The following is a 63136-nucleotide window of genomic DNA, read 5'->3' on the forward strand; positions in this document are numbered from 1 at the left end:
GTCAATCCGATCAATTTAAGTCAAAAATCGCTTACATGGATGCCGGACGGTTTGCGTGGCGCGGCAGACATTAACGTAAACACTGTTTTATTTTTATTTTTTTTCTTTCACTTTGGCCGGCGAGGGCCGCATCACCCGTAGCCGGTAGGGGTGTCAATGGTTCGATTCGGTTCGGTTTTTCAAAAAACCAAACGGAACCGAACTATTAGGGAATGCGCTTGAACCGAACCAAAACTCATCTTGAACCGAACCGAACCGAGCTGAAAAATTCAATTTAGTTCGGTTCGGTTCCATTTGGTTCATGGTTTTTGACGAATCGGTGCAACTCGGATTATTTCCTCTTCCTAGCTATATCGCAAGCCGCCCATTGTTTCTCTCTCCCCCAGCCCAAAACCCACCTCCACCTCCTTCTTCTTGGGAAAACTCCTAATTTGCAAGCCATCTGAACCGGATCATAAATTTTCCCATTCGACCGAATCGAATCCGCAAGCCAATCCCAATTGAGCCCTAGTCCCCACTTTCTCCTTCTTCTTCCTGTTTCTACTTCATCCTCATCTTCAGCTCACACATGCCAAGAAGCCCACGCCCTTGCCTTCCGATCATGTCGAAGCGCCTAGCGGAGGCGAGGCGCCGGACGGCGTACCGACACGTGCCGATTTGGGTGCGGAAATGGTCGAAAGCCGATGACTTCTTGAACTGCGCGACCACGCGCTTCAAGCTACGCTCCTTGTAGAGGAAATCGTGGGCCGATTTGAGGGTGGTGACCAAGTCGCCGGCTTGCGGGGAGGTGGAAAATGCGCTCTTGAGGAGGCGAAACGAGGAGGTGTAGTCATTTACGTGTCTCTTAGCTTGTGAATCTGCAGTTGGAGAAGAGAGATTGGAAATGACGAGGACTTACAACGGCGCAAGCAGCAAAATTAGGGTTGAGGAATTTCTTCGCGAGGCGGTGAGTGATGATATCCTCGTCCGTCGGGTGGAATTTGAAGCTCGGAGGCAAGTCCACGATGTCATCTTCCATGGCAACCGTGAGCTTAAGTTTTTAACTTTTTATTTTTATGGTTCGGTTCACTCAATCGAACCTAACCGAAAAAAACCGAACTAAAAAATAAATTGTGATTCTTTTTATTATCCGAATCGAAAACCAAACCGAACCGAAAATGAATGAAATTCCGGTTCGGTTTGGTTCGATTCAATTTTTGGTTCGGGTCATTGCTCGTTTTGACACCCCTAGTAGCCGGTGGAGGGCCTTCGCAACCTCGATGGCATTGCCGGTCGTGCACTAGTCCGCAAATGCCCTCACCCCGGGCCTTGCGGCCTCCATCGGCCGCGGGCGAGGCAGCCCTTGCTTAGATCCGGTGGGGGCCACAACCCTCGCCGGACAAAGTGAAAAAAAAAATATAATTAAAAATGTCCCGTCGGCGTTAATGATGCTATGTAAGACGGTCAGCAACAATTTCCATCTAAAATTGGCCGGACAAAATAAATTGATATAAATACAAAAAGATTTAGAATCAAATTTGTTCAATTAAATAGTTTATGACCGAATTGGTACTAATACAATATTTTTATGACTTTTTTTATACTTTTTCCGGACAACATTTGTGAATGTGTGTTACTCAAGCGGCTCTAATCTCTTCGACTCATCGGACATCTTGTCAATCCCTTCGTATGAATGGGCACTGTTTAAATCATGTTAATTTTTCGTGTTAAGTTTATCTCTACGTTTATTTGTCGCTTCGATATTTGGATTTGGTTTTGCCTGCGCTTCCGTCAGTTTGCATGACGATCTTCAACACGTTTGCGAGATCGCGGCTACAATCACTCTTAACCCGTTGACAAAAGTTGATTGCCGAAGATCCAAGATTGAGATGTGAAGAATGGACTATCACCAACCAGCTTCTCCGATTTGAAGTACTTTCAAACTAATACTGAAGATCAAACCAGGTCCTCAAGTGCCATGCCACCGAACCAGGTTAAGTAGGCCAAAATCGACCCGAGACCGGATTACCATCCGATCAAACTAGATGATCTAGTCTGGTTTTTACAGCGCATTGTCTACCCGCTCCGATCCAGAGGCATAACTTTTGAAAAGCCAACAGTTATCACGCTAATCTGACTAGTGAAGCACAAGTTATTCATGCAAGAGTCCCCGGTAGTGGAGGCCTTGCACATTTACCAGGGCTAAGTAGTAGAATATACAATAAGAGAATGCAGGTCAAACATAGTTTTGAGCTTGCCTATGAGCTTGGACACAGTCAAATCAGCCCACATGCTGCACAAGCAAGTGTTTGCAAAGGGGAAACATCTCAAGACTTGATATATATGGAAAAAAGTCGAAAGACAAGCGTGCTTTACCGTTTAAAAGGGTCGAAGGCCAAGTGATTATCAGCAAACTTAAACCCTACCAACCTAGGAATAATCGATGGACGTTTCAGCAGATAGTTTACATCCTCAAAATAATTCCAGCTAGGATGAGGCCAGAGTTCTAATGTGGTCACATCTTACAATCGCGATGCATAAAACTATCCATCAGACATGAGCACCAAGATACAAGTAGAGAACACGAGTCCAATACCTCATGGCCAAGCACCAGTACTAAGCAGGCCGTGGTATTTGGTAGTTGATGCCCAACACAAGCTACATTTATTTATATCAGATTGAAAAGATTACACATCTGCTCATTGCATTGGGCTCTCACACCATCACAAGCTTTCTACTGCAGTTCCTTCAGGAAGTCTTCATTGTCAACCAGGACCTACAAGCAAAAAGTCAAAGGGTCACGACGAAGTCCCACAAAAGGGAACTCGAATATAAAGCATCGCACGCTAGCAGAAAGAACTGATGCTGTCACATTATGTGTATTTGCGACCATATGTGATGTGGGTTTTGGGTAATGATATCCCTTATTGTTCAAGACAAAAAGCTGGCCTTCTCTGGTAATGATACCCCCATGTTGTGTGCTTTATACTTGCCTTTCATTTGTGTGCACACCATGATCGTAGGCGCTTGACAAGGGCCCTCATCTTCTGACCCAAAGTTGCGAGAAAGCAGTTTTCTTTTTCTTTTAGTGACACTAAACGCAACTACATGCATTGCCAGTTCTATACACATCTCCTCAATACAATGGACAATAAAGAGAGGTTTGAAATTCATAAAACAGAAACTTACAGTTTTCCAACCATCTGGATCTAGGAAAGAGGTAATTTTGGTGTTGATCCCAGGAACTGGTCCTGGCGGTCTAGTTACTTTCCCACCAAGCTCTTCGGTAACCAGCTTAACTACCTCACCGCTCTTGTAGACATCATCAGTGCTGATGGCAACCTAGAATGGAGAGCAAACACGCTTTAGTGAGTGGAAAGCTAGAGATCTAAATTACATTGGATATACAGCAAGCAAAAATAAGCGGACTAACTTGTGCATATGCATTGCCCTTGGTATACTCAGTCACACCATAGTTATAGGTGAGCTCCAGCACAGTTGTCTCATACTCATCAGCATAACCCATCATGGCCAAGGTGTACTGTCAATTTTATGCAGCATTATGAGAGTGGGATAATCTTAAACAGCTAAGAAACCAACAATGGCCCAATGCGGCCTCACAAATGAGACCATATGCTTATATAGAGCAGGGATTACCAACCTTGTACTCAGGATTATCCTTTTTCCTCAACAGTTTCATGCCCAATGCCTGCACAAGCATAAGGTAAATCCCTATAACTAATGATGTAGCAAAATCACAGGAAAACTCTCTGGAACAAACAACACCACACAAAGTCTTTTTCCCCCTAATTATATACCCATCAGGCCCATAGAACTCAATTTCTACCTCAAAAGGTCAGTTCTCACATGTGAACTTCACACCAACAAGGTAACTACATCTTAACTGGAATTGATCTCCTTGGATCTTGCATTAAGAGAAGAATTTCGTGGAGATGCAAAACAAGAAAACATACCTTCTCATAAAACTTAATTGAGCGCTCCAAATCACCAACTCGAAGCATCACTTGGCAAAGTGGTTCTGGAGTTGGACCTCTTTGGATTAGCTCGAAGATATAACCATCCGGGTCCTTCACAAAAGCAATGACAGTCGTTCCACCTTTCACTGGACCAGGCTCCCTTGTGACTGTGCCACCCTTGGCCTTGATGTCTTCAACCATCTTGTACACCTGCAAAGTAGAAGAAATCCAAAATGGATAACCCATAAAGCAGGAATTGTACTTTGAAATATTTTAAACAGAGCAGAAACACTCACATCTTGAGTCGCAATGGCAAAATGTCCGAAGCCAGTTCCAATATCATAAGAACTCACTCCATAATCTGAACAGAAGAAGAGCAAAAGTTCACAACCTTACTCAAATGAGTGAACGAGCGCCAGTTTATACCTATGCCTTTGTAGAAATTTATTATAGTCTCTTCTATAATTCTCCACAAACACTGCTCATATGAAAAATTATAAGTTTCAGTCAATGTTTGGCATGTTTTAACATTTCCCCTTTCAGTACACATGGAAACAAAGAAGGGACAAATAGGGCCGGATTTAAGGCCTTTTCCTGTCTATCTTGACATTGAAATGAATGTTTTCCTGGAACTTGAACAAGGAGGGAGCTTTTCCAATGAAGGTTCGTGCCACACAAAAGGGTAGACATTATACGGTCACTAAAATGGTGGGTTCACTCAACCATTAACATGCAAAACTGCTATAGCTAGTAAAGTGGTCGCTCCCCTGATTTATGGTAAAAGAATCTTAAATTGCACTAACTGCAATAAAATAGTCGGTCCCCTTATTTGGTCGTAAAAAGTTCTGCACTGCATGTTATTACATATCAAACTGCAGCAACACAGAAGAGAAAGGTTCAACATATCTAGTAACCGGAAAAAACCAAATTGACAGTTGCTTAGAAGATTCAATCCCTTCGTATCTGAAAAATCGAAATTTGATGAGTCAGCCAGCCACAGAAGAACATACTGCTTCACTCTCCCCACATGCCAGCCCACCCGCCGCCACCTCCCCCCCCTCCCCTCTCTCTGTCAACCCAGAACCAAAAAAAAAGGGAAAATGAACAGAAAACATACTGTATGTCAACTCCACTACGAAGTGAGATTCTTCAGGGCCAAATCCCAGGAAGGCATTGGAGTACTTCTCCTCAGGAATGTCCCTTTTCCTCAGCAACTTCATGCCAAAGCATTCCGTATAAAATCTGGCACCAAACAACAAAAACCACAAGAGGTGATCACCTTCCAACTCCAGCGAACCGGTTGACAGCATCTTAGAAAGCCTCAAACCACAGAACAGCACGAACATGCTTCTCAAAACCATTCCTCGGTTGCGCTATCCCAAAAAGCAACCCATTTCTCAAAACAACCAAACGATGTTCTTTCACCTATGCTCTCTTGGGTAAACAAATGAAAACAGAATCATCGGGCTACAGGTCCTGATTACCATTCTTCGTCCTTAGAAACTGTTTTTTCCAGATTCAATCTCAACAGACAGAAGCGCAAGGAAAAGACCACCATAACAAAGAAACGCGATCGGTGCATACTTGATCGTGCGCTCGAGATCGCCGACCCGGTAAACGGCGTGGAGTAAGCGGCGCCTGTCCTTCTTCGGCCACTCCAAGAGCTCAGCATTCGGAGGTGCAGCCTCGGCCATTTTTCACAACTCTCAAAACACTCTGCTTCCCACGAGAAAATCAAGAAGACTCGATCATCAGCACTCCCAAAGCTCGAGAGTTGCGCCAAAATCCAAACAAATTACGAGAATCAAAACGAAACCCATAAAAGTAAACGAAGCATAGATGCGATTCGCGAAGCAGATGCTCAGCTAAAGGATCGACCTTAAAAATCTCTGAGAGAGAGAGAGAGCGAGCGAGCATACCTGGGACTGAAGAGAGTGGGAGAAGAGTGTCGAGAGACCTAGAATGATCCCTGTGAGCGTGACACATCATGTAGATAGGAAATCACCCGAGATCGAGGATGGCTAAGATGTCAGACTGTCACCCAGCCCCACGGTGAATGACGCACGCCAGACGCCGCAGAGAGAGACCGCAGAGGGGACGGACGATCTCGTGCCAGACCGGTTCAGATGATCGGCCAATGGGGGGAGGCTGTCATTTAGAGGAACTTACAGCTAGTGCCTCTTGACACGAGGGGATCAAGGAAAGTAAGATTTTGACCTTCGGCTGGAGACCCGTCTGAAAGTCGGGCATCGGCATCGCGATGGCTTCAAGCTCCTGCAAAACGTGGCATCATGGGGTCGCCACATCGAAGACTAATTTTATTTAATTTTTTTTATTTTCGAAAGATACGAGGAATGAAAAATTCCTTTGGTGATGACAATGTTCATTCGGGCGAGGAAAAAAATTAAGGACACCAGATTTAATTTTCGGAAAACGAAGCAACATAGGGAATAAGCCACTTGTGGAACTTAGGTTGCGAATTTAAGCGGAGGTTTCGGACGTACTGTCTAAAGATTCGAATTTTGCGACACACTTCTTTGTGAAAAAAAAAAGCGGAGGTGGTCGTCTACGATGATGGTGGGGGGTCGGGAGGGCAGGAAAAGGAGTGGATGGAAAGGCGTACACATTGTCATGAATAGCGCAAGGGGTTGATTTTCATCATGAAATGCATTAGTCATGACGCTTCATGGCTACAGCGCGACATTTCATAAGTACATCAAATCGGCGATGGATGGCGACTGGATGAAGCACATAGGGATTGACACGGAGAGAGGAAAGAGACGTACCACGCCGTCCTTGGTAGGATGTAAGTATGAATTGTATTAGAGAAGTATCACTTTGAAGAATTAATATAATGTGAAGTAATTAATGTATTTAAATTTGCTCATAACTCATTGGTTTAAGTTTTTTAGTAAAGGTGAGTCAAGCTAGATACATTGATAGGCTTGGACTTGAGCTCTGTCTTAGCGATATTCTTTATTAAAGTATTGAACTCATGTTGCGCGCTTCCAATAATTTGGTATCGGAGCCGATGATTGATTGATGGCCCACTCCCAATAATTGAGCCCTCCATGTAAGGAAGGGCAAGGCAACTCGCTCGAGAAGTGATGCCCCGTGGGCCCCGTCCCTCTTAGGTAAAATTCATGCCTACTTTTATAATTTCTTTAAATTCATCCCCGTGTTCGAGTATTTAAGTAATTCAACATGAATAAAATCGCAAATTACCCTAAAGTTTAAGATCCATCAACTAGACTCATCAAATGAGTAGGTCAATTCGGGTTTGAATTGATTAAAAATAGTCAAATCCAAATTGACTCATTTAACCATTTTGATCCATTTCCATGCAATACAAATCTAGTAATCGATATCCGATTCGACTCATATTGCTAAAATACTTACATATTTAACACAATTTTGTTTCCTATTATTTTTTTAAAACATTATGTTGTAAAAAAAAATTGTTTTTCCTTTTCTTTCTTTCTGTCCATTTTTTTTTACTAAGTCCAGCGAGGGCCGAGCAACTCTCGCCGACCACATGCAAGCTGTCACCACTACTATATTGTGGTTGTCAAATCACATGTTGCTCGAGCAAACCTCACGAGTTCGATGCTCAAATGCGAACAGGACGTTCTAGTGAGTCCAATGAATTCATTTTTTTTTTTTTTGTCGAAATGAATTTTCAAAGACGAAATGACCTTTTTCTTAATCCTATGCACTAAAGTGGCAAAAGGAATTTCAAAGTACTAATATAAAAACATAGAATTTAAAAAGCTCATTTTCTAGAATAAATGGAAATAAAATAGAAATTTTGAAACAAAAGAAGACAACTCCACGGCCTGGCTATTCCAAAACGTCGTCTTCTTCGCCAACTATCAGATGCACGCATCCTCCTCCGCATAGTCTTGATCGCTCCGTAACGCTAAGACCACCGTTGCCGCCTTGCCAACCTCCTCAGGCCGTCGCCATTTCTCAACCTGAGTTCCAAGGACTCTTGGAAAACCGAGCTCAACACCACAGCCGAAGCAGGGGGGAGGTCCTCGGCCTCATATTTGCGAGCAACGAGCGACGGGGACGATGGCGGTTCTCAAGGATAGAGCGACAACGGCAACCAGAGTCTCTTGCCAGGAGGTTCACAAGCCTTGTCAAAGTTAAATTTCATAGAGTTGTATTTGGGCCTAAGCTAATTAAGTTAGGTGGGTTGAATATGGATTTGATGCAAACCTACATTAGACCCATATAAAATTAGGCTTTAATATTTCAAACCCATTTTGACCTGCTTTTGAAAATGCATTGGCGACCGATATTGCCACCTTTAATCACAACAATGACCCAAAATAAAATAGAAAAGATCTTTAACGATTGTAGTTTTTCATATTATAAGTATCAAAATGCATCGTATTTATCAAATGAATCGTAATTGCTCAAAAGACGGATAAGAAAAAAGCAATTATTTGCATGATCAACACGCAAACCTCTTTACGATCTCAATATCTAAAAATTAGCTCCTTGTGTGGAAAGAGAAAATCGTAGAAAAAATCTTACTTGTCAATGAATATTTAACATCCACATTATCTTTTGTAACTCGCCTCATTGACATTCGTTCAAATTTAAAAGATTCGGATGAATCTTGACAATTAAGATGATAGATCGATATCTATGGAGGGTGACATAATCAATAATATTGAATTCTAAAAGTATATAAAGAATCGTATGGATAAAATAAATCTTTTTTTTATCCCGACATTACTGATTATTAATTAGGAAACATCTATCAACATTATCAATTATCATTTTAACTAGTTGACTACATGGATCATGCGAGAAGGTAAGTAGTACAACTTATATGGAAAAGTATCTGATATTTCATCTTTGCATGAATAATTGAATCTCAAAAGATTGAAAAGATTACCATCGAGGCAAACTGACTATTATGACATAATTCGGGAAAAATTAGCCAAAATTGACTTGAGTATCCAAGACAACTTTTAAAGTCAAAATTATAATGTTAGAATATGTCGGTAGAGGAAACATTATCTAAAAAGTCTTAAATCTATTGTGCATTGGTCAACTCACTCATAAATTTTTCAATTGTACTAATTTAATCATAAATCTTTTAACCATTTGCCAATTTAGTTATCACATTTTGACCATTCGCCAATTTAGTCATTCTAGCTCATTTTTGCCGCGCCGATGTGATGCTGTAGTCGGCACTGCCAATCCTACGCAGCAAAGCCGACGCTGGAGTGGACAATTTTTACAAATTTTTTTAATTTCTATTTGTTTATTATTTTTCTTTTGTTTTCTTTTTAGTTTGTTTTGCTTTCTTTCACTTATTTCCCTTTTTCCCTCCGCTGGCCATCGTTGGGCCTCAAGTAAGGGCCTCTCTAGTGGACCTCGAGGTGGGGTGTGGGTTCCCCTCGCCCGAGGCCAACGATGGCTAGCAGAAGGAAAAGGAAAAAAGAAAAAAGTAAAAGACAATGCAAAGAAAAAACATTAAAAAAAGGAAAGTAAAAGACAATGCAAAGAAAAAACATTAAAAAAAGGAAAGTAAATTAAGAAAATTAAGAAAAAAATTCTAGAAAATTCAAAAGTTGAGTTCGTCAACGTCGGCCTTGCTACGTACGACGGTCTATGCTAACTAGACAATCACGGTAGTGATTTTTTGATGAAAATTAATTGAAAAATGACTTAATTGACAAATCGTCAAAAGGTTTAGGATTAAATTGAGAAATAGTCAAAGGATGGACATAATTAAAAGGTTTATGACTAAATGGACACAATTGAAAGGTTTAGGATTGAAATGTTTGTTGTACCATAGTTTTAGGATTTTTTAGACAATTTTTCTTTTTAGCGGTATATTTTAAAATATTTTGAAGTAGTTTGATACGGAAGAAAAAAGATCAAAGGTAAACAACTGAAAGGTTTAGGATTTTTTAGCCCTTGGGTTTTATTATAGTATATGAATAAAATGAGTTTAAATGGACCATTATCCACATATTATAGTCATGCATATCTTGACTTTGGAAATTGTAACTGCAATTTTAAGTGGATAATTATAATATCACGACTCATATTAATAATCAATTTTAATAGATATTTTGCAGTAAATATTTCTATTAAACTAACTGAATTTTCAGACATGAGATCTAAACACTGCGAGCAAGCCTATTACTAGCCCGACCCGGCCTGCTAAGATCCTCACCCCATGCTCCACCACCCGTTTCTTGTCGGAAAGTTTCGCTTAGTTGGTGCCTGACGAGGAGGCTTGTCCTCGCGCCTAGCCAAACTTTGGTGGATGTCGACGTTCTCCGCCCTCTCCCGCACCCCTAACATAGTAACCCCTTTCCCATCTCCGCCCCTCAAAGTTCTCTCTCCGCATTCTCACCTGCACAATTATGCCTAGCTTCTCACCTTACCAAAAAAAAAGTTCTGAAATCAAATATAAAATCTTAACGACTTACGAGAGACTATCTTAATTCAAATTTTGAGTTTTAGCTTTTCTTGCAATGAATAATTAACAATATCAACAAAATTGTATGCAAAATCCAATAAAACAACTATCTTGACAAGCTTTTTCACAAATTATTCACAAACGTTTGGGTTATGGACAATTCTTTAAATATGGCTCCGTCCAACATGCGGATAGTTGAGGAAATTAAGTCAACGAAGAGCCCCGCAATTACATTCGGGAAAAAAAAGGGGGTTTTCTTTAACAAAATCGAAAATCATTCTTCACAAAATGACTAGATATCGGCGTTTGAATGCACTTAGGCATCGGAACCCTAACTCTTTTTACTGGGCCCTTGGCAAAAGGCAAGGACGGGGTCCACTAGGCCTCTTCGAGGCCATGCCCAAGTTCAAATAGGCCGGGCTTGGAACCTTAGTGCTGGGCCCAAGCCCGGGTCCACAAAAGGTTGGGCTCGAGACACCGCCGTTTGTACACGGAATCTCGGGGCTCGGCCCTAGGCCCACAAAGGATGGGCCTAAGCACCGGGTACCCATGTCCCGCCTCGTCTAGTGTCCATAGAGACAGGGTCCGAGACCCCGGTGCTTGTGCCTAGATCCCCGGCGCTTAGGTCCACGGATGTTGGGCCTAAGACCCCGGTGTCTATGCCCCGGGTTCCCGACGCCCAAGACCAAGTCCACAGAAGCCGAACTCGAGACCCCGAACCCCGTGCTCGAGTCCCGTTGTCGCCATGGCTTGAGACCCAATACGTGCGCCCGGGTCCATCAAGGCCCGGCCCGGACCCCGATGCCCAGGCCCAAGTCTATCGAGGCCAAGCCTGAGACCTCAATGCCCGTGCCCGAGGCCTCATAGCCCGTGCCTAGTTCATCAAGGTTGAGCGAATCAATTGAGGTTGGCTCGGGTCCCCAGTGCCCGAGTCCTTTGCGATTGAGCTCAAGACCGTGATGCCAAGGCCCTTGTCCATTAAGGTCGAGCCACCGATCAAGCACAAGCATTGGGAACCCAAGCCTCGGCCTTGATAGCTCAGCACTCAAGCGCAGAGCATGGGCACGAGCACCGAGGTACCGAGCATGGGCGCAAGGGAGGGGACTTAGGCACCGTAACCGAGATCCCGAACCCTCCCTCAATGAACCCATACTTGGGAATCGAGGTCCTAGGCTTAACCTCAATGGACCCGGGCACGGGCACCAGGGTCCTAGGCCTTGACCTTGATGGACTCGGGCTCCAGCATGGACAATTTAGGCATGGGTACTAGGGTGGGTGGAAAGCCCGGCACTAGGGACCTAGGCACAATCACCAAGGTTTCGAGCATGGGCATATACACTAGGGTCCCAAGCCCCACCTCAATGGACCAAGGCTCAAGTGTCAAAGACCTTAGTCGAAACGTCAAGGACCCGAACACGGGCATCGGGGTCCAAGTCCAAGCTCTGTGGACATGTGATCGGTGCTTGTGCTCTTGCTCGGGACCCAAGTGTCCGTGCTCGGGTTCTTGGCTCCCATACTTGGTTCCTCGGCTACCTGTGCACATGTCACTAGAGCCTAAATAGCACATCACTCGCTAACATGGCAATCCAATTACCGTTGGTCATCATACGTGGCACATCACAACGTCGGTTATTTCTAGCAAAAATTAGTCGGACGGACTCCATTGGGATTGATGGATACATAATCCGATCTAATACATACTCAACAAACAGCGGAAACATGCCCAATAGATCACCGGATTCACCGATCGACGAAGATACATCACGAGGACATACCTTATTGATCACCGATTAGATGCCCTTTGCAATCTCGGAGTTTTCCTCTGTCAAACGAGAATTGACGATGGGAGGAGCGTTCTGCGTTTTCTATTTTCTTGAAGTGACGGAATGAAGTGGCTGGGGGGAGAATGAAGGAGAGTACGTCGGTTATTGACGTAAAACCAACCAACGTGATTCTTCACGTTTGAGCAAATAATCGCTCACTGGGGTGTGGTTGCCCGCATGGGCGCACACCGTATCTCCCGTAGACCCTACTTTAATATATTCAATCTAATATCTCCCACTCGCCCATGTAGGGCAAACAACTCCTATTTGTCCACGGAGGACTAATAACTAAACTTTTTATCTTCGCAAAGTTCATATTGGCAAATAACCCGTGCGACAAAGATACATCGAGAGCTCGTTGTCATATATCCGTTGGGAGTATATGACTGCTCTAAAATTGGACATAAAAAGAAATGAATTGTATGTTGTACCCTAGATCGATCAGTCACATATAAATTTCTCACTAGATCTCATTTTAAAATTGACATATTATATTCACAATTATGATCACACCAAATAATCATAATTGACCGATCTGTGAATATAATCCATAATGTGACTTAAAACTTCAAATCAATCTTCCTCGTTCATTAGATCTCTCAATCTCGGTTCAGCTTGCTTTTCTAGAAATGTCCCTTTAGATCGAATCAATTTCATGACCATAGGCAACACTCTAAGATAGCAAACACTAAATAGAGACCTTGAGAATAATGAAAAGTCATGAGGGTACTAAAAATGAGGAATTTTATCCTCGAGAGTCTCACACGGCACAAAGAAGTTGAGATCAAAACTCTTGCCTACTCTCATTGGTCGATAGTGCATACGTAATATGAAATACGTATTACAGTATGTTCTCCTTCCCTATGGAGCGTATGTCTTTCTATTTTAATACCGTACAGATGCTCATCTTGACACACTCAGTGTCCAACTTGAGTTCACGTAACAACTCCAGCCAAGAGTTTTCCATCAGAACTCTCATCCGGCATTTAAGACGGATAAAGCGAAATGTGTGGGTTATTTCACTTCCGGACATTGTAAGTAATAAGTCCTCATCTTAACATCATGTTAAGGCGGTATTAGTATTTTAAGCTTGAGCTCTCAATTATCACCTAGATAATAAGCTTAAAATTACCTCATCTCTATTTACTACATAATAAATAGAGGCGGTTACCCGTGTGAGTGGGCTAACCTCTCATCCGTCCGACATACCTTTTCAACGTATAGTGCACCAAGCATTAATATGCATGAATATCAAATAAACTTATAGACTTTAATATTGATAAACAACATCATCAATTATTGACGTTCGGGGAAAAAATACAAATATTCAATACATTAACCTCTACGCAGTCCTAGAGTCTTTATATGACCAAAGAAAGCATCTCTAGGAATTGGCTTTGTTATGGGATCTGCTAACATTCTATGCGTAGATATATACCGTAGGTTCACCTCTTTTCGTGCTTCCATGTCCTTGACATAGTTATACTTAATGTCTATGTGTTTGGTCTTACTATGAAACTTGGGATCCTTAGTATAAGCCATTGCTGCTTGACTATCACAATAAACCTTCACACGGGTTTTGCAGCATCTCCCGTAACACCCAAATGATCCATAAATCTTCTAAGCCAAACACCTTCTTGTGCTGCCGCCGATAATGCCATGAACTCGGCTTCCATGGTGGATAAGGCTATACACTGTTGTTTCTTACTACTCCACGATATGGCGCCATTATTCGGTAAGAATACATTTCCGTAAGTGGATTTTCTCTCATCCAAATCTCCTCCCCGGTCAAGATCGGTGTAGCCCTCTAGGTGCGGATCACTTCCTTGATAAGTTAGCGAGTAATCGGCGGTTCCTTTCAGATACCTCAAAATTCTCTTAACGGCAATCCAATGTGCTTGACCTGGATTGGATTGGTATCTACTGACCAATCCAACCGCATAACAAATATCGGGTCTTGTACACATCATAGCGTACATAAGACTTCCAATAGCATCGGCATATGGAACGTTTTTCATACGTTCTTGCTCTTGTGGAGTCTTAGGACACATTCTTCGGCTCAACCCATTACCTTTTGCAATAGGAGTATCAATGGGTTTGCAATCTTGCATACAAAATCGTTCGAGAATTTTATTGACGTACGTCTCTTGCGAAAGAGATAATGACCTTTTCGAACGATCTCTCGAAATCTTAACTCCGAGAATGTATGTAGCTTCACCCATATCTTTCATTTCAAAATTAGAAGATAGCCAACTTTTGATTGTCTTCACAAACTCCATATTATTTTGACAAATCAATATATCATCAACATATAATGATAAAATTACAAAGTGACCTTTGGACCTTTTGATATATACGCAATTATCTTCATTAATTATTTCAAAATCATATGCCACTATGGCATTATTGAAGCGTATATACCATTATCTTGAAGACTGCTTAAGGCCATATATCGATCTCAAAAGTCGACATACCTTTTGTTCTTGGCCCTTTTTAACAAACCCAACGGGTTGTTCCATGTAAATCTCTTCATCTAATTCTCCATTGAGAAAAGCGGTCTTTACATCCATCTGATGTAATTCAAGATCCAAACTAGCCACTATTGCTAGAATGAGGCGAATCGAGGTAAATCTTACCACGGGAGAAAAAGTATCTTCATAGTCAATTCCTTCCCGTTGGTTATATCCTTTCGCCACAAGGCGTGCCTTATATTTCTCAATTGAGCCATCAGCCTTGCGCTTTATTTTGAGAACTCATTTGTTCCCAATGGCTTTGCGTCATTTCGGAAGATCAACCAGTTCCCAAACTTGGTTTGATTTCATTGACTCCATCTCTTCTTTCATTGCTTTCATCCATTTTTCCTTATCGGGGCAAGATAGAGCCTCATTCACATTTCTTGGCTCATCTTCATCCAATGGAGCGATCATGAAAGCTTCCCCTTCAATTTCAAAGCATCGTCGAGGAATGCTTTTGCGACCAGTTCGTCGTGAAGAAGATTGTACCAAGGGTACTTCTTTCTCCAATACGCTCCCACTCGGACCGGATAATGGCATTGATTCATCAAGTGGTTGCAATGGAGATCGGTTTGTATTCAACTCCCCACCTCTCACATTGCTTCCACTTGGATCATTATGTCCAACAGTCTCATTATCTTGATCCAATGTCTCAAATAGGGAACAATCTTCACCTATTTCGCCCTTTCTTGGAAATTCATTCTCTAAGAATGTGACATCTCGTGATTCAAATTCAGTCACATTTCCACTTTCTTGCTCACCTATGAACACATATCCTTTTGAGTGTTACGAGTATCTTATGAAGATACTCTTTTTGCCTCTTGGTCCTAATTTTTCATATTTATGTGAGGACTCATGAGTATAGGCAGCACAACCCCAAGGTTTGAGAAAGCTTAAATCGGGTTTTCGACTTGTCCACAATTCATATGGGGTAGAAGTGAGCGATTTGGAAGGCACTTGGTTAAGCACATAGACAGCAGTTAATAAAGCATCGCCCCAAAAGGCAATCGGTAAATTAGCTTGTGCCATCATGGACCTAACCATTTCAAGTAGGGTTCTGTTTCGTCTTTCGGCAACACCATTTTGTTGCGGAGTGTATGGAATAGATAACTGTCTATCTATTCCCTTTTCATCACATAGATTTCTGAACTCATCGGATAAATATTCTCGACCTCGATCGGATATCGAAGCTTTTATTTTCTTATCTAACTGATTTTCCACTAAGGTTATAAATTTCTTGAAGCAACTAAATGCTTCTGATTTATGAGATATCAGATAGACATATCCATATCGAGTATAATCATCAATAAATGTGATGAAATAAACACCACCATGCCTTGCCCTAACATTCAACGGACCACATATGTCGGTATGAATTAATTGCAATGGAAATTCAGCTCTTGTCCCTTTTCCAAATGGCTTTCTAGTTGTTTTTCCTATTAGGCAATGCTCACGGGTAGGCAATTCAATTTTCTCAATATTGCCTAATAAGCCATCTTTGGCTAATCTATTCATTCTTTGTTGGCCAATATGACCAAGTCTAGCATGTCATGTATTCACATCATTCTCATTAGAACTAGAAGATGCAAACAGGGAATAACATACATTCACACTAGCATGTTCAATATCTAATACAATAAAGCCATCCCCGAAATAACCAGAACCATAAAAAGTTGTTCCTAACAACAAATCCACACCATTATTGTGAAAATTCATACTAAAACCAAGTTTGACTAATACCAACACAGAGACAAGATTTCGACGAATCTCCGGAGCGTATAGAACATCATGTAGAAATAAAGTGCGTCCACCACGCATGATAAGTTGGCAAGTGCCAATTCCTTTCACTTCTGCTTTGGAATTGTTTCCTACATAAATCCATCTAGCTCCACTTGGAATTCGTCGAAATTCCACAAACGTATTTCGATCTCTGGCTACATGGTCTGTGGCTCCCGAGTCTACAGTCCACAAAGGATGAGATTCGATTAAAAATACGGAACTTGATACATAACAAACACTTTTAAGTGTATTAAGGGTTTCTACCTTCTTCGGCTCGCCACAATCGCGAGCGAAGTGACCCTTCTTACCACGGTTGTAACATTTCATCCTCGAAATGTTCTTCTTCATGGGACGTTTCCCTTTTCCATGCTTCTCAAACTTTGGTTTCTTGCCGGATGGTTCAACTCTTTTGCCTGTCCACTTCTTGAACTTTCCAGGATGCTTGCGCTTGAAGCCCGAAGTTCCATGTGAGCTAGATCCAAGAACATATACATCGGATTGTATCTTAGCCGCGGGAAGGCGGTCCTCCTCCTAGCTCCAAATGGCGCACAACATCCTCAAAGGTTGTGACGTTCACATTGTGGGTCGGGTTCACCTTCATGTGTTCCCAATTATGAGGCAAAGAGCGAATTACAGACTGCACTTGTTGTTCATCAAACAACACATGTCCAGCATCCTTTAGCTCACTAATCATGTTTGACATCTTCCTCAAATGTTGCTTTATATTCCGCCCATGTGGCATCTTATAAGTGTCGAACTCCGATTGTAAAGCTGCCTCGGCTTGGTGACAGAAGTCTGACCAAATCTAGCCTTCAATGTATCCCACATGTCTTTAGCATTTTCATGCTGCCTGAACTCCCTCATGATGTCATTATCCATACTACTCAACAACGTAATTCGAGCAATTGAGTTCTTTTTCTTCCAGGCAGCGAAGGCTTCTTTGTCTCTTCTGTGGCGTACAGTATTACCATCCTCCGGCTCTGTCATGGTCGGGTTAAGACCTTCCAGTGCCTCTAGTTCTTCAAGCACATACTGGATTTTCATACTCCGGATTTCATAATTTTCGCCATTCAATTTCTCACCCTTGTTGAGCTCAGCAACAATATTCTTAGATGCCGTTGCCATAGTATCCGAGTATAACATTTAGCACGTATTTAAAGTCTATTTGTATGCAACAAATGCAATCATATTCATGCATCTCGATTATACTGGTATATAGTTTCAAAAAAAGAATTCTAAAATCAACGGTTCACTAAGTTCCCCATCATCATCCAGATTTTCTTATCTAAAACCAATACCAATATAATCATCACTTTGTGTTCATCATACGATTACTAAAACTTGTGAACACTCCCACTCGAAATATATACACATAACATAATGCATATACAAAAATTATCAATACAACAATCACAAGTCCCTAAAAGTCTCCTAAGACATACAAGAAAGGAACTAGCTAAAAATAAAAGTCTAAATATAATAACGTGTGATCCTCCTAGCTCCGGTTACAACATGAGCATATGTAATTTCCTTGGTACAAGGAAAAGAATAATTAAGGTCTCGAGGAGGATTATGAATTAAATTAGGGGCCAAAATCAGCTCCTTTGGACAAAACCTTTGCGGACCCTTGCCTTTTCGCCAAGGTGCATTCTGTCTGCGCCAAGACATATTCATTGCAAGCGATGACGTCTTCATCGCTCCGATCCTTATAAAATCGTGTAAGAAATGTAGCACGGATTTCTTATATGTGGCAGCATCATTCCACCACGCGCTATTCATCAAACCATGCCATTCTACAGGTATAGTGTTACGTAGTGCATAAAATGCATCTTTTGGGGTCATTTCTTGTCCGACCCATACGATTTCTTGGATCATTTCGTTGACCTTAATAACATGTGTTATAATGTCAGAAGCATTATCCCATTTATAAAGACCCAATTTTGTAATCTTTTCCCTTAGAGCTTGCTGAGCTTCAGCTCTCCTTGGCCTTTGGGGTGTTCTTGCATTTCGTCTTACCCATTGCATTGTTCCCGCAACGAATGCAGAACACAAATGGATTACGAAATATCCAATTATTGTGTAACTATTATGAACATATCATAATAAATAAAATAATAGGTAAAACAAGACCCCTTAGTATTATTGACCAACAAGACCCTTTTTTTTTTTTTTTTTCGGGTCAACGGTCAAAGTCAACGGGTCAACAGTCAACAGGTCAACGGGTCGCGGGTCAAAGTCGGACCGGGTCGGGTCGCGGGTCACAGGCCGGTCCAGCAAAAAGGAAACGGGCCGTGTAAAACAAATGGGCCGGACGGGCCCCCCCTTTTTTTTTTTTTAATAATAAAGGGCTTAGTATTGGGCCGAGCCGGGCCCAATACCCCGCGGGCCGCGGCCATGTGCGCGCCCGGGCTCGCCCACGTGCGCCGCACGTGAGGCGCGTGGTCGGCCGGCTGCGCAGCGGCGCCGGCGGGCGTGCCGGCGCGTGGCCGGTCGTCCGGCCTCCTCCGGCGACCAAATTTTCGCCAAAATTTTCTTCTTTTCGAGACAAACACGATGGTATATTCATAATTCAAAAATGGCGAACAAAAATGGCATAAAAAGTGACGAAACGCCACGGCCCCGCGACACTCCGCCCCGTCGCGGCGCGTGGCGCGCGTGCGGCGGCGCCCGGTAGACTCTCGGGGCCGGCGACCACTCAAAATGATCGTCTCGACGAGCCCGTTCTAATGGTATGTTCAATTTACTATTTTGACGAACAATTCATAATCAAAACGCTATGAACAGTAACTTCGTGATTAGGGTTAAAAAACTTCAAAACACACCATATCAACACAAAATAATCGGGAATCAAGTAACACATTGCTCTGATACCAATGATGGATACATAATCCGATCTAATACACACTCAACAAACAGCGGAAACATGCCCAATAGATCACCGGATTCACCGATCGACGAAGATACATCACGAGGACATACCTTATTAATCACCGATTAGATGCCCTTTGCAATCTCAGAGTTTTCCTCCGTCAAACGAGAATCGACGATGGGAGGAGCGTTCTGCGTTTTCTATTTTCTTGAAGTGACAGAATGAAGTAACTGGGGGGAGAATGAAGGAGAGTACGTCGGTTATTGACGTAAAACCAACCAACGTGATTCTTCACGTTTGAGCAAATAATCGCTCTCCTGGGTGTGGTTGCCCGCATGGGCGCACACCGTATCTCCTGTAGACCCCACTTTAATATATTCAATCTAATAGGGATCTTATGCAAAAATTTAGGATTGAATCAATATCCATACAACATATTTAGAATTGATTGGACAATTTCCCCACTAAATATCATAATACTGAAGACACCTAAACAAGGTAAGGCTTCATCATTTTGGTTGCATCATAATCAAACCCTCAAATTCCCCATCTATATATCACAAGTGGTCCTGTGAACGCATTATTTAATTTTTTTTTTCCTATTCAAATGAGGTACAGGAGCCATTGGCCACATGTTTGGGGGAAGAAAAAGATTCCAAACCCTCGATCGAACATAATGTGGGTGGTTAAGAACAATTTCACCGGACCCATCTTTCGTCCACGCCCTCCTTTTTTTTTTTCCCACATTAAAACTTTGCTTATTCATATAATAATGACAATGATTATCAACATCATCAACTTTCCGACTCATGTACCTAGTCTTCATCGCATGCCATGTCCATGCTCGCAGCCCCCCTAGGACAAAGTTCGCGTTGGGGTGTCGTTTTTTCCAACCTCAAGAGCCCCGATCCTTCCTCCGCACATTAAATCATGTGTTTAATTGGTCTTCCAATCCCACTTGACTTTCTCTGCTTTGGCTCGTTGTTACTTTTTGCCGCATCCATTGAACCCAGCAAGCATAAAGATTTGGAGGGCAAGAAATATACGGGTACTAATCATAGATTGATAAGTGATTATCTAACCAATCAATCCGGCAAACCCACTTTTACAGATGTCTATTTTCGTCAAAGACAACGATTCTACTGATTTAAGAAAAACAGATCATCGAGATGAAAATCATTATCGATAACTTCTGTTTGTGATTTTCTTTTCCACTTTGGAGTCATGTCGCCGTGATTTTGAGGAGTCGATACCAGGCAAAGGAACAAAAAAAATGTACTCCTTTTGCCATCCCACTAAATCGGAATACATATCCTTTACGGAGTTATTTGAGTGGAATTCGTCTGGTTTGAATATGGCATAACGACTATCTCTTACATTCGAAATAATCTTGAGACCGCTACCTCAAAGGTGGAAAATTACCCAATGTATGTAGACGAGATATCTGTGAAAATCAATTAGAGCCGAAAGTGGCTAGATCAAAAAGATAGAGGCCCAACAAATTGTCATTATTGCATTACCTCCCTACCATATCTTGAAATTTTATCCAAATTTTGTGAGTTATGGACTTTGCAAATTCTTGTTCACCTGCACTTTGGTTTTGGCTTTTTGACCAATGAAAATACAAGCCTTCATTGGATTTGTCCTTAATTGTAAATTAGGACCGCAAAGGTATCAATTAGCATATGCTATGGTCGGATTCCTATTTGATGGCCACGAATCGTCCGTGGGGCTAGAGATTGTGGTCTGGATCCAAATGGAATCTCAGCCGTGGATATGACCGGTAGGATTTGACGGATTTACAATTAAGCCCCTGGAAACAAAATTTTGGAATTCTCCTGCCAATCATCACCACGAAAATACACTATAAAGACGAAAGGCGAAGGTGGGAAAATGAATCTTGACCACCAAATTACAGATTGCACCCCCGAACCAAAAATACAAATTCGAGAGAAAAACTGGCGGTCCACATTGTGCCGGGCTGCCACGTGTACGGTTGTGAGTCACTCCATCGGTCTAAAAAAATGGAATTTTTCTATTTTTCTTCAAGCCGTACTTAATTCGCTTAAAACATTAATCGATCAATTTGACAATTAAAGTTAGCCCAAATTAAGGAAATAACACAATTATTGCTCGAATTGTCAATTTAATAATCCTCTTCCAAAAAATCCCAAATCGTTGCCCTCTATCCAAATCGACCATCGTTAGTAAATATGTCAATACACGTGGTTGGCAAATACTACAAGATAGATCTAATGTGAAGCATGACATATCCGATGTTGAATATCCACATTTATTGGCACGTATTGATTTTGGCAAATGATATGTATCATCAAGGTAATGATTATACAAAACTAATAATCGTCTTCCAAGAAGTCTCAAATTGTTGCCCCCAATCCAAATCGATCATTGTTAATAACGTCTCACTATACATGACTGGCAAATATTATAAGACGGATCTAATATGAAGAATGTCATATTCGTCTTTATCGACACATATTGATTTTAGTGAATAATAGATATCGTTAGGTATCAAATAGATACCTCTATATGTAAGATGAAAATTTATTTAATGGTAATCGTGAGTATATTTTTGAGGCTTTTAAAGGTATTATTCCTCAGAAATGCCGGATGCTGTCCTGAATTTGTTAACTAAATTTAAAATTTCCTAAAAAACATTTTAAAAATTAAAAAATAGAAAAAAGCCATGGCTGCTAAATTGCCTGGAAATATCGGCAAAATGTTGACCACAGCGCCGAAATTGACAAACGTTTCGGGTTCGGATTCGGATTCTCTCCCCGTCTCCGAGCAGGCCCGCCACGTGACGCGAGCGGTGACTCACCCGCGTCGTCCCCTCCAATCGCCTCCAGCCACGTCGGCGACCATGCAGGGGACGCTGCACGTTCCCGTCATCGCGTCCAGGTTCGTCGGGGTTCCCTGACAAACGTTTCTTATTTAACCTCCCCCTCCTTCCTCCTCTCTCTCCCCCACACACAAACCGAAAATCAACAGAGCTTCGACAGGCACGCCGGAAACGCAGAGACGAGATTTCTGGTTTGATTTTTGGAGAAGAGGGGAAGAAGATTCGGTGGTGCTTTCCATGGCGTTGGCTGTGAGTACGTCTTCTACTTCCGCCATTTCTGGGTCGAGCTTCTCCCGCGCGAGCAGCAATCACAACGAGCTCCGAGGTATCGATTTTCGGTGTTTTGGGCAGAAATTCAAATTTCGGTTGCTTGTAGAGCGGGAAAGCGCCGGATTTTTTGTTTGTTCTGATAGTCTGTTTCGGATTGTGTCGGAGGTGGTGATTTCTGCGGATGAAGCTGTGCTGTTTAATCGGGTTGGGGTTAATTTGGTTTTCGTCGGCTTGGAGACGATCTGAAGTTGATCGTGGCTCGAATTTGTTTGGTTGTTGTGTAGTATCGCTCCTGACTGGGGGTTTTGCGAATCATGGAGTGTCAATTCATCAACGCATCGCGTTTACTTCGGATTTTGCCTGATTGTGGTATGTTCTCGTTGTTTAGGAACGATTTGAATGAAACTGGCGCTCAGATTTGCGAAGCAATTCAATTATCACTTAGGGTTTCTGCAATTGAACCCGTTTATAGTTCATGAGGATTTAATGCATCGTTGTGTGTTTGCTGCTTTTGGGTTGCATCGTCGTTGCTTATGCAGATAAAATTCCCTGTGGATTTGATAAATTGTGCATAAATTGGTTGATTTTGGGTTGCAATTTTTCATTGCTAATGCGGATGAACTGGGATTGCAGCTCCACAGATTGGTTCGTTCCACCTGTTAGATAGACCGCACGCTGCGTCCATAGCTTTGAATGTTTCCCAAAGGCGATCCTCAGTGAAGCCCATCAATGCAGAGCCGAAACGAAATGGCTCAATTGTCCCTTTGGCAGCAACAATCGTTGCTCCTGGTAAATAGCTCGAATTATTTTGATTTAATTTATTGTTGAGATTTAGTGAATGATCCTTAATTGAAGATTCTTGCCTTCTTGGATGCATTAATGACATTTTCTTGTGGTGACGTCTTTGAATTCAGCAGAAGTGGTAGAGAAGGTGGATGTGAAAGTGGAGGATTACGATCAGTTGGCAAAGGACCTTAATGGTGCATCTCCTCTTCAGATCGTGGACAAGGCCCTTGAGAAATTTGGAGATGATATAGCGATTGCTTTCAGGTATAACCATGAAAAAAGAGGTCAATTGATCTGAGAATCTGGTTGAGATTATTCATTGGAAAAGTATATTTATTGACATGGTGATGTGGTTGAATTGAAGATGATTTGTGTTTTGGAGCTTGTCGAAATAAACAAGATCGTCGAGCTCCGTTTTTTTAGCTAACCTTATGGCAGAATTACATGTTAATGCTACTTTATACGCTCTTGCGCCATTTAGTCAAAACGTGCAGCTGAATTTTGTGTGAAGAGACTTTTGATCACCTGTTGATGGTTACTGAAGAATGTGTTTACATTGTCGCTTGCTCTGGTTTTATCTTGCCTGTGGATGGTCCTCAGACATAATTAACACTTTCGATTCATTCTTTTGCAGTGGTGCTGAAGATGTCGCCTTGATTGAATACGCAAAATTGACGGGAAGACCTTTTAGGGTATTCAGCCTTGACACGGGGAGGCTGAACCCTGAGACATATCAGTTTTTTGATGCCGTTGAGAAGCATTATGACATTCACATTGAGTACATGTTTCCCGATGCTGTTGAAGTTCAGGCACTAGTCCGCAATAAGGGGCTTTTCTCATTCTATGAGGATGGACACCAGGAGTGCTGCCGCGTGAGGAAGGTGAGACCCCTCAGGAGAGCCCTCAAGGGACTCCGAGCCTGGATCACTGGGCAGAGGAAGGATCAGTCTCCAGGTACAAGGTCCGAGATTCCAGTGGTTCAAGTGGACCCTGTTTTTGAGGGCATGGATGGTGGGGTAGGTAGCCTTGTGAAGTGGAATCCATTGGCTAATGTTGAGGGCAAGGATGTGTGGAGCTTTCTTAGGGCCATGAATGTGCCTTTGAATTCATTGCATACCAAGGGATACGTCTCAATCGGGTGCGAACCGTGCACAAGGCCAGTGCTTCCAGGTCAGCACGAGAGGGAAGGAAGGTGGTGGTGGGAGGACGCCAAGGCGAAGGAGTGCGGGCTCCATAAAGGAAACCTGAAACAGGAAGAAGCTGGAGTTAATGGCAACGGTTTGGCCCACGCGAATGGAAGTGCCGATGTTGCCGATCTTTTTGACACTCAGGATTTGGTCACCTTGAGCAGGCCTGGAATAGAGAACCTGCTGAAGCTAGAGAACCGAAAAGAGCCATGGCTCGTCGTCTGCTATGCCCCGTGGTGCCGCTTCTGCCAGGTAGATAATTCTGGTGAAAATGGTCTTTTACGACTAATTAGTAATTGCTTTTTGACACGGGTCTTAACTTAATTCTCCTATTTGATGATAGGCAATGGAAGATTCGTATGTCGAACTTGCCGAGAAGCTGGCGGGAAATGGAGTGAAGGTAGGGAAGTTCAGGGCGGACGGCGGCCAGAAAGAGTTTGCAACGCAACACTTGCAGCTGGAGAGCTTCCCCACAGTACTTTTCTTCCCTAGGCACTCCTCCAAGCCCATCAAGTACCCCTCGGAGAAGAGGGACGTCGATTCCTTGATGGCCTTTGTGAATGCCCTCCGGTGACGGAAGCCGAAAAGCCGGGAGACTCTTCTTTTCAGTAGGTTAACATGGGATTCATTGAAGGACGGAAGTCAAATTACTCCAATTCGTTTTGTGATGGCTTGGCTAGCAAGCTAGAGTTTTGTGGGCGGGGCCGGTTGGAGTTGCAAGGCTCGACCTCGGACTTTCATGTAGCTGTATATTTTCTGCATCAGTGTTTGGTATAGTCAATTGTTTTATTTCGCAGTCTATGTAGAAGGAATGCTGTGTAATATTTGCGGACTGACCATCTGTTGCAAAATTGAGGTCCTTGTTCGGTGCAAAAGCTGTCGCCGAACTGTCATTTCCTCTTGAAAACCTGAACAGCACAACCCTTCATCGCAATACATTCTGCTTCACTGCTGAGGTGAGGCGAACTGGATCGATGTAAATTCAATCATATATTTATGGGTGAGTTAGAAATGGACTGATCCAAATTCTTTCTATTTACCGAATATTAGGATGCATATACAACCTAATCCGAATACTGTCAAGCTAAAAGCTTATGAAATATCTTGTAAGTTTGTACAGATTTGATAAGAATTTGATTTGCATTCTAATAAGCAAATGATTGAATGGCGCAAAGCGAATGGGCTAGTTCAAGGGAGCCAGAAGCGTAGTAGTCCCGTAGCCAGGTCATGTATTGGAATCGATCTCATTCTGTATCGGCTAATCCTAGAATCGACGTAATGTTTTATAAATATCAAGATTCGATCTTTTTGCTTTTTCAGAAGAAAATTGGTTATTGGAAATGTCGGCAGTTGACACAGTACTGGGTTTCAAACAAGAACCGTCCCACCTAGGAAAGCGAGAGGCTTCTCGCAAGGACGTCTTGGTACCGTGGACACCGGCCCACTCACTTGACAGAAAAAAAAACAAAAGAAGGTTAAGAGTCGTTGATTTATTTTAAATAACAAAAGATTCGGACTAGAATTTAGATTCAATCTAGAGTGCAAATAATAACCATTTTATTTCGAAAATAATTTCCGGCCATTTCCTAGACAAGTTTCTGAGTAGAGAAACTTGTTTAATAACGACATTAAATTTATGTTTCTACAACAAAAATATATTTGATAACATCGTAAAATTTCTACGGTTGTGATGGAGGTTAGGGTTGCGACGAGAAGCAAAACTATGGTTACGGCGACAGAAGTTCGACAATGGTGGCGAGTAGAAGTGTCGAATGGATAAATCGGATCGGATTGAAAATAATCCGACCTATATTGACCGATTTAATCTATTTTGACCATTTTAATGAAATATAAATTTAACGGCCCATATCTTGTAATAAATGGGCCCAAAGCCAAGTCCAAGTTTTAAAAGCCACGATTCAACCCACTTACAAATTTCCTTCACCTGATGTGCGCATGAAGCAGTGAAGGCAGCGGACAAAACAAGGAGAGGGAGAGAGAAGCTCCACGGCAAAGAAGTAAAGGAGGGAAAGGAGAGAGAGAAAGTCTCGTACGTAGTCGATTAGGACGTTCCGACGAGCCAAACCAATCGTAAATTGCAATGTCGGGTAAGCAATCGAAGTCTCAATTCGTCTATTCAAAGAAGATTTACAAAATAGGGCATATATTATAGGTTTGGTCGATTTTGAGCTGTGAGGTTCAATTGTGTGGTTGTCATGCAACGTTTATATATAGGCATGAAAATTGGGGTGTTGTGGATGCATTGGAGTTGATAGAACTTGATTTGAACTCATCGTTTGCCCAGAATGAATTTTTGAAGTTAGATGCGCACACTACATAGTAGCGAACAGTACACTTTGGGGTTGAGTTTCATCTGTTTCTGGCTAATTTTTGGATGGACCAAGCTAGGGGTCTCGTAGTACATCGAAAAGTCTTTCTATAAACTATAAGTTTGCTTGAATAGGAGTTCGGAAGGAAGTTATGGTGAAAATGATTTTGGCACGCAAGCTGTATATAGCTGACAACAATGGTTTTCCGCCATGGGAGAGCCTTTTGGTGGCTTGTAGGTGTCATTTTATCGACGAATAAGCTTAGTTTAGTCGACTCGTTCGTTAGAATATTGTTTTACTCAGTTTTTTATACTGTTTTTCAATTATTTGATAGAAAGACAAGTGCATCGGTTCGAGTAACCATCGTAAGTTGGTTTTCAACTTTTTCGGGCGAGTGATGCTATCTCTTCTTCGAATCTATGCATTATGATGGTTACTCGAACCGATGCACTTGTCTTTCTATCAAATTTATGCATTTGAAAAATATTTTTCTAAAATCAATCACTTGTATAGATTGAAATAATTAATCAATAAGAAATATATTTATTATCGATAACAATTTATGTCTCAGAATTTTCTTAGATGATGAAAATATTTTCATTTGTTCATTTTTGTATGCAAAACAGAGATCATTTTTAGAAAAATATTTTTCAAATCACCCATTTTTCAAAAAACAAATAGTCTTAATGATCTCTAGATTTCCTTCTTCCTTCTCTAGCCATTGGGGATCGACGATGAGAAGAGTCTTTATTTCTGTTTCTATTTCAAAAATAGAAAAGTAAAAGAAAAAATTACTTCTCATTTATGTTCCAAACTTATTTCTTGACTAAAAATTTGTCCCGAAAATCGAAAAATGAAATAGCTTACTAAATGAATTTCTATTCCAAATAAGTTCTCGAAAATTAAAAAAAAATAAAAAAAATAGAATGATTATTATGCGCGCTTCTGAAGTCCATGCCTTTTTAAGGTTTTGGGCCCAACATTTATTACACAACTTTTCATGGAACGCGAACACGCCGAAATTCAACTGAAAATGGGTCCGAGTCAAAACATGTGGACCTATTTTTAGTTGGATTTCATTTCTTACGGACTCATTTCAGCCTATTCAGAAAAATTGAAGTCGCCCCGTTTTACAACCCGATCCGTCAAATATGAGTCGAAAAACGGGTCGGGTCGGTGGACCCATCTTAAAACACGAATATGCTCTAGTCCCGAGCCTTCATCCACCGAATCGGTAGTAGGCAAACGAGTTAGACAAACATATTCACTAAACGGGTTTAATACTAAATAAGGATTCGAAGCGCGAGTAAAACTACACTAAATACGAAGTTTGTCAATCTTAGGGTTGAAGCCTAACGTTTTAATGACCCGAGAAGTTCTATTCGATTCCCTTAATTCCGAGGTAGATTAGCAGTTCAACTGCACTTAACATCACCTCATTAAGGTGATTATGTGAAGAAAAAAAATGAAAGAAGATGGTTCAATTATGACAAATGCAGCTTAATTTTCTAAACTGCCAAAGTTAATAGTACCTGCTCTGCTCTGCTGTTGTTTGGTTCTGTAGAGCAACTTTGCTCTGTGCCCCTTTGAGCCTCTGTGTTTGCCTGCTCTCCATGTACTTTAAAAAGCCACTTCCTTTTTCCATCGCCACTTCCAAATTTCAAATTTGAAAATTTTCAGACTTTTATTTATTTTTTTTCTTTTTTGGGTTTCTTCAAAATTTAAGAAATGGAATGAAATAATGGCAGATGGTACAAGATGGACTCCAGCTGAACCCCATTAACAAAAGAAGCCGAGAGCTTCGAATGTGCTTAACAATGGTAATGGTAATGATAACGATAATCACTTTTGGGGGGCTACTCGCGGGAGTTCTTTATGATGGAAATTCAACATTTTGAATTCTAATCATTGGGCTCGCATTTTGAAAGCTATCTAATTAGTCAAATTATCAAGAAATTTGATATGAAAAAGCGCGAGATTTTTGTATTTAACGCGCGTTATTTATAATTTCACTTTGATTCATACTCCATGTCGGACTCTTATGGCAATGTTCGGAGAAGGTGGGCAGTTCAACTCGACCCTCCCCGCCTTTTTCAATAAATTCAATGCATGCGTTTTTTGTCTGATATTTTTTCTGTCTTTTAAGACACAACAAAGATTCATGAAGTGGCTCAATCATGGGGAATTTGCAAATTCAAGTAAATGTTGAAAATTAGGAGACAAGCATCTTAAAACTTCCGTAAATCTACACCAAATTCGTTTTTTTACAAATTCCGACATACGACAAATAATGTCTTATTAGGATCGAGCATAGGGATACTCTCATGGATACATAAAATTGATTTAAAAATCTATCCCATAAATTCTAATAGAGGATTTATCCGAGTTACGTCTCATCTCGGGGCACAAAAGTGCATGATAAATATTCAAATATTAATTGATCTTGTATTAGCCGACGATATCTATATGGACCCACGATGCATTGCTCCGCGGAGGTAAAACTTTGCCTACTAGGCAAGAGGTCAGCAAGTTACAAGTTCTGTTTTGCCAATGGCAAGAGTTTGGTAACACATGTTTTGCTTAGTCCAAAAACAAGAGTTCAATAGATCAATTTGTGTACCAATCTTAGTATCTATATTTATCGGCTAGATGAGAAAGTTTGAGAAACACTTGTGTCATTTTGACGGGAGTATAAAATTCACGGTTTCTTTAGAAATGTTCTGAGGACAGTTGTTAAGCACTAAATCAAATAAAGAAAATTTTACATTTTCCATGCACTTTCGTGCTTATATTATATATAGTTAATGCTGTTTATATAGAAATAATCCATGTATATCATTTTGAAAAAAAAAAAAAAAAACAGAGCTTCTGCTACTTTCATACAAAACAGTTTCTTCCAACTTTCGCAACAACCCTTCTTGAAAGCACATCAGAAAAAGCTCAACCGCCCTTTCAAAATTCTTGTCGGTCCACCCACACGGTTAAAAATTTTTGGAGGAGGATGATTCGCCATGATTTCACCTTTCATCTCCAGTCTCCACCAAAAGAAAAATGGCATTTTCAGTAAAGACCAGATTGTTCCATCTCTCTCTCTCTTTTCTTTACAGTCGTCTTTCTAACCGATCACTCAGAGCAGGGAAGACTCTTTGCCGAACCTTTAAACTTTCCCATCCAGAGGATAATGCAAGGATCTGCAGCTGATTCTGAGCTTGAAGATGGAGCAGTGAGGCTCGACTCTCTCTTCAATGGCAATCTCTAAGCTCACTCCTCTTCTCTTGGCCCTCGTCTTCCTCTCCATTGCCGAACCAGGTACAGCAACAAAGAAGCGGAAAAAACCAAGAAAGAGAGCAGCCCGCTTGAGATTATTGTTCGATCAGCCAAAAAGTTTCAACATTTCACAGCACTCTTACCTTCCTATTTCTTGCAGGCGAGCCATCACTGTTCGCAGACATCAAGCAAGGCCAAGACCCAGATAAGGAACCGTACGTGGGTGTGAATATAGGCACGGACGTCTCGCATCTCATCTCCCCGCCGAGCCTCGTCTCGTTCCTTCAGGTCCAGAAGATCACCTACGTCCGTCTCTACGATGCAGACCCTGACCTCCTCAAGGCGCTGGCCAAGACCAAGATTCGGGTCATCATCGGCGTGCCCAACAACCAGCTACTCGCAATTGGGTCGTCGAATGCCACCGCTGCTTCGTGGGTGGACCGAAATGTCGTTGCTTACTACCCCGAAACGTCAATCATTGGCATTGCGGTCGGCGATGAGGTCTTGACCACAGTGCCCTCTTCGGCTCCTCTGCTTGTGCCTGCGATTGGGTCTCTCTACAGTGCTTTGGTAGCTGCGAATCTCCATACCCTGATCAAGGTTTCCACGCCGCACGCGGCGTCGGTCATGCTCGATTCGTTCCCCCCGAGCCAAGCCTTTTTCAACCAGAGCATGGTCTCTGTAATGCTTCCCTTGTTGCAGTTCTTGTCAAGAACTGGGTCACCTCTGATGATGAATCTGTACCCTTACTATGTGTTTATGCAGAACAAGGGTGTGGTTCCTATTGATAATGCGCTCTTCAAGCCCTTGACGCCGTCCAAAGAAATGGTTGATCCGAACACTCTGCTTCACTACACTAATGTGCTCGATGCCATGATCGATGCCGCATATGTTTCAATGAAGAATTTGAATGTCACCGATGTCGCGGTGCTTGTGTCTGAAACCGGGTGGCCTTCGAAGGGGGACTCGAAGGAGCCTTATGCCACGGTCGATAACGCGGATACATACAATTCCAACTTGATTAAGCATGTTCTCGATAGGAGTGGAACTCCTTTGCACCCAGAACTTACTCCTAGTGTGTATATATACGAATTGTTCAATGAGGACTTGAGGTCTCCACCGATATCGGAGGCGAGCTGGGGTCTGTTTTATGGGAATTCCACGGCGGTGTACTTGCTTCATGTGTCTGGAAGCGGGGGATTTTTGGCAAATGATACTACCAATCAGACATACTGCATTGCCATGGACAGCATCGATGCCAGAACTCTACAAGCTGCGTTAGACTGGGCATGCGGTCCGGGGCAGGCGAATTGTTCGGAAATACAGCCCGGGGAGGATTGTTATCAGCCCAACAATGTGAAGAATCATGCCTCTTACGCATTTGATAGTTACTATCAGAAGGAAGGGAAGGCTGCTGGGTCTTGTGACTTCAAAGGTGTGGCCATGATCACCACCACGGACCCAAGTAAGTATGATCATCCTCAACACACTTAAAAGCCTTAAAGAAGTGAATTGATTCTGCATTGAATTATGAGTTTAGACAGTAAAAAGAATCTGAAAAGCTACTGGTATGCATTTCGATGTGTTTTAGATTAGGCTAAGTTGTTCATAAGCATTTTGCTCTGCACAAGAATTGAAACGTGGGATTCAAAAAGGAAGGGGAAAAAAAACAGTAAACTAACAAATGACATTGATTTTCCTCTTGGCCTAAAAACAAAAGTGTAACGATTTGACATGGGAAGAATAAACTGACCCTGTGACCATGCCTCATTTGGCTAAGTTCAGAATGGAATTAATGAGGGAAAGAATTGCAGGGTCAATTTAAAAAGAGCCAAATGCTAATTCCCCAAAACTCATGCCACTGATGTGGAAGCAATTGAAAAAGAGTTTGCTTCCTTTTCTCATTGGATTCTAAATGTATTTCTTGAGTCATGGAATTCTGATAGTACGGGAAAGTGATAGATATGCACATGGCATCCTGTGGTTGGGGGCGTGAAAGTTGAAAAGAGCGTCGGAATGTACTGCACTGTAGTTTTTCTCAAAACATTGGGACACTACTTGCTGTGTAGTACCCTTTAAAGCCGGGGAAGTTCTCAAGATATCCATCAACCATGAATAAGATCTTGGTTGTAGATTTCTCTGTTTGGTTGCTTGATGAATTTGAGCTTCAGGAGACTTAGGCTATTCGCCAAATGGGGTCCATACTTGTGTTATTTTCTTGTGGTTGATTCACTATGTAAGACCATTATGTGCACGCATGTACACTCTCTGACATTGGTTCACTCTTTTCTTCTGGGGGGAAACGTCTGCAGGTCACGGGAGTTGTATCTTTCCTGGAAGGTGAGAAACAAAGAATCCTCCGCTGCTTTCCACCGGTTCTTCTTGTTCCTTAGCTTGTACTCTATCGCCTTGTCGTGGTCTCCTGCTTATTTTGGAATATTTTTTGAAATGCTTCTTTGAATTCCGAGTGGTGCGGAAACTTTCAAATTGTTTTGCAGCAAGAAGGTGAGCAACACGACGAGGCAGGTTCTGAACTCATCAGTCTCAAGTGGTGCGGCTGAGAGCTCCAGATTTTTCATCTTCAGCAGCAACAGGAGAAGAGCAATTGACAGGGCTTTACAGTCTGTCTTCTTTGTACTTTTCTCATTCTTGTTAGCAATTGCTCTCTGGACGCCAAGCTGAAGTATATGAACATAATAATGTTTCTTCCGTCTGTATTAGTATAATGTTTCTTGATCAATCAATTATTTTTTGGTGTAATTACCACCTTAAATGGAGTGCCTTTTTCTCCTTAAGCAGTCAACATCAGAAAAATTCCTTTCACCACTTCTCAACTAAGGCAAAAAGGGTTTCGAATGTGTACCATCCTTTTTCTATCAACCTTTGCCTAAAGTAAAATGTTAGAATATTGATTGATGTCAAAGCTATGTTTCTTAGGCAATAGTTGATTCATATTGCTGAGAATTTTTCTGGGGCCACTGGGAGATTGGACATTTAAAGATGGGTTCTTTCAATCATCTTCTCCTCTGACTTTATGCTGGTGTGTGGCCCCTCTGGGTGTACAATTGACATGCTAATCAGATGCTTGGCGATGTTCTCTTTTAACCATGACAGGACAACGCAGAAAACACATGTTTGCCCTCAATATCTTGAGCAAACAATGCCCAAGTAAGTGCATGTTAAAGGACATTTGCTGAAGCCTGAATATACCAAACAAGAAATGTTTTCATTTTCAGAATACCAGTTACACCCAACAACATAATGCAAATGTGGGTACTTAAAATCTGTAGTTTTCATATCAATGTGCTTAACCCTCGTAACAGAATTCGCTCGTTTGTGATGTTCAAGCCTCGATCCTGGTCACTACTCGACCCCTCATTATGAATCCGATGCCGAATAAGTCGGGTGTCTTGAAGAGCTCATGCCATATCTGGTAGGATGGTTCATAGGCTAAACTTTCGCTTGAATTTCAGCCGACAAGTTTCCAAGTTGGAGAATTTACAGCTTGAAAGCCAACCGGTCCAATTCATCAAGAATCGGCCAAGACCGATCTGGTTTGTCCTTAGACTATAATGTCAAAAAAATAGAATATGCATAGATTTCTTTTCAAGTTCAATATAACAGCTTGTCATTCTCGACCTTCTATTTTAATTTTTAACTGCTGCTTTCACTTTGGTTATGAAGCTTTTGACAAGAGCACATTCTAGCCTTCGTAGCTCGCTGGGCAATCGACTCAATATGCCTATAAACAACTGAAACAGGCATAATGCAAGTCCTAAGACCTTTTCGATAGCATGTTGTCAGCACAATGGGGGAACAAAAAACCAACAAAAATACATGTTTAACATCATTGGTCCAGGAATTGCAAGACTACTATGACCAAGAGAAGAGATCTCTCTATGTCCCTATGTCTTACATATGGAACAGCTGGATTTCAGTAACTAAGACCACTACAACCATGACAGAAACAACAACTGAGTACAAATGATTCCTCCATCAAGCTCGGATAAATGGTCGAAATGGTTTTTCTAAGCCACAAAAAGAAAGAAGGATTCCTGTCCCAAATTATAGACTAACCCGGCATGTTAGGAAGGAAAATTATCTCTATCACTTGAAAATGAGGGCATCCCGTCCAGGTCCGACACCGATATAATGTATAGGTACACCAACAAGCTCTTCAACCCTTTCCACGTACTGCCGTGCAGCCTTTGGAAGGTCAGAGTAGTTTCTGATAGAAGAAATGTCACACTTCCAACCAGGTAAAACCTCATATTCCACCTGAACACGCAAAACAAGTATAACAAACAAACATCCATTAGAAAAAAGTATATCAAACAAACAGTTAAAGTCTTTCCCCACGTTCCAAAAGATATACTAAAAGCCTGAACTACACTTGACCATCTTACACCCTTATCAGGCATATTCTTTACTTCAGCTACTAATGAATTCTTTAGCACAAGAGAAGTGCAACATAACAAACTTAAGTAGACAGGAGAAATGCTTGCCTTCAATTGTTCGAGAAGATCCAGATCTGCTGGAAACGATTTGATTGGTGTGCCATCAGTCAATGTATAAGCCACCCCCAAATGGATTTCAGGAAGATAAGATAGAACATCAAGCTTGGTAAGATTTAAAGAAGAAAAGCCGTTGATTTGGCAGCAGTATTTCAAAGCTACTATATCAAGCCATCCGCAACGACGAGGACGGCCAGTAGTTGTTCCGAACTCATGCCCAGCAGATCTAAGTGTATCACCCCCACTCCCCAATAGTTCTGTTGGGAAAGGACCTGAACCGACCCTTGAAGTGTAGGCTTTAACCTGTAAAAGAAAGTTCAAAGTAATTAAATTGCAGTATCCTTTCAACTTGCTCGACATGATCTCATTCAGAGAGTTATTTTATGCAATAACTCACGGCAAAGATCAAGACAAACTCTTAAGAAACCATAGAAGAAAGTTGTTTGACAACCGTCAATTTCCTTTTGCTGACAAAGTTGCATGCACTTCCACCACCCAGTAATCCATTAAAGCAGTGAGCATTTACCCTTTGATAGATAAGAACAAGTGGAAACACCTTCTCTTAATTGGAATAACATTCATCGCCTCTAAATAAGACACATAAGCAATAGTGCACAGCTTAAAGGAGAAGTGCAGATAAAGCAAATTGCCAGAAATGCAAATCGATACTCACAACACCAATAAGATCACCCAGGACTCTTGGTGCAATGCCAAGGCCAGTGCAGATTCCACCAGCCGATGGGCTAGACGATGTTGCAAATGGATAAGTTCCAAAGTCAATATCCAGCATGGTAGCTTGACCACCTTCAACTAATATCTTTTTCTCCTGTAATATTGACTCGTTCAAGACATGCACAGTATCATCTATAAAAGGCTCCAACCTTTCGGCAAATCTCTTGTATCTTTCCACTTCTACCTCAAGCATACCAGGGCCATATTTAAAACCTGGGAATCTTGAGGCTGCATCTGATAATAAAAGATCAAGCTTTTCAGGAAAAGTGTCCATGTGCCTCAAATCACCCACTCTCATTCCATTTCGAATAACTTTGTTGGAGTAACAGGGTCCAATTCCTCTTTTGGTTGTTCCAATAAAAGAATTAGCAAGCTCAGCTTCCCTAAGACCATCCACCTCTTGATGGAAATCAAATAACAGATGAGCGCGATCAGACACCAAAATCCTTCCCTTGCAAGAGACTCCATTGGCCTCTAATCCATCAATTTCTTTGAACAAACTGGGCAGATGAACTACAACACCATTCCCAATAACACATAGAGTGTCCTCATTAAGAATACCTGATGGAACGAGGTGAAGAGCGAACTTCTTTCCCTCTGCATTATAGATTGTATGCCCAGCGTTAGCCCCACCCTGATGCCAAAAAGATATTCAAGGATCCAATAAGAAGCAATTACACATAAGAAGTTAATTGCTAATATGATTATTTTCAAGCAAGATAACATATACACACACACAATTATACTAAATGAGTAATACAAGTCATATACACAAGATCATGCGATATTCAACAATTGACTATTTGTTATTGCCGGGAGAAATCAAAACAAAAAAATTGTTTGTCATCCCTTCTTCCTCAAACAATTATGAAAAACCTTTCAATAATCTATAACAGGTAAAGGAAATCATATCATAATCTTCACTCTTTCCTACGACGTAACAGAAAGGATAATCATTTTAAGGTGTTGGGAGTGAACAGAAAGACCATCACAAAGAAATAACTCAGAATTTTGAAATTGCATAATAAAGCACAAAAGACTAGCATCACTTGCAACTTGCAAGTGACAACCTTCTCGACATTAGCTCTTCCAAACTGGCGCTCTTCTATATCTCATCTAGAGGAATAATAAGAGCTTGGCATTTACACAGTTTAGCTAGCCTCTTAGATTTAACCAACCCAAGAATTTGATCATTGCCATGCCAAAAATCGATATCAACAAAGCTCCCAATTCCACACACCCATAGCAGCTCACGAGGATGATGTTTCAGGTTAGCTAATCGATTCCTTTCGCTGTAATATCAACCCCTGCTTTCGAAGGTAAATCTTAAAGAATTGAAATTCCAACTTCTCTCAGGCAAACGAATGACGAAATGGTCGCTCTATACACCCTAATTGAGCTCATCTACAGCTCAGGTTCCTTTCCCCCTAGCCAGAGTACGTTTGGCTAAAACGTGCAACAGTCTAGCAGTTACCTTGACAGAAATGATAACATCAGACGTCCATGAACCGCGCTAAGCAAACATATGAGAAACAGAAGGGGAAACAAAAATTAAAATGCGAACTCGCCACATCGGGACTCAAAGACAACACCCAGATCATCACCAAAATCCGAACGGAACATATCGGACAAGGATCCTCCGACGAGAACACTCAGCCGTACACTCCATCCTTTTCGGCGAAGAACCGACCCAAACCTACGCTCCGTCGTGTTTAGTGAAAGTCACGCTTCAAATGTTTACCTGGCAACGAGCAACGACGTCGAAATGCTGAGCCAAGATGTCGACGAGCTTCCCTTTGCCTTCGTCGCCCCACTGGCATCCCAACACCCCGGAGACCTGGCTCAGCCCCCCGATCCGGCCGGGTGCCTCGATCGTCACCGGCCCGGGGGCGAGGGTGGCCGACGAGGAGGCGGAGGGCGGCCTGACCGAGCAGACGACGAAGGCGGCGTTGCGGCGGCGGCGGCAACCGAAGAGGAGGAGCTGGTTGTGGGGGCGGAGGGCCCTGTGGGAAGGCGTGGAGATGGAGCTGCTGGAGAGGTTCATGGTCGGTCGGTCGGTCGGTGGTGGGCAGAACTGCGACAACTGAGAACGAGCCGCCGCGAAGTGCTCTGCGACCGCGACACGGGCGAGGGTTTTGGGTAAGAACGAAAATGAAGGCAGAGAGGAACCAAAACTGTAATTTAATTAAATATATAGTTTGAATCTAAATTAAGTTATTTACTAATACCTTTGATGCATTTATGTGAAATAGACATAATTGGTAGGAGTTGATATTTCAATTTTTTTTTTCAATCCAATATTTGACTGAAAGGATTTCCGAACCTCTAGCATTTCGACGGGGACCGAGACTCGTCTACCTCGTGCTCTTTAGTAAGCGATGCCTAGTGAGAAGATCTTTCCGAAGTCGTAAACCGAAATAATCTATAATCGGTATCTCAAGTTGACAAATTATTGATTGATCCTCGGGTTGTTTCAATTTCGATAGTAATTTCCTAGACGTAGCCTAAGTGAGACAAAACATGGAATACAAAAAGTCCATATATGACAAAACATTGCATGTTTACCTGGTTAATTTGTTATATGACAATCATTTGACTAGTAAAATAAAAAAAAATTAAGATGTTTATATGCCCTCCCAAGTGGCACAAATTGGTAATATAATCTTGATGCATTTACCCAGAAAATAAGCCCTAATTGATAATGCTTAACACAACTTAATAGGCTGACATTGCAATGTCGATTTTCAAAAGAGCAATCTCACGAGTGCATAAATTGATACAAACTACCTTAATGTGAAAGGACAAATTTTACATTCGTTTTTAAACAAGTTAAAATGCATTCCGTTGCTACTTGTAAATCTAAAGCTTATAAAACCGTTTTTAGCATACGTAACATCACTCTTTTAATACGTTCGGTACACATTTGACGATAATTTTCCACTCGATAAATATAAAATTATCCGGACAATGACACAAATAGTCCCTGAACTTTGGACAAGTGTGAAATGTCGTGCATAAACTTTTAACTTGTTCAAAGTGTTTCTTAAACTTTTGGTGCATGTTCGGTTCAGTCTCTGCGCTATATGAAAATATCCCATGTTTGTAATAATTTATCTTGCGACTCTCTAGATTATATTTTTAATTATCTTATTGATCTTTTTTTTTTTTTTGTTCACAATTATTTTATTGATCTTTGAGTTGAGTTATTACAACTTCTGTCCGAGCCTCAGGCCAGCACTGATGATGGAAAGGTCCCCCAAAGCGGGAAGCACTTTTTTAAAATGGCATTTTATATTACCTCGAAATTACTCAGCATCGCTCGCCCGAAAATCGCCATAAACCCTAGAAAACCCCCCAATTCTTGTCTCTGCAATCTCATTCCAGCAGCAGCAATGTCGTGGTCCTGCAAGAAATGCACCTTCCTCAACCCTCCTTCGCAAAAACCCACTTGCCAGGTTTGCTCGTCGCCGTCTTCTCCGCCCCCGTCAGCGTCGTCATCGTCATCCCCGTCGTCGGTCCCGAAATGGTCGTGCAAAGCTTGCACCTTTCTGAACTCTTACAAGAACGCGAGCTGCGAGATCTGTGACACGAGGGCTTCGTTGTCGACGATGTCGAGCTTCGAGGATCTGAGGGACACGAGCGACGGCCTGGACTCTTCGGTGGGGTCTGTGTTCTTCCCGTTGCGGCGCTGCAAGAGGAAGATGGGTGATCAAGTTGCTGGCGTTGGCGAGGATTGTGTGGAAGTGGGTGGGATCGACGGTGGAGCTATGGATGGGAGTGAGAAAGTTGATGCGAAAGGTGGGATGGTTTGTGCTGCGCTTTTGTTTGGGTTTATTGTTTGGCCTGTCCATTTTGGCAGGCATTTCGTGTGCTAATTGCACGGGAGTTTCAAAGGATGATTTTGTTTTCTCGGGTTTGATTTATTAATGTGTGTTTCAGCATTGAATATTTTAACTAAATCGGAGTATTTTTCGGCATTGACCGTTGCATATGATTTCAGGACAGCATGCAGTGGAAAGTAAAAACACTGTATCGAGTTGTTTGCTTGTCTGCTTTCGTATGGTCCAACTTTCCTTGGTTTTGATGCCTGATCAGTCTGTTCAGATAGCAATTATTGTTAGGTTTCTTTTGTTTGATGGATGGTTCGCTTATCTTCATTGCTCATCATCACCCATATTAACAGTCATAAGACGTGATTTACTGATGATAATTGAAGTGACGGAGCTGAGTACTTGTTGGATAAATTTTGCTTGCCTTTTTCTTTCCTTGAATTGTTGCAGGAATGGTGTCAGGAAATTTTTGTCAAGATTGTTATCACTCATTCACATATAAATGTTGGTTGTCTAGACAAATTTTTCTTATATTATTGTCCCCAACCCTGAAAGACCTGTTTTTTTGTTTGGGCGTCCTTGATGGTAAGTTCAATGTACTGCAGAGGATGGCAAGTCACGCCCAGCTTCGGATTCATGGAAAATACTTACTTATAATGTTTGGTTTCGGGAGGATCTGGAAATGCACAAGAGGACGAAAGCAATTGGCGAGCTTGTTCAGATGCACTCTCCACATGTCATTTGTTTCCAGGTCCCCATTTGTGAATGTATTCCCTTAGGCTTTATGCCACTTCTTGTTGTTGCTTTTATCTCACAAATGACTGCTTCAACCTGCAGGAGGTTACTCCAAATATATATGACCTTTTTCGGCTGTCAAGTTGGTGGAAATTATATCATTGCTCTGTTTCTAGTGACGCAGCGAATCTAAGACCCTACTTCTGCATGCTGGTAAGAGCAGGATATCCTGTTTAATCTTAAACCATATGCTGCTTCAATTAGCTTGTTTTATAACCTATCATAGGTCATAGTGTAGTTATTTGGCATGACCTCTGCGAGCTTTGATTGGATCACAACTAAACATTGCACTTCATTCTCGGCTGATGGATGAAAACACTAATAAAAAAAACTATTGTGCAGTTAAGTAAACTACCTGTGAGATCTTTTGCCTGCAAACCTTTTGGGAACTCTGTGATGGGGAGAGAACTCTGTACAGTCAAGGTTGAAGTTGAAGGAAAGAAGCCGCTAACCATTGCCACGAGTCATCTCGAGAGTCCCTGCCCAGCTCCTCCAAAATGGGATCAAATGTACAGCAAGGAACGAGTCGATCAGGCAAAAGAAGCCATGGATGAGCTCGGCAAGCATCCAAATGTGATTTTAGGTGGTGATATGAACTGGGATGACACATTGGATGGCCGTTTTCCATTACATGAGGAATGGGTTGATGCTTGGGAGGAGTTAAGACCCAATGAAAACGGATGGACATACGATACAAAGTCCAACTCTATGTTGTCTGCTAACCGCACACTGCAGAAGCGTCTGGATCGATTTCTTTGTAATCTACACGATTTCAAGATAACAAGTATCGACATGATTGGGAGGGAGGCAATTCCTGGTCTGACTTACTGCAAGGAGAAAAAGGTTAGGAAAGAGGTGAAAAATTTGGTGCTTCCAGTTCTGCCGAGCGATCATTTCGGTTTGCTTCTAACCATTGGCAGCAAGTAATGTCCCAGGCGCTGAAGTTTTTGAATTGATGCTTATGTCCAAAAGTATCTTTTTGTGCTTCTCATGCATCCATCTGTAAATGAAATCCCGTCAACAAGATATAACTGAAAATCCTGCAGAGAACCATGATTCTCATTTTGCAAAAGCCATGGCTGGCCATTTGAAGGGTATTGTTGTATGTTTTGCTGCGGACCACTAGTTGATCTAAGGACACTGTAACTACTTATGCTATAGCGGTAACAATGTCGATCTCATATCTATGTTTTTTCCCGCGAGATGTCAATATTGATCATTTCAGTTGGTAGTTGCCGAACAAAACTAGCAGTCTTGTAATTTCTACTTTCTGCTCTTTTCACGGAAATTTGTCTGCATATTCTTGTCAGATGGTGGGGATGATCATTTTAACTGCCTACTTGCTTCAAGAAATATCTTCCTAAACAAAGAAAGACCAACAGCTTATGTTTTAGTCAAATCACAAGAGAAATTGAGGGGTGATAGACAAGCGATGACCAAGTCTTGTACAATACTCTGTAAACGGAAAGCAGCCAAATGTGCTTCTGAAAATGAAATATAAAACAGGAAATGTGCAATAAATGATTGGCTAATGGCGGGAATCTACTTTTATCAGAGAATTTCGTGGTTTTCTTTGCCTAGCAACGTATTCTTCATCTCTTCTCCGCAATAGGTTGTCACACATGGTGATTGAGATGTCAGTCAGCAGCAAGTTTGGTAGCTGCTTAAACTCACCCTAATCAGTGGCTGGCGCTTCAAGGCATATAAAGTCATAAAGGATTCCGCAAAGCGCATCGCCTCCTCTGGCTTGCGTGAGATACATGGCATTGTCTCCCTTTAGCAACAATGATGAAGAAATGTCAAAGTTGAAAAGCCGGTATAATCCATGGATACCATGTCGGCAAACTGCGTTATCTGTTCCCAAATTCATCACGTGGAACACCAAATGTTCTTGATCCATAGAGTTGATATGAACCTGAAACATTGTTATTGAAATAGTCTTTTGTTTGACCAAAAAAAAAAAAAAAATCTGTTGTATTCGGGCTGATATGAGTTCTCTGTGACCGGACCGTATTATACCATATTGTTTCTATGTGATTACCTGAAGATCAGAGCGAGTGGCTGATGCAATGGCCAGCCTGAGCTTGTAGGTTCCTCCTGCCACTGAGTTGAGATTTAAATTGATAGTCCATGTTGTGGGAAGATACTTATCTGGTCCTCTCCTGCACAACGATTCATGGTGTGCAAGTTAGCGTTCAGTTTCTGAACTCAAGTGGCTAAATTTTGGGTTTTTTTCTTCGTTTGCCCCGTGTTGCACATAAGTTAGGAAAGACTTACCTGTCAACATGGGCAAAAAACCAGTCTTTCCTTGGATCGCTGACTCCTACTGTGAAAACTTGATCGGATTCAGGGTATCTGTCAGTATACCTGTCCCACAAGCCATACTGTCTGAACCTGCATGTTGGTATAGCCAAGAGTCCACATGAGCAAGTTTTACTAGGCCAATACCCGGGAGAAGTTAGAACACGAAACCAATTCGAGGAAACAAACTGGAGCATCATATATGAGCGGCACCTTCCTAAGAAATTGTAGGAATTGCGAAGAGACTAAGATCTTGGAGGATGTTACTCACTTTTCAGGACTGTTCAGAAATAACTTGTTGACATACATCGGATTAACATCGGGGACAAAATAGTCAATCGCCGTTCGATCAGGATACCCGATCTCCCACAAGGTCAGACCATCTCTAAGCGGAACAAATGTCAAATTCCCAAGCTGTGTCTCTGAATCTGAATTAATCTAGGTTAGGATGAAGGATTAATGAAGTCGAACCACCTGCATTCACATATCCAGCTGTTGGAAACAGCATGAGAGTACCTGTGGTAATGATAACCAATGTTTTCTCGAGGTAGTCGTCGATGATACTAGCAACCCACCCATGGAGTCCATAGACTCCTGGGATTGTGTTCCTTATGGTGAAACTTCCACTGGAGTCTGTTTGAACCCAGAACTGATAAGACTGGACACAAGCAAATCACAAAATTTAACCGATTTAGATCCGATCCGCAGATGGGGCTTTTGGCAAAAATAGAAGGAAAAAACTGCCAGGTTAGTTACTTTGCTCTCAGTTTGCCACGCTCCTTCAGTCCTCGTCACCGATAGACCAATATATGCACTTTTAGCAGGAATTAGAGCACTGGATATATACCTGCAGAGGACAACTTGAGGTGCGGGTATGCGAGAAGTGAGTACCAAATTCTTTGGTTAGACGAGCAGTCTTTATGAACTTTGTAAAGATAATGTTAGAAAGTATATAGGCAATTTGCTGTTTGTGTGCTTATAGTGAAGCTACTTGGCCTTGAAGCAGAGTTAAAACTGCCCTCATATGAATAAGTACGATAGCTGTCCCAGACAAAGAGTCTTCCCGATGCTGAACCGCGCTCGCTAGCTGTTAGATAATATGGCGATGAGACAAAATCATATGGCCGTGATGCTACCTCGATCTCCCTCTAGGATGAGCAATATTAAGGTCAGATAGTGTAAGCAAAGGCAAAGAGTGCGAAACAGTTAATGCACCAGAGCTGTTCTTTGAATTAACTCCTAGGTTGAGTGCAGTAAACGAACACATACCTATTTTTTTGCATCTGACCATAAGTTGTGCGCATTTGATGCTTTATTAGTCGAATTCAGGTACACGAAGAACGGGCCAAAGACCTTGCTCCATGTCTCTCCCTCTCCAAAATGAGCTAGGATATCATCTCCTATATAATGGGTTCCATGACACATCTGTCAAAAGTCAAGAAGAATGGCAATGAAATTTCCATTTCAGTAAATGCTACATCTGCTGATGTTGTCAACTGCTAAACAGACTCTTTCTACAATTTGTAGTCTTCTAAGCTTTTTACATTTCAATGCAGATAAATTTTGACATTCTGCAAGCTCATATCATAAACTTTGATACTGCGAAGTTCTAGTGTCTATATCGGCAATGAGTGACAGGAGAGTTCATATTAGCTCGAGAAAAAATGTATTATTTTGCGTAGTGTCAGGAAAGAAAGTGAACTTCACTGCTAGGCAGAATGGACCGGTATGAACGGTGAGATTTTGCTTTGTTGGGCCGCCATTGCGGAACTCGTAACTTGGGATAATGACCCAAAACCCGATGACAGGACCTGAACTTATCCATCCATGAAGTCCACCGTCCTTATTGTCCATTGAGTACTGATACTTGTCATCCACCTGCACTCTTTGCACACAATTTAGCTTAGCCTCCACCATCAACTGATAAAGATTGACGTGCTGATAGTCTGAGACAACAGCATAAATAACTCGGAGCTTATCTTCATACTTCGCCTTTGAGGTCTGGATTAACGAGATTCATAGCAAAACAGATTCGGGCAAAATCAGCTGTTTGCCTCTGCCAGGAAGTAGTTCCTCCGGCACAGGCATTACCCTTTGCTTTTCGTCTGTAATTGCCATGTAGTGAAACCTGTTTGGATTTCACAAGGGGTATACAGTTAGGATGCCGTTCATTGGGCGTACAAATGAATTCTCTTTATAGCTTAGACAGAAATTTTACTTCTCTTGTCGCAATTTAAACACCATCCTTATCTGAGCGAGGTCAAAGGCATGGCATCCTTGCGGGCGCTCGTATACTGCATAGCAGGAAAATCCCGAAACACCAGTTCTGACAATGTGCCTGAAAAGAAGAAACATATATGCAAGAGGAAAAGATCCGAACATTGAGATTATCAGCAGAATTAAGTCAAAAACCTAATAGAGAATAGGCCTCAACCTTGTGTCAACACTCAGAGGCAGCGTCATGCCCGGAGTCGACGGATTATAAGTGCTCCTGAAGGAGACCTCCACCAGGTCATTGCTTTGATGAATAACACTATGCTCTCCCCCTCTGATCCTTTTTAATACAATCAGAGCAAATTTCAGATTATCAAACGTGATGATCATCATCACTCTCTGGATCTCGAAATCATTAATAGAGCTCACTATCATCAGAATTTTTGCTTGAAGAAGCAATACAGTTGGTATCTGTCTCCGCCCCCTGGCAAAGTCCAATTGGCGTCCCAATATCTGCAAATTTATAGGGACACACACATGGTGAAGACAATAATTCTGGTGCTTGAAGTTGAATAAATTTTTCGAACAATGTAAGTCTCCGCGAAGTTTTCTGCAGTTACCCTCTGCCCGATTCGTTCGACTTGATGTCCAAGAGGTTGTCCATCCCTCCATACTCTACGCCAGTCAAGTAACCTTGAGGCTTCGAAATGGTGAGTTTCACCAGCCCATTGTCCATTATGACCTGCACCAGAAACCACAGTCACATAGCTTTAAAGTGCACGATCGCGCGACAGCATAGAAAGAACTTTCGCGGGTAACTTACATAAATCCCTTTTGTGGTCCAGCTCGCTTTTTTCTTCGCCATGACCAGATCAGAGAGCTTATGCCCAGGTTCTCTATGCAGAAAAGTACAGTCACGCCGTGAGGTCTAATGCTTTATCTCAGATGGATCAACCGGTTCAGGATAAATACAGCTGGTCGTTTGGTTACTATGGACTTAGTTTCGCGACACGAAAGAAAGAACTTCAAAGTTCCGGATCACATTGCAGATGCTTCTTTAATAAACAAGGCACTCCTAGGAAACTACACCTGTTCTGCTGTGGCTTTGCTTGTAGTTTTGGCACAATGCGGTCGACAGGTTTGCTAGAGAGGCATCTAAGATTTCGTGCTTTTGATAATTTCTGATACAGATACAGCTCAATGAACTCAACTGGGTTTACTTAGATATGGAAAAGGTAAATAGAAAATTGGTCGAAAAAGTTAAGGGGAAGGCAAAAAGGAAAAAGGCCCAAAATGCGGTGAGCGTGGATCGAACACGCGACCTTCAGATCTTCAGTCTGACGCTCTCCCAACTGAGCTATCCCCGCTTGTTGTGAGTAGTCCCTTCTTGCAATCATACTTATTAAGCTGCGGACTGTCATGCGTTCCTTCCTCTGTTCCCGTCTCCTACATATGCGAGACATCTTAATAATAAATATACTAAATTAATCGTAAGAATAATACATGATATAAATCAAATTCTAGATTTTTGTATTGAGAGGGATCAAGTCTTCTCGGTCTTTTCTTTCGACGACCAACCATGAGATGCTACTGTTATAAAACAAGAATGTCTGCGTATTACAATGTTCACTTGAAGCAACAGTTATAGCAAGACCCCAGCTCGGCCAGCTTGGGCATCGCTGCCGAGAAGGTCAGCGGTTGTTGGAGAGGGGTTTTGTATTAGCATCAAAGTTTCAAGGTGCGGGCCTTAGTCCGGCATGGCGAGGATTCGGAGGCAAACGGACACGCGGCGCCTCGTGAGTGGAACAGTAGAGGGTTTTCACTTTTCACAGGAGTAAGAGATCCAAACAAAAAGCAGATGGGTCAGATCGGGTCGGGGTCGGGTCAAGTCACGAGGTAACCACCAAGGAAATGAACAGGAAGAGTTCAAGCGGTGACAAAACCAATTTTTGTTGCATTTGTGACAGATGATCTTGTGATCTAAGCTCTCCTACCCAGGGACTGGCATGCACGGACAAAGTCATGTGGTACTGCAGTAGCAGGAGTTTCTTTTTTTGCATCTGCAGAGATCTCACTTCACAATAAACACAAATTAAGTTCATCGACATGTGCTGTAGCCGGTCGATCATCTCCGGACATTGATGTCCGCCGATCGGGTTTTTGTCATTGGAAGGGGTTGCGTGAAAAGGGCGACATTACAAAGTCCGGCACGGGGCTAGACCCCGTTAAATGGATAGGTCGGAAAACCGTTCGGTTTTGAACGGGGTCAGAAATGGGAGCGGACCAAAGGGGTTTGCTATGATTCCGAACGCTCTGTCTTTGGCTTGAGTCACGAATCACCGTTTTTGAGGATCGAGAATCCGAAGGAAGACTTCTGAAAAGCGATTGATTATATACCTTACAAACTTTAATTGACGGAAAATGTTTTCATCAACCACAACAATTTATGCTTAACTTATATCGAGGATGATAAAAATGTTTTTGTTTCATTCATTTTCGCAAGCGATACAAACGAAAATTGGAGAAAACTAAATTAGCTAAATTATTAATAATAGAAAAAAATTAATCTCAGATAACATTAAATTAAAAAAATTAAATCCTTCAATAGAACTGAATATATCTTAAGAAAAAAGAATGACGCAAGTCAAATGAAAAAAGGAAAATGCCTCAACAACAAAACGGACAAACATAAAAAAAAAATCGGTTACTCATAAAAGGGGTAATTAATGTAAAAATGATTAATTAACAAAAATATAAAAAGTTATAAATTACTAATCTGCAGTAAGGTATTTTTTAGATTTTTTTAACTAATCAGTGGTCTTTTTAATTAATTAACCATTTAAAAATGCATGATGAGTTTCCCATTATTTAGCATTATTGTCATTGATATCTCCTTTTTTTTACCATTAAATTTTCGCAATGGTTATTTCTAATATTATTATCGATATCTATTTTTTTATGAGGGGAAAATTTCGGTTAGTTTCTTTTTCCTCCATTATCTTTGTTATTTCTATTTTTATTTATAGGATCCAAAGTAAAAGAGAGGTTCCCTTAAGAGATAAGATGAAAATTTCATAATCACCCTTAAAAGTTACGTGCATTGCACATGATAACGGAACAAATAACGAAGGATTAATTACTGTGACCGATTCAAAGTTTAGAGATAAGTGTCTCTTCTTGTAAAAGTTCGGGGGAGTTTAGTGCGCTTCTATCATAGTATTATCATTCGTTATTACAAGTAGACATGGCCGGGAGCCGTTAACCGCTAGTTCCGGTTCATGTACCGGCGGTTTCAATTCGTGGCCATACTTGAACCGGAACCGGTCCTTGAAGGGGTAGTCCCGGTTCCGGTTTGGAACCGTTGGTTTCGGGTCGATTCAAGGGCCGGTTCCGGTTCGGCTTAATTTTGGGCCGTTGGAGGGAAAAGAGCAATTTCCCCTTTTTTTTTTTTTTTTGGTGGTTTGGAACCGCCGGTTCCGAGCCGGTTCTGAATTTTTTTAAACTATAACCGACCCGTGAGGGGCCGGGCCGATTCCGGTTCGGAACCGGCGGTCCCCGTTAACGGGGCCGGCTCCGATTATTCCACTGGCCAATTCCGGACCTAAATCTACCCGTGGCCATGTCTAATTACAAGACACCAAGATCGCATGGATCTCCCGTGCCCTGAGGTCGCACTGAATGAATTCCTCTTATATATATAATTAATAGCCCCAGCATAAAGAAAATCTAAGAAAGCCATTGCATCTTAAATCTAGGTAGGCCTTCTGTCTTCATTTTTTTTTCCCGCTCTTTCACGTGAAGGGTGGTGAAGCAATTACATTCTTCTTTTCAGCAAAAAAAAAAAACAAAAGAATTTGCTGTTCAACTTCAACACTTATTATTTATAACATATCCTAGTCCTTGCACACGCATATGTCCTGATACGCCGACTCCGAAAAGAATGCGCAAACATGTCTTAATGTTTTCTCCAACGACTTGCCAGTGGAACAAGGCGAAGCTGGCTAGAGCTAACCAATTTTGTTTTTGTTAGGATCAGCTGCACAAAGTATAGGGTAAAAGCGAGAAAAAGAAATCGAGATACGAAAATTTATCTTGGTTCGCTCTTAAATTATAGTCCAAGCTAGCAGTATAATATGGATCCGAACTATAAAAACCCTTTGGCCGACCAAAGGCGTTGCCTTCTACGACTCCCGCCAGCGGAGTGGACTTCATACCTCCTTATCGATAGGGAGCATGATCCACGTCTCAATCGGTGGAGTAGTTAATCATAGAGCAGAGAAGCCCGTAACAGAAAGGAAATGGGCATGATTGATAGCAATGTCTCGACATGCAGAGATCTCAAAGCCCGTGAAAATGACAAGAACCACCGGTGGCCCATGACTCTTGAAGTCGAACGCCATGATTTGACTTTTTTTGGTTCCTCTTTGGGGTAGTCAAAATTAACACCGTTAATCTTGGCATGAGCCTACCTAATGTTTCCCAGAAATATTCTTCCATTGGTCCAGCGTCAATGATAAAAGAACAGAGCGTAGTGCACTTACCACTTTCCATGTGCGTGGTCCATGACGGATGGTCATGCGTTATGTACGTCGCATCTTCTCCTGTCTCTGTGTCTGCGTGTGACAGCTCATGTCATGCTGCATCTCTGTCTGCCTCTCCGGCTCACGTACAAACAAGACATCCACTCTAGAGTACACTAATAAATAGACAGGGAATGGAGGGAGAGAGACAGAGAGAGAAACCCAGCTAATTTTCTTCCCCCTGGTTCACTCGACTCGAGCAATGCCATAGCTATAAACACTTGACCTCAGAGAAGTTGCAGACATTGTTGGAGAAGTCACGCACCGAAGTCCAAAAGCATTCACTCAGCGTGGAAGAGAATAGGGAACGAGAACGAGAGAGGATGGGAGATTGCACTTGCTGGGTTCTCAGATCTCTCATCATCTGTGTACTGTTTCTTCTTCAAGGAGCAAATGGGGACAACCCGTACAGGTTCTTGACGTGGAAGGTCACTTATGGTGACATTTACCCTCTTGGTGTTAAGCAACAGGTACTCATTTTCAACATTCCGAGGGGCAACATTTTCTTATGGAATGTGATGTTTGCAGCTTTTGAGACGTAAAGGTTGATTCTTTCTTCATTTCTTTCCTTCTCTTGTGGTCTTGGCAAGAAAGTTTCTTTTTTTTCGACAATGCTGAATGAATATGCACTCAAATTTGTAGATGGACTGGACTACGTTTGGGATTCTTGTAGCTTTTGAGACAAACAAGTAGTTTTCCTTTTGTTAAGTTCCTCCCTTGGTCTGTTCTGCTGAAAGCAAGAAAGCTTTTACTTGTTCTTTCGTATTATGCTTGAATTTGTTGAAGAACTGGACTTAAAGTGTTGGATTGGCGCAGGGCATTTTGATCAATGGGCAATTTCCAGGGCCCCAAATCGATGCGGTCACTAATGACAACTTGATCATCAGTGTCTACAACTACTTGAAGGAGCCATTCCTGATTTCTTGGTAATAAATCTGTTGCTTCTGTGGAAATCTCTCTCTGTCTTCTTCTGTGTTCCCTTTCTGTGTGTTTTCTCTGGTCGTTGCTCTGTTTTCTTAGCTTAATCTGAGCATGCAGGAGAAAGAGTGTGAAATAGTATAATTTCCTTTTTTCTGGTTTTTTTTTTTTGGCTCACAGAGAGAGACCATCAACTTCAAGAATGGCTGAGATTTTGCTTTCCTTTTGCTAGATTAATCTTAGAACGTACCATGTTTAGCTTAAAATCGGGCTTTTCCTTTCCCTTCTCTCAGTTACAACTGGAAGATCAAGCTTCTTTCTCTGCACACCAACTGCACTGTGGGAACTACTCTGTTTTAGATGTAACAGGAACTGGATCTGTCACATCTGTGGTTTCTACTTTCTTCATCAATTTCTCAACGTTTTGATATTATTCTTTCCTTGTTTCTCTTTTTTTCTTTTTTTTTTCAACTGGTTATGTCTAAAATGCAAGCTGGCATTATTAGTGAGTTCTCCATCAGTCATCAATGCACTTGTGGGTAGTGTTTGATATTCTAATATCCTTATCATCATGTTGATGCCATGCACCTCTTCTCATTATATGGGGGCCAAAAGTTAATGCTTTACCTCTTTCTTTCTTCACTTGTCTCACTGAGTATTAGGGGTGTGTAAAAGGATCGGAACCGCCCAAACCAGACCGAAGGGGAATCGGTCCGGCTTCAAGTTCCAAAACATTAGAATCGGTGATGGGCGGTTTGGTTCCCGGTTCCAGGTTGGAGCCGCCCAGATCTTGAATATGTACATATGTGTGTGTTGGCGCGCTAATCTCTGGGTTTGAATTAGAGGAGTGAATGTTTAACTGATTTTGATGATTGTTGTTTTCAATCTCCAGGAACACTAGTTTAGTAGAGCTAGGATTCGTTGACTGTTAGCAACAGTCTGAGAAGCAATTAAATACGTGGATTATTCTGTCTGTCCAACTGGCTTATTTTAGTGAATCTGACTAACCGCATGTGGGGCGTCTAGATCCAGACATGTGAGCTGTGCATCTACTTATGCACACAACCGCACAGACACACCCACACCCACAACCCGACACAGGAATTTAATCATACATTCAGCTGTCAAATGCAGGGCGTCTACAGTTGGGAGTGAAGGTCATCTAGTGTGTGGGATTAAGATATAATGTAAAGATGCTTATGATTCTGTGAAATACATGGATGGTGAGCATGGCACAGCTTTTGCAGCTGAAAAATGGCGCTTCATAGAGAATATGCTTGCCTAGTGTTTGATCCATTGCTCCACCGACACCCAATATAACTGTTGTATCTCAGAATTCTCTGAATTTTGCAGAGTTCTCATCATTGTCAGGGGAAAAATGAAAATCTGAATACGTAATAATGTCCCTTGACAAATGCTGTTTAACTTCAAAATAGACAGTGCTCGGCTTGTTCATATTTCAACAAAAGCGGTTAGCTTTATATCGGAGAGCTAATGCTCGTGTACTGCTTTTGAAGGAATGGTATACAACAACGGAGGAATTCATGGCAGGATGGAGTCTATGGCACGAATTGTCCCATCCTACCTGGAAGGAACTTCACTTACATTCTGCAAATGAAGGATCAGATTGGCAGTTACTTTTACTTCCCGTCTGTTGGGCTTCAGAAGGCTGCTGGAGGCTTTGGTGGCATCAGAATTTGGAGCCGCCCCTCTATCCCTGTCCCTTTCCCTCCTCCTGCCGGCGATTTCACTGTCCTCGCTGGTGACTGGTTCAAAACAGATCACAATGTAATTAGCATGCCATTGAACCCTTAATTTGTGCATGTATGGAAAGTTCTGATCTTAGTCTTATGCCTTCCCTCCATTTTCTATTTGTGTATACAGCGATTGAGACTCATTCTGGATGTCGGTCACAATCTTCCATTCCCCGATGGGCTTCTCATCAATGGCCGTGGTTGGAACGGATACACATTCACAGTCGATCCAGGTCATACTTGCTATCAAGTCAATTTACTTAATCCAATGGCACTGAGCATATATATTTGTAAAAAGTGAGAGAACACCTATTCCATTGGTATCAAATACCACGATGTTGAGTTTTCACTTTCTGTGCAGGGAAGACATACAGGTTTAGAATATCGAATGTTGGCCTTATGACGTCCATTAACTTCAGAATTCAAGGGCATATGATGAAGTTGGTTGAGGTCGAAGGCTCTCACACTCTTCAGAACACTTACGACGCCCTTGACATCCACCTCGGTCAATCCTACTCGGTCTTGGTTACGGCCAACCAGCAACCGCAAGATTACTATGTCGTTGTCTCTTCCCGTTTCACCACCCGGGTTCTCACAACAACTGCTGTTCTTCACTACAGTAACTCCCTCAGGGGAGTCTCTGGTCCCATTCCTGGTGGTCCTACGACTCAAATTGCTTGGTCAATGAACCAAGCCAGATCTATACGGTATTAAACACTGACTACTGTATAGCTGTCATTTCTTCTTGTTTCTTGCATTCCTATATGAAATGAAACTCAATGACGTTACTTGGTGTAATCCAAACCAGATGGAATCTTACGGCAAGCGGGCCTCGACCCAACCCTCAAGGTTCATATCACTACGGGATGATCAAGACCAGCCGCACCATCATGGTGGTGAACTCAGCCCCTATAATCAATGGCAAACAGAGGTATGCCGTCAACGGGGCCTCGTTTGTTCCAGCAGACACTCCATTAAAGCTCGCTGATCACTTCAAGATTCCTGGGGTTTTCAATCTAGGAAGCATGCCCACAAGCCCCAATTGGGGGAGCGGCTACCTCCAGACCTCCGTTATGTCCACAAATTTCCGAGAGTACATCGAGATCGTTTTCCAGAATTGGGAGAATACCGTCCAGTCATGGCACATTGATGGATATTCTTTCTTTGTCATGGGGTAAGACTAAAGCCTGTTGAAAACCACATAGATCACGCATCTTTTCAAAATGACCGACTTGTCTCCGACTTGATCAGAATGGACGGAGGGCAATGGACGCCTGCGAGTAGATTGCGCTACAATTTGAGAGATACGGTAGCTCGTTGCACGATTCAGGTAACAAGATGAAATTGTCCTCATTATGTACAAATGTCACGCCACCACGACAAGAGAAGTGCCGGCGACCGTTTCTCATGCTCACTTCGCTTCTTTCTCTGTGGTCGAGTTGTTTCAGGTATATCCAAGATCGTGGACCGCAATCTACATGGCTCTAGACAATGTGGGGATGTGGAACATCAGGTCCGAGGACTGGGCGCGGCAATACTTAGGACAGCAATTCTACATGAGGGTCTATACTAGTTCGAATTCGTACAGGGACGAGCTTCCTATCCCTAAGAATGCCCTTCTCTGCGGCCGTGCGAGGGGCCGTCGCACGAGACCGTTTTGAGCTTAACTTTGACGCGGATCGTCACGCCCTTGTGACGAAACTAATTCTTTTAGAGGGAGCCGAAATCCGTTCCGTTCCGAGAGCTCTGCTCGAGCTTTGAGGTTTACCTTTCACGTCCATGCTCTTTGACAATCTTTTGCTTCCTAGGGATTGCATTGGAGTGCATTCTCAAGTGTATTGATAATTTCTGAAGGCATTCTTGGTTTGTCAATAAATCCTCCATTGACAATCTTCTCACCGTCCCCTTTTACCACATCTTAGAGAACATGGAAGATCTTGTCTTCTTAATTGACTCATCTCTCGCGGGGCAAATTCTTACATGCTGCGCGTGCGTGCCCTTTGTGACGCAAGTATTTAAGATTAAAACGTTGCAAGATACGCCATTAGTTTTTTTTTTGGTCGAAAGATACGACATTAGTTTTTGTTTCATTTCATTAAAAGTTGCAAAATCTTGTTGTAGCTAGGTCTATAACTAGGCGTAAAGTGTTAAGGTTCGGCGCATAATCACAACGAAGTAAATGGTAAGAACGAGGAAGAGAAATTGACATAAAGGTTTATTCTGGCTTACCCTTAAATTAAGATTACGTCTAGCAAAGGATTCTTCTATAAGTAGCTACGTTCAGCAGAGAATTTCACTATAATTAGCACATCATATCTTTCCTTACCTCACTCAATTACAAGCGAAAAAGAGTATATGCACCCGTTACTACTTATGAGTCAAAAACCAAACTACCAATGGAAAATATAAGCTTAAACTATAAAAGTCTTCTGGCAGGTTGGAGGCACTATCCCCACGACCTCTGCCCACTCATCGTGGAGTGAGACCTACTTGCCTCCTTGCCAATTGGGAATATGAATCACACTCCAACATAATGCGTCGTAAACAAAAACATGCATTGAATGATACTATATTGTAAGAGCATCATAAGAAAAAGCTTACGATCCTCGATTGTTGGTCGGTGGCCTCTTGCCGGCCCTAACAAAAAATAAAAAGTAAAGACAGGAAAAAAATTTAAAAATAAAAAAATTGAAAAATATTATAATTTTATTAAATATATATATATACACACACACACGTCAGCGCTGGTTGTGCTACGTCGGTAATTTTCGGTCAAAATTATTTGGATGGATTGAATTAGCATAAATACAAAAGATTTGGGACTGAATTAGCAAAATTGCAATGTATTTAGGAATACTTTTTGTAATTTGTCCGTATTGTACTATGCTCCTTAGATGTGTACACTTGAGATGTTCTTAATAAGTATGGTTTAACCAGGGTTTATTTTTTTGTTCATACTATTTCAACTCGTTAAATAGCTTGCCACACACCTTAAAATTTAAATGGTCCAAGTAACCCACAGTTTGGATTTCATCAATGGTAAGATCGATGGAGGAGGAAAACTATATGAAAGGAACGGATCCCATAAACATATGCAGCGGATTACACGAAATTAACAAGCCCTAGATCATCTTGAATCACCGATCGGAGAAATACATCACAAAACGGACGTACCTCGTTTTTCACGGATTAAATGTACACAATGCAACGAGAGAATCCGTCGCCTCTTTTGACGTTTCAGAGAGAAGAAGGGAGAGATATTGTCGTCGTCTCTGTTCTTTCTTGTTCCTTATTTCTTAAAACCGACAGAGATGGGGGACATATGTATCGACGTAAAGACGTCGTTTCAATGATGCATTTTCAATTGTTGACGTGGGGTGTGGTTGCCTACATGGGCGGACCACCGTAAACCCCATGGACCCCAACATCTCCCACTCGCCCATGAAGGGCAAACAAATCCCACGTGCTCACGGAGGGTCAATTATCGCCACTCACCCACAGAAGGTTAAGCATAACTCTCTCTCTTTTCTGCAAAGTTCATATTGACAAATGATCCGTGCGATCAACATAATGTGAGAGCTCGTTGCCATACATCCGTTAGGAGTATATAGCAGCTCAAAAAAGGCATATTACTTCGAGTAGATCCAAGTATGCAGTACCCTAAATCAATCGATCACATTTACATCATATCTCTCTCGATCTCTTTGAGTACTCAAATACAATACATTGTATTCACAATCATGACTAAACTCAAATAATCATAATTGGTCGACCTGTGAATACAAAGATTGAATGTGACATCAAAATAAATTGATCTTTCTCTTCCCTTAAACCTCTCAATCTCAATTCAGCTCACTTTTCTAGAAATGTCCCATTAAATCGAATCAATCTCATGACCATTGGTAACACCTTAAGATAGCGAACACCGAAAAAGAAATCTTGAGAATAAGTAAGAGTCGTGAGGGGACTAAATTGAGGAATTTTTATCCTCAAGAGTCTCACACGGCTGTAGAGTTGAGATCAAAACTCTTGCCAACTCTTATTGATTGTCTCATGCATACGTAATATGAAGTACGTATTACGGTATTCTCTCTTTTCCCATAGAGCGTATGTCTTTCCTCTTAATACCGTACGGATGATAGTTCGGACATACTTAATGTCTAACTTGAGTTCACAAATCTACTCTCTTTAAAAGGAATCCACCGGAACTCACATCTGGCATTAAAGACAGATAAAGTGAAATATGTGGGTTATTTCACTTTCGGACATAATAAATATTATGACCTCATCTTGACACTCTGTCAAGGCGACATTTATACTTTAAGCTCGAGCTCTCAATTATCACCTAAATAATGAGCTTAAAATTGTCTCATCTCTATTTATCGCAAAGTAAATAGAGGCGATTACCCGTGTGAATAGGCTAATCTCTATCTGTCCGACATACATTATCAAACAATGCACTAAGCATTAATATGCATAAATTTCATACAAACTCATAGGCATCAATAATGATAACATATACCATTAGCTGTGAACTTTGAGAAATATAAATATCTAGTACTCTCATTTCTATGCACTTTCTAGAGATTTTAATGTGGGAAACTAATCCATTTGTCAACACATGACTAAGGAAAAAACATCTCTAGGAATTGACTTCTTCATAGGATCTGCTATTAATCTATGCGTAGATATGTACTATACGTTCACATCTTTTCGTACAATCATGTCTTTCACAAAATTATATTTCGTGACTATATATTTGATCTTGTAGTGGATCCTTAGTGTAGGCTCTTGCTACTTGACTATCACAATTAACCAATAATTGGACTTGTAGCATCCTTAGTAACACCTCATTGATCCAAACATCTCTTAAGTCAAATATTTTCTCATACTATCGTTGATAACACCACGGGATCAATTTCTATTGTGGATAATGCTATACACGTTTGCTTCTTACTACTCTATGATATGGCGCCATTGCTAAGTAAGAATGCAATCATAGAGGTAGATTTCCTCTTATCTAAACCTCTTCCTCATTCAACATCAGTGTAGCCTTCAAAGCGCAGATCTCTACTTTGATAACTCAGCAAAAAATCAGCAGTACTTTTCGGATACCTCGAGAATCTCTTGACATCAATCCAATGTGCTTGACCTAGATTGGACCGGTACACTTACCATTCCAACTGCATAACAAGTATTAGGTCTAGTACACTTTATAGAGCACATGAAGCTTTCCACAGCACTAGCAGATGGAACACTTTCCATTTTTCATTTATTTATGAAGTCTCATGACACATTTTGTGACTTAGGCATTCACCTCTTATAATAGGAGTATCTTTGGATTTACAATCTTGCATGCAAAATCATTCAAGGACTTCATCTATATGAGTCTCTTGTGAAAGAGATCACAATCTCTTTGGACAATGTCCTGAAATCTCAATTTCAAGAATGTCTGCAGATTCGTCTATATCTTTTATCTCAAAATTGGAACATAACCAATTCTTGACAGTATCAATAAACTCCATATTGCTTCTAGCAATTAATATATCATCAACATATAATGATAAGATCACTCATTGATCTTTTGATAAATACGCAATGATCCTCATTAGTCATTACAAAATCATTTGCCACTATGGCATTACGAAAAAGTATATATCATTATCTCGAAGATTGCTTGAGGCCATATATCGATATCAAAATTCGATATACATTTTGTTCTTGACCTTTCGTAACAAACCCAATAGGTTGTTTCACATAGATTTCTTCTACTAATTCTCCATTGAGAATAGCAATCTTCACATCAATTTGACGTAATTCAAGATCTATACTAATCACTACCGGAATGAGGTGAATTAAGTATACCATTTCACCACAAGGCGAGCCTTATATCTCTCAATCGAGTCATCGGCTTTAGGCTTTATTTTGAAAACTCATTTGCTCCCAATGGCTTTATGTCTATGCAGAAGATCAATCGGTTTCTAAACTTGATTTGATCCTATTGACTCCATCTCTTTTTCCATTGCTTATATCCACTTTTTCTTATTAGGGCAAGTCGGAGCCTCATTTACATTTTTTGGCTCATTCTATTCTTGTGGAGCGACCATAAAAGCTTTTAACTTCAATGTCTAAACATCGACGAGTCGACGGAGAAAGATTTTTGCGACTTGTTCGCCAAATTGGAGATTGTACACTTAGTACATCATTCTCCATTATGCTCCAACTCGGATTAGATAATGACAACATTTTTACATCAAGTGGTTGCAATTGAGACTAGTTCGAAGCAAATTCCCCACTTCTCACATTGCTCCCACTTGGATGAGATGCTCTAGTAAAATCATTATCCCTGTCCAAGATTTGAAACGGAGAATTTTTTTTTTTTATTTAGCTCGCCCTTATTTGAAAATTCATTCACTAAGAATGTGACATCTCGTGATTGATATTCAGTTACACTTTTACTTTCTTGCTCACCCATACCACATACCCTTTTGAGTGCTCTCGGTATCTCATGAAGATACTCTTTTTGCCTCTAGGGCCTAATTTTCCATACATTTAGGAGAGCTTATGAGTATAAGCATAAGATTCTCAAGGTCTAAGAAAACTCAAATCTTATTATCGACCATTCCACAACTCATATGGAGTAGAAGTAACTGATTTAGAAGGCATACGGTTAAGTATCTAGATAGCAATCAATAAAGCTTCACCTCAAAAGGTGATAGGCAAATTAGCATATGCTATCATAGACCTAAACAGCTCCATGTCCTCCTCTTACATTCATTGAACCACATATGTCCGAATGGATTAAGCGCAACGGAAACTCAGCTCTTATTTCTTTTCCAAATGGTTTCCTCTTTGTTTTTTTTTTCACAAAGCATGTTCACAAATAGGCAAATCGACATTTTCAATATTGCCCAATAAACCATATTTGGCTTACGCAAATATTTGCTATTGGCCAAAATGACCCAGCCTAACATGCTACATATTCATATCATCACAAAAGATGAAAAGAGGGAAAAACTTACATTCGCATTATTGTACTTAACAATCAGCATAATGAAACCATCCAGAATCATAATAACTCATTCCAAACGACAAGTCACCACCATCGTTATGAAAGTTCAAACTGAAATCAAGTTTAACAAAAACTAACACGACTATTAAATTCCGTCGAGTTTTTGGAGCATATAATATATTATGTAGGAATAGGGTGCAACCAACGCGCATATTCAATTGGCGGGTGCTAATCCCTTTAACTTCCACTCGGGAGTTATTTCCCACATTTATCCACTTTGCTCCAAGTGGAACCTGTTGAAATTCCACTAAGGCATTTTTTTTTTTTTACTACATGACCTGTGGTCTCTAAGTCTACAATCCACAAAAGATGAGATTCGATTCTGAAAACCGAACCGGAGATATATGTATACTCTCAAGTGTACAAAAGGTTTCTAACTTCTTTGACTCACCATAGTCATGAGCAAAGTGGCCCTTTTCGCCACAGTTCAAACATTTCACATTTGATATGTCTTTCTTGAAAGGACATCTTCCTCTCTAATGTCGGTTAAACTTGGATTTCTATCCAGAAGGATCTGTTCCTTTATCCTTTCCACTTCTTAAAGCCACCTTGACGCTTACGCTTGGAGCACAAAGCTCATTTGAACTAGAATTAGCATAACAAATGTTGATTTCGGGTTTCGCCACCGGAAGGCAATTAACCTCTAGTTCCGGGCATCGCATAGCATTCTAAAAAGTCTTTAACTTTTATTGTGGATCAAGTAGATATTCATATGCACACAGCTATGAGGTAAGGAACATATTACCGCTTGCATTTGCTACTCATCGATCTTCAAAATATGACATGTATCTTTACAGTTCACTTATCATGTTTGACAAACGCCTCAAAATGTGGTTTCATATTCTGCTCATGAGGCATCATATAAGTGTTAAATCTTATAGTGATCTGTCTCAAGTTGGTGACCGATGTCTAACCAAACTTAGTTTTTAATGACTCCCACTTGACTTTGGCATTTTCAGAAATGCCTAAACTCACGCATAAAATCATTCTTCATACTGCTCAACAATATAATGCGAGCAATGGAGTTCATCATTTTCCATGCAGCAAATGCTTCTTTTTCTCTTCTATATCGTGCAGTATTCCCATTTTCATGCTTCCATAACTAGGTTAAGAGCTCATAGTGCTTCTTGCTCTTCTAGCACATACTGGATCCTATTCCAGTTTTTATAATTTTCGCCGTCCAATTTCTTTCTTTTGGTCAAGTTTAGCTACGATTTATAAGAAGCTAAAGCCATTGTATCTGAACACAAAGTTCTATAGACATGTATTCACGAACTATCAATGCCTAACATTTATGCATCTATTTTACACTAACTAATTATATTAATGAATAATTTCACTTAAGGCATCAGATTCGAAAGTTCATAATGTTCCCAATCATCGTCCAAGAATCCTCGATTGAAATTACCATTAATATAATCATTTATATAAAATTGAGTTCACTAAAGTTACTAAAACTTTATAGAACTCCCCACTCAGATAAAGATCATAAAATATACTATGATCCCTATATCATGTAATCATAACATGGCATAGCATGATTTGAACTAATATACAAATAATCTAAGCATCAAATCATATACAGATTACGGGATACAAATAGCAAGTACTTTAAACATTATACATGCTATCAACAAAATATGCTCTATACAATATGGCTATCTACATCTAAGCCATCCTCCATATATATATTTTAAACATGAAAATCACCCAAAAAAATGCATCATGGAGTTTCATACGCATTTTAAAAATTTTATATTAAGAAAATATATCCAAATAATATATCAAAACGAAGATAATTTCGAGACGAACGTAACGGTACCTCATATGCTCCAAACGGAGCTCATATGCATCCACACAGGCCAGTCAAAGTTTCTGCTTTGACTAGTCAACGGTCGGTCAACATGTAATTTCTCAAAAATTCGAGGACCGAATCGTAATTTTCAAAAAAAAAATATAGGGACTAAATTGTAATTTCCCAAAAAATTTGAGGTCAAAATGAAATTTTGGAAATTTTTAGGGACAGAATTACAAATTCTGGCGCAAATCAGGGGCCAAAAGGTAATGCACATGTCCAGGGGCAGAACTGCAAATCACCGCGCGGAAGAGGCAAAAAACTAGAATTTTATTTCACCTTCACGTATGTGTCCCTTCTTGAATATTATTTCAGCAATCCAGACCTTGAAAGTCAAGATAGACAAGTGGTGTATGTCACCATATTCAAGCGGAGAGAACGTGGGTTCAAATTCCTCCTCTGACAGTTCTCTTCTTTTTATTTATTTTTTATTTTTTTTAAAGAAAGAAAGGGCGTTTTTTTTTTTTGGGAAACTGCTTGCGCATGACTTGCACGTGATCTTCTCCTTCTTGCGCACGAACAGGAAGGAATTTTCTGGTTTCCTTCACGTAAGAACAACGATTTCCTCCGCCGCTCATTCCATCGCCGATTCTCCTCCGACAATCCACCATAAACCAAAATTAATAGTGGGTTTTAAATATCACGTCGGCGCGACCACATAGATCCAAGAATCAACGAAAATAGTGAAGAAATTTTTTTTCGGAATCGAGCGAAAAGCGCTTGGACGCGGAACCTTAATCCGCAAAATTCCTCGCAAAAATTCGTCTCTGGCGAACAACCAAATGCCGACAACCATTGGGGCTTTAAGTCCCCTTGGTAGTGCGACCCTAGTTGCCGGAACCCAGGCTGTGGTTCGCTGAAATTTGACTAGTATTGGCGAAGAACTCCATGGCCAGAAAACACTAATTTGCAAGTCTCCATAACCCACGAAAAATTGCACCCATAATTCAACCATAAACAAATGGTAAACATTATATCAATGGGCTATGAATAGTACCGACGAAAAACTACATACAGGTGATTCTTTCACGCTAAAAACGATTACGAACATTCACAACGATCGGGAAACAAAAAACCTGGCTCTGATACCAATGAAAGGAACAGATCCCATAAACATATGCAACGGATTACACGAAATTAACAAGCCCTATATCATCTTGAATCACCGATCGGAGAAATACATCACAAAACGGACGTACCTCGTTTTTCACGGATTAAATGTACACAATGCAGCGAGAGAATCCGTTGCCTCTTTTGACGTTCCAGAGAGAAGAAGGGAGAGATATTGTCGTCGTCTCTGTTCTTTCTTGTTCCTTATTTCTTAAAACCGACAGAGATGGGGGACATATGTATCGACGTAAAGACGTCGTTTCAATGATGCATTTTCAACTGTTGACGTGGGGTGTGGTTGCCTACATGGGCGGACCACCGTAAACCCCATGGACCCCAACACTATATATCTTTAATGTAGATCAATCAATCTTACCATTTTTATCAATCTTTCCTAAACTGTTTTTTTTTTTGGGGGGGTTACTTGTGTGTTCAAATCAGAGAAGTTTACATTACGAGAATCATATAAGATTTAAGCATTTAAATAAATTTAATGGTTGGATTCTTATTCATAAAAGTATTATTTAAGTACATTTATTTACAATACATCTAAAATTCAATTTCTAATAACTCTTTGTAACGTTCAATTCTTTATTTCGCGTTCTCAAATGATTGGGATTCGGATGTGTTTTAAACAAAACTCCCCGCGTAAATTCTAACTAAGAATGTGACAACGGTGGATCCACGACCTTTTGAACATAGCCTCGAGTGACCCAATGTTGAGCCCAAATTTTGCTGAAAATAAATACCCTTAAAAAGAATATTTTCTTAAAAAATGAAGAAGATCGCGATGAGAATTTGGGAAGACAAAATCGAACTTGGGTGGATCAAGCATAAAAATGTACATCATCTAGTTGGGCCTCGTGGACTCAATAAGCAAAAGCAGAATGTACGCCCACGGTCCACCCGCTAAGGTTGGCAAGGCCCTAACCAAAACTCTTACTTGCAAGTAAATACGGGAAAACATGAGAATTGAGAATCATATTTCGCGAAAATCATCTAAAAAGTCTTAAATTCATTGTACTTTGGTCAATTTAGTTTTAATTTTTTCAATTTTGACGAATGAGTCTTAAACATTTTTATATTTTACCAATTGAGTTTATCCTGTCAATTTTACTTGGAAATCGCTAATGTGGACTTCAGTAGTGCCATGTAGGATGATCGGTGCTCTCTCTCTCTCTCTCTCTCGGGAGAGCATATGCTTGCATGCTTTTGCATATCCACTGGTGGATCATGTGAGGCCAACTTAATGCACTAGATAAGATTATAAGTTCTCGTGTGAACGGAGACAATATGTTAATAAACTTATGCATCCTTGCGGAATCATATATAAGCTACAAAAAGAATCCGCTACGGATGTTATGCGC

General features: G+C 41.2%; 7 protein-coding genes and 1 non-coding gene across 12 annotated transcripts; 4 read left to right on the forward strand and 4 right to left on the reverse strand.

Moving 5' to 3' along the window:
* Positions 1 to 1887: 1887 nt before the first annotated feature.
* Positions 1888 to 19627, reverse strand: LOC115742871 (lactoylglutathione lyase GLX1). Of its 3 annotated transcripts, none has more exons than XM_048285446.1 (9): positions 19610 to 19627; positions 5541 to 5675; positions 5074 to 5198; positions 4253 to 4317; positions 3954 to 4166; positions 3641 to 3688; positions 3413 to 3520; positions 3169 to 3321; positions 1888 to 2755 (listed from the first exon to the last, which is right to left on the reverse strand). In XM_048285446.1, the coding sequence occupies exons 2-9, from the start codon at positions 5648 to 5650 to the stop codon at positions 2714 to 2716; spliced, it is 864 nt and encodes a 287-aa protein (XP_048141403.1). In that variant the 5' UTR covers positions 5651 to 5675; positions 19610 to 19627; the 3' UTR covers positions 1888 to 2713. The 3 variants fall into 3 exon arrangements, with proteins under 3 accessions (XP_048141403.1, XP_048141404.1, XP_030533251.1); XM_048285447.1 differs by lacking the exon at positions 19610 to 19627 and adding an exon at positions 5876 to 5970 and having other exon boundaries at positions 5541 to 5672; XM_030677391.2 differs by lacking the exon at positions 19610 to 19627 and having other exon boundaries at positions 5541 to 5746.
* A 2738-nt stretch (positions 19628 to 22365) lies between these two features.
* Positions 22366 to 25289, forward strand: LOC115742949 (5'-adenylylsulfate reductase 2, chloroplastic-like). 2 transcript variants are annotated; one of them, XM_030677510.2, is made up of 5 exons: positions 22366 to 22579; positions 23158 to 23313; positions 23439 to 23574; positions 23945 to 24749; positions 24841 to 25289. In XM_030677510.2, exons 1-5 carry the CDS (start codon positions 22492 to 22494, stop codon positions 25069 to 25071), a joined length of 1416 nt encoding a protein of 471 aa, XP_030533370.1. In that variant the 5' UTR covers positions 22366 to 22491; the 3' UTR covers positions 25072 to 25289. The 2 variants fall into 2 exon arrangements, with proteins under 2 accessions (XP_030533370.1, XP_030533371.1); XM_030677511.2 differs by having other exon boundaries at positions 23442 to 23574.
* A 4583-nt stretch (positions 25290 to 29872) lies between these two features.
* LOC115742955 (glucan endo-1,3-beta-glucosidase 1) lies at positions 29873 to 32867 on the forward strand. The gene is made up of 4 exons (XM_030677519.2): positions 29873 to 30136; positions 30255 to 31559; positions 32407 to 32434; positions 32593 to 32867. The coding sequence occupies exons 1-4, from the start codon at positions 30073 to 30075 to the stop codon at positions 32774 to 32776; spliced, it is 1581 nt and encodes a 526-aa protein (XP_030533379.1). The 5' UTR covers positions 29873 to 30072; the 3' UTR covers positions 32777 to 32867.
* Positions 32868 to 33867: 1000 nt separating this feature from the next.
* LOC115742957 (adenylosuccinate synthetase 2, chloroplastic-like) lies at positions 33868 to 37494 on the reverse strand. The gene is made up of 4 exons (XM_030677522.2): positions 37082 to 37494; positions 35282 to 35974; positions 34600 to 34911; positions 33868 to 34372 (listed from the first exon to the last, which is right to left on the reverse strand). Exons 1-4 carry the CDS (start codon positions 37382 to 37384, stop codon positions 34202 to 34204), a joined length of 1479 nt encoding a protein of 492 aa, XP_030533382.1. The 5' UTR covers positions 37385 to 37494; the 3' UTR covers positions 33868 to 34201.
* Positions 37495 to 38586: 1092 nt separating this feature from the next.
* On the forward strand, positions 38587 to 40997 carry LOC115742952. Its single transcript, XM_030677516.2, has 4 exons — positions 38587 to 39138; positions 39776 to 39921; positions 40008 to 40118; positions 40308 to 40997. Exons 1-4 carry the CDS (start codon positions 38622 to 38624, stop codon positions 40890 to 40892), a joined length of 1359 nt encoding a protein of 452 aa, XP_030533376.2. The 5' UTR covers positions 38587 to 38621; the 3' UTR covers positions 40893 to 40997.
* Positions 40998 to 41357: 360 nt separating this feature from the next.
* On the reverse strand, positions 41358 to 45569 carry LOC115742950 (probable rhamnogalacturonate lyase C). The gene is given in 16 exon segments (XM_030677512.2): positions 41358 to 41880; positions 42007 to 42127; positions 42243 to 42359; positions 42538 to 42694; positions 42783 to 42924; positions 43023 to 43126; positions 43303 to 43414; positions 43536 to 43691; positions 43974 to 44144; positions 44254 to 44285; positions 44288 to 44394; positions 44485 to 44604; positions 44701 to 44820; positions 44943 to 44993; positions 45101 to 45222; positions 45304 to 45569. Coding segments are annotated over 16 exon segments (1914 nt in total). The 5' UTR covers positions 45346 to 45569; the 3' UTR covers positions 41358 to 41640.
* Positions 45570 to 45774: 205 nt separating this feature from the next.
* Positions 45775 to 45847, reverse strand: TRNAF-GAA. The gene has a single exon. It is a non-coding gene; the product is annotated as a tRNA-Phe (tRNA).
* A 3337-nt stretch (positions 45848 to 49184) lies between these two features.
* On the forward strand, positions 49185 to 53620 carry LOC115742951 (L-ascorbate oxidase homolog). 2 transcript variants are annotated; one of them, XM_030677513.2, is made up of 8 exons: positions 49185 to 49530; positions 49877 to 49986; positions 51496 to 51766; positions 51863 to 51965; positions 52094 to 52439; positions 52541 to 52906; positions 52984 to 53062; positions 53181 to 53620. In XM_030677513.2, the coding sequence occupies exons 1-8, from the start codon at positions 49384 to 49386 to the stop codon at positions 53391 to 53393; spliced, it is 1635 nt and encodes a 544-aa protein (XP_030533373.1). In that variant the 5' UTR covers positions 49185 to 49383; the 3' UTR covers positions 53394 to 53620. The 2 variants fall into 2 exon arrangements, with proteins under 2 accessions (XP_030533373.1, XP_048141668.1); XM_048285711.1 differs by lacking the exons at positions 49185 to 49530; positions 49877 to 49986 and adding an exon at positions 50606 to 50750.
* The last annotated feature ends 9516 nt before the right edge of the window (positions 53621 to 63136 follow it).

This window comes from Rhodamnia argentea, chromosome 9 (assembly GCF_020921035.1).
Source record: "Rhodamnia argentea isolate NSW1041297 chromosome 9, ASM2092103v1, whole genome shotgun sequence".
Taxonomy (NCBI): Eukaryota; Viridiplantae; Streptophyta; class Magnoliopsida; order Myrtales; family Myrtaceae; genus Rhodamnia; species Rhodamnia argentea.

What these genes read in the sequence shown, in the direction of transcription:
- LOC115742871 (XM_048285446.1), bottom strand. Translation starts at nt 5,650, where the DNA reads ATGGCCGAGGCTGCACCTCCGAATGCTGAGCTCTTGGAGTGGCCGAAG. An exon ending in GATCTCGAGCGCACGATCAA is followed by an intron (nt 5,199 to 5,540) that starts GTATGCACCGAT and finishes GTTTGGTGCCAG; the next exon opens with ATTTTATACGGAATGCTTTG. An exon ending in CAATTAAGTTTTATGAGAAG is followed by an intron (nt 3,689 to 3,953) that starts GTATGTTTTCTT and finishes ATGCTTGTGCAG; the next exon opens with GCATTGGGCATGAAACTGTT.
- LOC115742949 (XM_030677510.2), top strand. Translation starts at nt 22,492, where the DNA reads ATGGCGTTGGCTGTGAGTACGTCTTCTACTTCCGCCATTTCTGGGTCG. An exon ending in AGCAACAATCGTTGCTCCTG is followed by an intron (nt 23,314 to 23,438) that starts GTAAATAGCTCG and finishes CTTTGAATTCAG; the next exon opens with CAGAAGTGGTAGAGAAGGTG. An exon ending in CGTGGTGCCGCTTCTGCCAG is followed by an intron (nt 24,750 to 24,840) that starts GTAGATAATTCT and finishes ATTTGATGATAG; the next exon opens with GCAATGGAAGATTCGTATGT.
- LOC115742955 (XM_030677519.2), top strand. Translation starts at nt 30,073, where the DNA reads ATGGCAATCTCTAAGCTCACTCCTCTTCTCTTGGCCCTCGTCTTCCTC. An exon ending in CCTCTCCATTGCCGAACCAG is followed by an intron (nt 30,137 to 30,254) that starts GTACAGCAACAA and finishes TATTTCTTGCAG; the next exon opens with GCGAGCCATCACTGTTCGCA. An exon ending in GATCACCACCACGGACCCAA is followed by an intron (nt 31,560 to 32,406) that starts GTAAGTATGATC and finishes AAACGTCTGCAG; the next exon opens with GTCACGGGAGTTGTATCTTT.
- LOC115742957 (XM_030677522.2), bottom strand. Translation starts at nt 37,384, where the DNA reads ATGAACCTCTCCAGCAGCTCCATCTCCACGCCTTCCCACAGGGCCCTC. An exon ending in TGGGTGATCTTATTGGTGTT is followed by an intron (nt 34,912 to 35,281) that starts GTGAGTATCGAT and finishes TTTCTTTTACAG; the next exon opens with GTTAAAGCCTACACTTCAAG. An exon ending in ATCTTCTCGAACAATTGAAG is followed by an intron (nt 34,373 to 34,599) that starts GCAAGCATTTCT and finishes TTGCGTGTTCAG; the next exon opens with GTGGAATATGAGGTTTTACC.
- LOC115742952 (XM_030677516.2), top strand. Translation starts at nt 38,622, where the DNA reads ATGGCATTTTATATTACCTCGAAATTACTCAGCATCGCTCGCCCGAAA. An exon ending in CACATGTCATTTGTTTCCAG is followed by an intron (nt 39,922 to 40,007) that starts GTCCCCATTTGT and finishes TTCAACCTGCAG; the next exon opens with GAGGTTACTCCAAATATATA. An exon ending in GACCCTACTTCTGCATGCTG is followed by an intron (nt 40,119 to 40,307) that starts GTAAGAGCAGGA and finishes ACTATTGTGCAG; the next exon opens with TTAAGTAAACTACCTGTGAG.
- LOC115742951 (XM_030677513.2), top strand. Translation starts at nt 49,384, where the DNA reads ATGGGAGATTGCACTTGCTGGGTTCTCAGATCTCTCATCATCTGTGTA. An exon ending in CTCTTGGTGTTAAGCAACAG is followed by an intron (nt 49,531 to 49,876) that starts GTACTCATTTTC and finishes GGATTGGCGCAG; the next exon opens with GGCATTTTGATCAATGGGCA. An exon ending in GAGCCATTCCTGATTTCTTG is followed by an intron (nt 49,987 to 51,495) that starts GTAATAAATCTG and finishes CTGCTTTTGAAG; the next exon opens with GAATGGTATACAACAACGGA.